Source organism: Eubalaena glacialis, chromosome 9 (genome assembly GCF_028564815.1).
Source record: "Eubalaena glacialis isolate mEubGla1 chromosome 9, mEubGla1.1.hap2.+ XY, whole genome shotgun sequence".
Classification (NCBI taxonomy): domain Eukaryota; kingdom Metazoa; phylum Chordata; class Mammalia; order Artiodactyla; family Balaenidae; genus Eubalaena; species Eubalaena glacialis.
The window spans coordinates 73,465,304-73,537,392 of record NC_083724.1 but is presented as its reverse complement, the minus strand read 5'-3'; positions in this window follow the sequence as shown (position 1 = coordinate 73,537,392).

Here is a 72,089-nt window from a genome sequence, read left to right as displayed (position 1 = left end):
ACCATAAAAACCTTCAGTGACTTTGCATTGCTTTGAGGATGGAGTTCACTCTCCTTAGCAAAGATATTACCATCATTTAGTCAGTGGGACTAGTGTTTGAGGGTATCGCAAAGAGTGCCAAGCCTATGGTTATCACTCCCCTGCCAGTATGTGAAGCCTCATCTTTTACTACTTTCCTCCATTCCATTCTCCACAGGACCCACAATCTGGCCCCTTACCACTTTTTCTCATGGTTTTTCCTGTGATTGGAAAAGCTCCCTCCGTACCTGTGCTTCAGAAATCAACTTGGGAATCATGGCCCATATTCCCCTAGCACCACTCTCCAATTTCCACAGAAACTTCCAGAACTCTGCATGTATTTCATTCATAGCACTTAGGAACATGCATCCTTGGATCTGTGTCTACTTGTGTTGTTTCCTTGATTGGCAAGTTTTCTGGGTTAAGTCCTGTGTTTCCTCATTTTCTGCCATGTGTGGAGTAGCCAGTGTATTATTGTTTTTAACTGAATCAACATAGAAGTTAACAAATTAAGCAAAACAACTGTATTAAGCTAATGCTAGCTGCTTCAAGAAATAATGGCAATAGTTTATTCCTCCAGGTTCATTTGATTTTGTGGCTGTGCAAGCCTTCTTTAACACATGGCTCCAAAGGCTGGTGCAGAAGGATAAGGAGTGTGGAGAGTCATCTCCTTGGGGGTCTGTGGGCCAGGCCTTGAAGCGATGCACATCACTGTACCTGAACTCAATCCTATATTCAACCCTAACTGCCTAGAGGCTGGGAAATCTAGTCTAGCTAGACTTCCATGAGGAAGATGGATATGGTTTGTGAATAGCTAGCAAGTCTTTGCCATATGTTTATTTAGAATTGACCTACCTTCAGATCTGAATTCCCATTACTTTCCACGGAGATACTCAGCCACTTTTATGTAGAGTGTGGTGTGGCGTGAGTAGTAGGAAGGGGGAGTTAAGTCCCTCTTGCAGAAAAGTGAGTTGTGTAGATAGTTATCCCTGCATTCTAGTAGTTATATATCATTCTTTCCTTATTTAGGATATATTGAGCTATCAATACTTTATTATTTTGCAAAGCCAGATTTTCTCGAAGACTGTGTGAAAAAAATATATCATACCTAATCATACTCCTTGTACACAGCACCACTATTTTCATCACTATGTGGCAGTAACTCTGTCTCGTTCAATTAAGTGTCATATAAATTACATTATTTTTTGGAGGATGAAGGAGTTCTGTAAGTGTGGTATGTGTTTGAAGGAAATGGCGTTCTGGAATTCAACCTAGTAAGAGAATTAGAATTCAATCAGTGTGATAAATCATTGAACTTACTGTTGAAGGGCCTAAATTTAAATTAAACCTTTAAAAGCAATAACCTCTTTTCAATTTTGGTACTACTAGGAGATAATGGAGCTCTTAAGTGGAATGAATTTGATTTATAAGAACAGCAATTCTTTCTTCAGTTGCTGATGTTTTCCACAGTGTATGTTTTATTCTTTCAAAATTTAATCAATAACTAAGGTAAGTGAAATGTCTCTTTCTCACTTGTTTCCTATATAAAACATTCTCTGGTTTCTAGATTCGGGGAGCTTTTTGTTTGACATCGGGATTATAGGTATACATATAATTGTGCCAGGTGCATGTTTTTATAATATCCTGGCCAGAGAGATGATTCTTTTTTTTTTTTTTTTTTTCTTCAGAGAGATGATTTTAAACAGATGCTAAAAATGTCAGGGGATAATGTATTTAATGATAAACTCACATTACCTCAGGTAGCTTTCACATGACTGGGCTCCTATCTCCTAGGTTTAACTCACTTTAACAGTGTGCCACTCAAAGGTGCTATGTCCAGAGCTTGCAAGCCGTGTCCTGGTCACTCCTGAACCAAGGCCAAGGGACAGTCACTCACAGTGGGGATTGCCTTCAGGCACCAGCTGGTCAGCCAGAGAGTGAATCTCTTGTGTCCTGGTGTAAATCGAGACCACTTGCGCACTTTAGACTGGGGCATTGCATTCATTTCCTAGGGCTGCTGTAACAAATGACCAGAAACTTGGTGGCTTAAAGCAGCTGAAATTTGTTCTCACGATTCTGGAGGCCAGAAGTCTTAAATCAGTTCCATTGGGCTGAAATCAAGGCATTGGCAGAGCTGTACTCCTCCTTGGAAGCTCTAAGGCAGAAGCATTCCTTGCCTCTTCCAGTTTCTGGTGGCTCCCAGCATTCCTTGGCTTGTGGCTGCATCACTCTGACGTCTGCCTCTGTGGCCACAGGACTTCTCTTCACCTTTGTTTGCCATATCTGTCTCCCTCTTATGAGGACACATGAGAGACTGTGATTAGGGTCCACCCAGATGATCCAGGATAATCTTCCATCTCAAGATCCTTAAATTATTCACATTTGAAAAATCCTTTTTTGCCATATAAGCAACATTCACAGGCTCTAGAGATTAGGATGTGGATATCTTTTGGGGGAGAAAGTACATTATTCAGCCTACCACAGGCATGTAAGCTGTTTTGGAAGTGACTGTTCTGGAATTGACTTACCGACTATAATGCTGAACTTTTTTTAGAAAAAAAAAATCTGAATTTCTAGGTAGGCAAGAACGTATCTTTACGGTGGTGTGCTGTGTATCTCTTGCGAAAGTGTATGTTTTCCTTTCTAATGAAGGGCAGCTCCTATACCTTGCCAGAGAAAACAAAGGCAAATTTAGCACTTTGGGCTCATTTTTCATGTTTTAGTTTTAATTTCTGATCTAAGTTTTCTGTAGTCTATTGGGTATGCAGATGAAAATGATGACATTGTAAATAGTTCTGTTATAAAAGCTCCCCTGAGAAGCAACTGCATTAGACTACCTTTTAAAATGATATCTAACATTTATTTTGCGATTAGAAAAGGATAGCTCATTTTAGGAAATTTATAAAACCCAGAACAGCATGAAGAAGAAAAAAAGCCTCTGTAATTTAACAACCTAGAAATGACGACTCTTGATATTTCGGCTTCTTTTATCATGTTACATTGGTTCTTTCCCTAGAGTGTTTAGCAGTTGTTATACCATTTGTCCACGCTGGGTTGAAACACCATGATTATTCTTGGTAGGATTTTCTGAAATGCTGGAGAACTGAAGAAGCAGTGCTGTTGTTCAGCTTAGACTCTGCTTTCTTCCCACAGTTGAAGAGTTGGCCTTACTGACCCTGAGTTTGAGTTGGTACAGAGATATCCGGATTTTGCAAGCATATCCTTAAATGGAAGGCCATCAATTGTTAGGGTAAGTTCTTCCTGAATGCATCTTTAAGCCATTTTTCTAGCATGTTTTAGTAGAACCCCAATCCTGAGAGATGCTCTGAGGGGGAAACAAATGTTGTTCAGGAACAAGTAAGTTTGGGAAACCGTGCATGCACGTGTGTGTTTTAATAGTCATGATGCATATTAACATTTTAAAAAGCCAAAGACCTTCTAGAATAAAGGAACCTGTTTAACCTAGAGTTTCCCTCCAGCCTGTTATAAAGAACTGTGTGGAGCATTATTTGTGAAACACAGTATTAATGAATTTAGATAAGAGATATCCAAATGTTTTGGTGTGATATGATTTTGTTTGGTCAAAAAAATGTGTGTGTGTGTGTGTATACGTGTGTGTATCTGTATCTCTATGTAAGTAGTGTTGTCATCCTTGCCAAAATCAGAGTTTTAAAAAAGTGGCTTATTTGATTCTAGTATTATAAAACCTTTTTTTTTTTTTTTAAACTAAAGATATCTTAAATTATAATACATTAGATGGCTTTTCTCTATCCTTTGGGGAGTTAGGAATTAAAATCTAGGAATAGTACCAAGCAAAGTGAAAGTTCAAGGGAAGAGTGAAAGAAATGTGTATGTTTTAAAAAAATATAGTGTGAGAGCTTCCCAACCTCTCCCACCAAGTGTCATTTTGGCCTGAAGCTGAATTAGTTCTCATCTGATTAAGTCAGAACTAAATTCTGCTATTTCCTAACTGCTGTGAAGTGCAGATTTTTAAAATGTGTCAAAAAAGCAAGAATTTAATCCTGGTAGGAAACAACTCTCTTAAAAGAGAATAATTAGCATTTCATTTATATCATCATTTTACAACTTTTCAACGTACAAAATTATTCATCGTGTTTATGTAACATGTAATTATTAAGTGCCTGGTCAGAACACCAGCTTTAATTTTGAAATTCAGGTTACTATATTTAGATCTTTGAAGGCTTGAGAAATCTGGCGGGGGGGGGGGTCGGTGGATGGAAAACCACACTTTGTTTTAGTGTCCATGTCTGTCAAATGAAAATGGTGATCTCAGAACCATAATTAAACTTCTGATTTTTATACTTATGGGATGAAGAAGGGGCTCAGGTAATGTAAGCAAGTGGCTAATCTGGAAATTGTGTATTTGAATTTAGGAAGCAACCACAGATGTATACTTTTACGCATACCCTCTCTACGCAAACACACTCTCAAGTATTTGGAGAATGAAACCCTCATTTCCCTGGTCGATTCAAAATTAAAAGGCCTGTAAAGGAAGAGAAGAGGTAATTGTAATTGGATACCCTTTGCCACCAGATGATGTTATGTTTTTCTCACTTATCTTCACCACAGTCCTGTACAGCAGTGGCTCTGAGAGGACCCCAGGACTTCAGCATCACCTGGCATAATGGTTAATTTTACTGTCAACTTGGCTAGACTGTGGTACCAGTCATTTGACCAAACACCAGTCTAGATGTTGCTGTGAAGGTATTTAAATCAGTAGACTTTGAGTAAAGCAGGTTACCCTCCATAACCTGGGTGGGCCTCATCCACTCAGTTGAAGACCTAAAGAGAAAAGATTGAGGCTCAACCATTGTCAACATGGGACTTCCAAGGTTGCCATGTAAGGGAGAGAACACGGAGGTTTCGAATGGGCGGGCTGGGAAGTGGTGTCATCAATTCCATCTCCATTCTGTTGTCTGGAACTCAGTCATGTGGCCGTGCTTAACTACAAGGGAGGCTGGGAATAGGGTCTGACCGTGTGTCCGGGAACAAGCAGAAATTAGTTAGGTGATCAGCTGTCAGTCTCTGCCACCTGGGCTCTAATTGCTCTGACGTTAGTAGGTTTGTGCTTCTGCTAATGTTGAACTTATGTTCTTTCCTAATAACCAGAGCAAGGAGGGTGTGAGGAGTAGGAGTAGACTCAGTCACTACTGGCCTGGGGGGCCAGATAGAACCACAGAAAAAATAACTCAAATTGTACTGGCTCTTGCCCACAGCTTCAGCAGGGATCTTCCACCACCTCTAGGTTTTCATCTAGTTACATCTAATAGGTCAGTCTGTTAGCAATACTTTTTTGTCTCCCATTTCATGTGCACCCCCAGCCCTTATCCATAGTTTAAACTCACTCCCTGTTAGTCACCTGAGGGCACCCTAGTGCTGCTACTGTGCCACGAACACTGACTTGGGCTCCACAAATCCTCGTCCCCTGAGAGGCTGGAGTGGTACTGTATTCAGGGCAGAAATAAGGAGAATTCCTGTTGTCTTAGTTATCTGTTGCTGTGAAACAAACAATTCCAATTCGTTTTTTTCCAGAAGTCTTTGGGTTGATTGGGCTCAACTGGGCAGTTATTCTGTTCCGTGTGCTGTTCGCTGGGTCTGCTCAGGTAGTTGCTTTCAGCTGGGAACTCGGCTGGAACTGGTAAATCTGAGATGGGCACCCACTCTCCAGGGCCATGTCCACATGGCTCTCATCCTTCAGGAGTTTCTCCTGGACTTCCTGACAGCTCAGTGGCTAGGCTCGGTGAAGGGGGAAACTGCCAGGTCTCTTATGGTCTTGGAAGTCTCAGAACTTCACTTCCGCTGCATTTTATTGGTCGAAGCAAGTCACAGAAACAGCCCAGATTCTAAGAGAAAGGAAATAGGTCTCGTGTGTTCGGGGACGGGAGGAATTGTCGGTGGTCATATTTGGAGGTTATCACCATGCCTTGTCACCCCGTCCGCTTTGTTACCTGTTTCCTCAAGGGTGTGCTACCTGTATTTTGGTATATCAGAGTCACCCATGAAATTAATTCCTTCATTCCACCCACCAGGATAATTTTTCTTCAGAGGGTTCAGGCTACTAACATCATCACTGTAACCCTGGGCAGAGAGGCCCTGATTCTGGGAATGTGTGAGGTGTACACAGGAAATAATGAATGAGCTAGTTTGATTGGTGATGAGGGTTTGTAGTGAGGAGGGTAATGAGTTTGAAGAATTAAGTGGTGGCCTGAGTTCAAGACTAAAGGCTCAGGGAGCCTTGAACTAGCGGTGGTAACTCACAAAGCAGTGTTTAAGGAAGATGAACCTCACAACAGTGTTATTATAAAGAGGATTGAAGGCTAGTGTCACTGACCGTGGCCACCATATGTGGGCATGAAATGAGCAAGGCTTGGACCAGAGGCAGAATAGTGGGGACTAAAAGAAACAGTCATGAAAGACAGAAATAATCAACGTGACTCAAGAGGCAGTGGGGAGGCAGAAAGGAAAAAATGGAAGGCTGGGTGCAGTCAACTCTGCCACAAATAACAGTTTTAAAATACTGTTAACAGGGAGGTTTGTACTAAACACGAAACTCTAGAACTAATCAGAGATAGGTAACTGAGAGGCTCTTATATTTAAATCTCAGTTTGGTCTTGTTTGAGCGGTAGTAAAAAGTCATACATCAGTCAGCTTAGAGTTTATTATGCTCTGGCAACAAATAGCTCCAAAATCTCAGTGGCTTATGACAACTCAAGACTTACTTCTTCTCACTCCTATTATGACTATTGCAAATCAACTCATGTCTGCCTCACATCTTCTCTATGTTGTGATCAGGCAGAAATAGCAGCCCTATCTAGAACAATCCTGTCTCAGGGTGGAAGGAAACTAAATTAAAGTACATGATAGCTCTCAGAGTTTCTGCTTGGAGTCACACATGTCCCTTCCATGTTTTATTTTATCTTTATTGTATTAGCCAAAGCAGATCACATAGTTAAGCCAGATGTCTATGGGGACAAGAATTATATTCCTCTCACAAGAAGAGTCACCAGGAAAGAGCTGCATTGGGGCAGCAAATATATATGAGTAAATAATGGTCAGCTATGGTTACATTTATCCCTATTTTTAATTACACAAACAATGAAAATCATCATAGACAACACAGAAAAGCACATGGCAAACATTTCCAGTCACCCCAAGTTTCTCTCACTAGAAATAACTGCTGTTGTTAGAATCTTGATGTAAATATCTTCAGATACTTTTCCCTGGGAAATTTTTATAATGGAGTCAAATGGTCTATACTATCCTGTCACTTAGGTACTGACTTCAAGGTACACAATGGCCATGCACCCATGCAAGTAAACACACAACTGTATCCTAACTCATAATGACTCTCTGGTATTCCTCTGTACAAATATACCATAATTTACTTAATTGTTGGACACAAGATTTTTTTCCAATTTCACTATATAATAAAGTACTATTTATAAGTCTCTTATATGTATATTTGCACATTTATCAGACTATTTCTCTTGGATAATTTCCTAGCAGCGAAATAATTAAAGAAATTTCTTTATAAAATCTTTTTTGATACGTCATTGACAAGTTTTATAGCTTAGTTTTTAAGGCCCACTCTTTTCCCTCTCCTAAAATGGAGTAGTGTTACCATAGCAATAGGAAAAAAATAATCAGTACTCATGGAAGGGGCTAATTTGTCTTTGTCTTCATTTTAGCTCAGAAAGTTAGATTTTGTGCCAAGACACATAAAATACCTGTTCGGAATCTCTCCTGGGTTAGGGGGTCAGTGCTTCTGGCGATGACCTCAGCATCCCTGGTTATCCTGTTTGACAAATTGGCTCCCCTGTCATCTGCTGGAAAGGCTTTGTCAGTCACCGTCGGTCATGTAAGTTGCTCTGTCTAGGGAGACTCAGTGACTGATGAGTGTCCCATCAGCCTGTAATTTGGAAAGCGGTCAGTCGTAAACAAGGCAGTTTATGTAAAGATCATTAATTTAAAAAAAACCAATTCGTTATGGTAGATTTATTTGGGGATCTGATTCATTTCTCAAAACCAATTTAAGGCATGGTGCAAGCTACCTGTCGTCTGGATTTTCTTGAAGACAGGAAGAAATTAGTGCATGATGAAATGATTAATTTAGTGCCTTTCACTTTAGACCACCTTCTAGGGAGGGTCTGCTGTTTTGGAAACAAAGCTTGAAATCTGGATTCTCAAACTGACGGTTGAATTAAAAGATGGTCAGAGATGGTCCTAGTGTAACTTCAGAGGCATCCACGTGAGGCAGGTGAAGCGCTCATGGGGTGAAGGGCGGAACATGGTTCTTGGGAAAGTGGAGATGAGCAGCAGGAAAACATCCTTTCATTACACAGCTGCCGAGATCGGGCTGGGGAACCCTGAAGCTAGACTTAAACAACTCTGCAGTGGTGCTAACTGAAGTACCAGGTTGCTTATTCTGTGTGGCAGAAAATAAATTGACATTCACGTTGTAAAATGCAGAGTCTCATGTGGTAACTGGAGCGAGAGCCATTATATGACATTCTTCTCTTGTTTGTTGTTTTTCTTAAAGAAGGCGGGTAGCTGTTAAGACTGCTTTGGAGAAAGACAGCATAGGGCTTGAGTTCTGGCTGTGCCGCTTTCTAGCTATATGACCTAGGCTTGTACCTGTTCCTTTCCCTGGGCCTAAGCATTCTTATTTATGAAATGAGCCAGAGTAGCAATATCTACCTTATCGGATATTTGTAAGAGTACAATGCATAAAACACATAGTAGGATCCCTGCCTAGCACGTAGAAAGAGGTCAGTAAATGCTGGCTATTTTTCAATATGATATATAGTATAATTACAATTATTTTCTTAAAGCAATAGCATACTTGATGGGTTTGAGTCATATAATCAAGGGCAGTACCACAGCCCCTCATAATCATGCATATGAAGATGACTTGAAATATAACCTTACATGGTTCTAGTCTTCTCGGTTTTTGTGCTGTAATAAAGTAAACTGCAGTATTTCAGTGACTTAGTACAATAAAGTTCATTTCTCAATGTATCTGTTAAATGGGATGTTGCTGGACAGAGGGTAACTTTCCTTCATATAATGATTGAGATCCCAAGCTTCTTCCGTTCTGTGGCTCCACCAGCCCTTAAGACCTCAAATTTAATTGGTGCCAGCAGAGAAGGGAGAAGCATAAAGGGACATCGTGAGAGGTTTTCCCATGGTTCTGGCCTAGAAGTGGTGCACATCACTTCTGCTCACATTCCGTGCTCTAGAACTAATTCACAGCTTCACATTTACTGCAAGTAGTGGGACTGAGAAATAGAACCTCTGGGTGGCCAGCCACTTCCCAGCTCTACACCACAGAGAGGGGGCATGAGTTCTGGAGAATAGCTAGCCAACTCTGTAAGCTATGCTGTGGTTCCAAAGCATGGTCAAGTGAAGGTTTAGATGTTTTGTCTGTCCCTAATATTTTAAAGGAAGAAGTGATGAGATTTTGGTGACAGGGGAGATTAAAGGAGAAGGGAAAAAGGATTTGAGAGTTTGAAGTAGTGGATCTAACTAGGCTGGTGATTGTGACATTATAGGAAGTAGGGTTTGGGGCAGGTCAGCACCTTTGTGGGAAAAAGACCAATGAAGGGTGTTTGAGGCAACTATGAGCTGTACCATGGAAATCTTCCTTAGGCGCTTGGAAAAACAGGCCTAGTGCTTCAGCGTGGCCATCTTTCCTAAATGAGGGCACATTTGCCTGTATCCATCTTAGATACTGAGCTGTCAGAAGACGATGCTCAGGACTTACCTTTCCTTCATGTGCAACCCAAACAGAGGAGAAATCTAGGCTTTTTTTGGATATCTTTTTCAGAATATGCATTTTCAAGAAGACCATGCCTAGCATACCTTGGGACTGGATTTACCATCACATGATTTATATTTGTTCCACTGCCACCCAGGGAGAGTGAGCCACCCTTGAGTACAGGAGATCTCTTGAGGAATACGGATCCAGCAGAACTCCGGGCAAGCCACTGCGTGATCCATGTTCATTACACCATCATAGATCTGGTGTCTGCAAACTTTTTATGGTATTTTGATTTAAGTTGGCCTCAGTGTAGGACTGGGTGACTGGCTGCTTGTACTTAAACAGTTTGTTAACCTCACACCACAGGGGAGGAGTTTTCTCACAATCCTCGGATTCTGTAAAGAAGTGTTTATTATCTGCAGTAGTCAGAATTAGATTCTTCCTCCATAGCTTCTTATGCAGATACTTCATTTAATAATTCAACCTGGGTGAACATTTCCTATGGTTTAAGTTTACCTTCCTCGGTGCTATCCATATTTAATCGAATATGCCTTTCTTGATAGCATCTGTGAGTTTCCTGTCCTCAAGAATCTTACACCTTGATGTAAGATGGTATACCCAGGCCATCTTCATCTTGGCAAAATCATGTGATACATCTAGTAATCACTCTTAGTCTGCTTGGACTGCTGTAACAAAATAGCACAGACTGGATGGCTTAAACAACAGAAATTCATTCCTCTCAGTACTAGAGGCAAGAAGTCCAAGGGGGAGGTGCTGACTGATTTGGTTCCTAGTAAGGACCCAATCCCTGGCTTGTAGATGGCCACGTTCTCAATGTCAGCTCACATGGCCTTTCCTTGGTACATGTGCATGGAGAAAGAGCTCTCTCTGTCTTCCTCTTGTAACAGCACTCATCCCATCATGACGCCCCACCCTCGTGACCTCATCTAAACCTAGTCACCTCCCAAAGGCCTCACCTCCAGATACCATCACACTGGGGGTTAGGGCTTCACAAATGAATTTGGGAGACATACAAACATTCAGCCTACAATACCTACCTTTATCAATTCAGTAGGTTTTACCCTACACAGAAACTTGTTTAGTGGAGCTGAGGGTCTTTTCCAGATTTCAGATGGAAGAAAGAAAAAGGTACAGATGGATCATCCTGACGGCAATTTTTTCTTGTCGTGATAACATTCTAGCCTTTTATTTATTCATTCAGTCCTTAAACATTGATGACACAGTTATGTACCAGGCAGTGAGCTAGGTGCTAAGGATGCAGAGACTTTTCAGACATGGTCAGTACCCTCAGATAGCTTGCAATTAAAAATAAAGTCAACCTTTAAACAAATATGCCTGGCAAAGTACTGTGATAGGACCTAGTGTAGGGCATGATGGGGACCCAACAAAAGAAGTGGTTCTTTCTGCCTAAAGATGTAGGGGAGGGGATCCTGTCAGAGGAGCTTGTGAGCAACGGTGGGTTGGTATTCGGAAGTCGGTTATAGAGGACACGGGCATTCGACTGAGGTATCAGCGTTGCCAATTGATGTAGCTCTGAAATGACCTGGTGTGTGTGGAAAAGCACACAGTTCAGCATGGGTTTTAGGTGAGGACTTAGCTAGAGATGAAGCAGGTGCCCTATGCAGGAGGACCCCACCCCATGTAAGGATTTTATACCTTATCTTTTGGGTATTGGGGAACCATTGAAGGGTATCAAACTTGGGAATGACATTGACTTCTGCATTTTAGAAAGATGACTGTGGCAGATTATAAAGAACAAATTTAGAAAGTCATGTTACGTTTTATTTCATCAGTAAATTGGACCTCGAAAGTTGGGACGTTTCTTTCCATGGGTGTTAACTATTATCAGACATCTTTTGAGGATCACTGTGACACAGGTCTAGAAGTCCATTTATGAGACAGTGTGGGAGAGACATGAATTCTGTTGCTCAGCAGCTCTGCCTTGAACTTTGACCTAAAGAAGTTTGAGCTCATTCCATCCCGGGGCATTTACACCAGCTAGAAAGGGTCATTGCCCTCAGGTTCTACTGCTTTACCTCATACTGTCAAGTAACTTACCTTAGATGAGAAAATACAGTGCTGGCCCAAGAGAGGTCACCGGCTTTTTTTTTTTTTTAAGATAAGTTTCAGCAAAATGTTTAATCTTTCTGAGTCAGTTTCCTCATCTGTAAAATTGGAGTTCATACTATCTGGCCTGCAGAATATAATCAGTTCTGCTATAATTATTTTGAAACCATTTATTTATTTTGAAACCATTAATTCTAATATGCTCAATAAGGGGAAAATTTGATCATAACATGGATTTTATATTTGCTTATTCAAGATTTTGTCTGCAAGAAACATTAGGTGAACACAGAAAACTGTGGCCAGCTGACCCAGGTCACACAGGAGTACACAGATCACAAATCCACACCTCAGAAATCTATCAGCTGCCTCAGTTCTCTGCAAGGGTTGTAAGCCACAGCCATCCAATCTGGTATTACAACTGTCCCTCTGGTTTCAGATAACCCTCCCTCCATCACAGTAACTCCTGAGCTGCCCATTTCCACAAACAAACTTTGGGCCTTTTACAAGGTGAAGTTCCATAAACTTCCATACATACTTATTGTAGTATTTATGTATTTCTTAATCATTCAGTATGTATAAAACTATACTACTCTTTTTATTAGGTTTCTCTGTGTCACTGACAAAATTTTGTGAGTGTTGTATCCCTAGCCTCAATTTTCCCGTGAGCCCTGTGGTTTTTATTGTGCAATTTTGCGTAGCATAGTGATTTTTAAGAATGCCTGTGTTGAGTTCTAGCAGAACTGACTATTTTGTAAAGGTTAAATGTTAGGATGCATATGATAACATTCTTGGTACAATATTTACACGTTGTGGGCATCCACGCAGGCTGATTTTCCTCCATTCAGGAAGCCATTCGATCAAATAGGAAGTATCTTTTCACTCAGCATTAATATGGGTCACACTTCATCATCAGGTCAGGGGACGGGATCATTGGTGGTGGGCTCCTGGGGGCTGCTCTGTCTATTCCATTTACCAGTGCACCCCGATGGGATGTGTGCTGCTAAGTACCCAAGCTTTGTCTCCGACTCCCAACTCGCACTCTATACTCGACTTGGGGTTTGGACTGGGAGTCAGTCCTTGAAGCCAGCTCCCACTTAGATCCCGCCCACAGGGGCACTGGAGGGAGACTGGGAGGCTGGAAGAGGGGAGGAGGGGTTGCTCCTTCCTGTATGTTTGTTGTTCTGTGTTTCATCCTGGCAGTGGTCCTTCGGTTCAGCCTCCAGTTTGTTTGTTGTTTTGACACAGCCAGCACCAGCTGGGCAGCCCCGACTCCTCAGAAGTCCGCACCCAGCTCACAGAGCCCCTTCTCTAAGCTTCTGGAGCTCTACCCTTTCTTCCCTAAGGGTGGTGGTTGCTTCCTTTGGTTTTTAAATTATTTTTATTTTTATTTATTTTTGGCTGCGTTGGGTCTTCGTTGCTGCGCGCGGGCTTCCTCTAGTTGCGGCGAGTGGGGGCTACTCTTCGTTGAGGTGCGTGGGCTTCTCATTGCAGTGGCTTCTTTGTTGTGGAGCACGGGCTCTAGGCGCGTGGGCTTCAGTCGTTGTGGCACGCGGGCTCAGTACTTGTGGCTCGCGGGCTCTAGAGCGCAGGCACAGTAGTTGTGGCGCACGGGCTTAGTTGCTCCGCGGCATGTGGGATCTTCCTGGACCAGGGCTCAAACCCATGTGCCCTGCATTGGCAGGTGGATTCTTAACCACTGCGCCACCAGGGAAGCCGCTTCCTTTGGTTTTTATTTCTGCATTAACTCACTGTTCCCTGTTCACTTTTTCGATTCCACAATACCTATTTAACTAATTCCTTATATCAAAGTCTCTCTGGTAAGATACTTGATATGGTTTCTGTTTTCCTCCCAGGAACCAGGATGGAAGATACGGTAATTACAGTGTCAGTAGAAGTGGTACAAGAGCAGAAGGTAGGGTGGTGACTGGTTGATAACCAGGATTTGAGAGGCTCAACTGAGAAGCAGTAGCTCAGAGATCCTCTGACTAGGATGCCGGATTAGTGCCATTGGGGTGAAGAACTTGGGCCCTGGAGCCTCAGCTCTGCCATTTAACTATTTGTTTCTTCAACAGTTTATTTAATCCCTTTAAATATGAATTTCTGTATCTGAAAAAAGAGGGATAATAATATCAGTGAGTTATGGTCAGGACTAAATGAGATAATACTTACAACGTGTTTAAGGCAATGGCTGGCACATGAATAAGCTCTGAATTAAGGATTTTCCATTTCCATGCTGTTGCTGCTTGCATAGTCACCCTGGGGAGTGCCTTTTGACATCTGTGGCTGTAGTTACTCATGTCCTTTTGTTTTGAATGGCATCAAAGGAGGCATTTCATAGCCCAAGTTTTCAGTATTGAAGTTATCTTTTTACCCACAGATAACTTGCTAACTGTGATAAAGAGTGACTCAACTTTTTGAAGCTCATTTTAAGCAGAAAGCTTTGTTCGATGAGCTGAATTTAGAATGGTTAGTTGCTTTGCAGGGGAGTTGCCGCTCATCTGTTGAGGAAGCTGGTGACCCTGTCCCAGTGCTTTGTCATGCAGATTGGATGTTGGAATGTACTATGGGCTTGAAGGCGTGATGCAACAGTGCTGCAGATGCCATGATATCACTCTAATAAAACGATCTTAACTGTCTTAACACTCAAGAGAAAATCCCTGCGTGGAGTTAGTATAGTATGGGTCCCGCATTTAAGTGCTGGGTATGAATTTGATCTATTCTAATTGAATGCATGAATGTTACATTTCCTCCTTGCTCAAAATTCAAATTAGATCTGAGACTAAGCCCTTTCTTGCCAAAGTGGAGAGATGCCCAACACAAGTTATTGGGATGGGAATCTTCCTAAGGTTTCCCATGAGTTCCTGAGACTTTACACAGTTCTGACGTTCTGTGAAAGTATCCTTGTTCTTATCTGTATCAGTTGACACTGACTCATTTTTTAAGTCAACATGATCCGTTTTAAAGGCAAGCTGGGCACAGCAATCATTTGTCAGGGCACTAAGCTACAGGATTTGGTTTACACTTTCCAGGTACCACATAGTCTTATTTAGAAGATATACTTGGGCACCCTATTTGTCATCTCACTCGAAGGAAAGCTAACCCATCCCTCTTTCCTTGCCACCTGCTGCCCCTTTCAGCCCTCACATAAAGCCCCAGAACTCAGATCACAAAGACGTAGCTATGTTTTTATAACAGGGAAAATACTACTTAGGATTTTGCTTCTTAGAGTTGTGAGTAAAATTCAAACGATCACCTCAATAGATATTATGCCACAGTGCTGCTTGTCAGAAACCATGCTCAAAACTTTGCATTCAGTACCCCTAAACCTTGATAATTCTGCACAGTATTGACCCTGTTTAACAAATGAGGAAGCTGAGGCTCCAAGAATGTAAATGATATGCCCGAGGACATACAGCTGTTAAATGATAGAGCTTGGATTAGAGGGTTGAATTTTTAAAATATAAGACTTTCATACATTTCTTTATGGATGATTTGATGATTGGCTCAAAATGAGAGAGAAAAGGCACTCGGCTAGCCATTTGAAAGAGAACGTTATACCTTAGAATGTATTTGTACTTTAGAGTATTCACAACTTAAGTGTTTTGCATTTTGCCTTGAAAGAGAAAAACAAGGTGAACATCAATATAGATGAAATTGTGATTGTGGCTGAGTGGCTACTCTGGCATGAAGGGTGGTCTTCTGCAGGAAGCCTGCTTGTTACACGAATGTCTCAAGGCATGCTTTTGATTTCTGAGCCCTAGGCCATTGTTTGTATGGGGACAAGTATTTTCGTACATTGGCATTTTTATGTTGTTGGCCTGGAGAGCTGTTAAATAAGAGTATCTATCGCTGGTTATGAGGCTGTGAGCTGCATTGCCACGGCCTCCTCCGTTCTCTTGTTCCTTCATGGTGGTTTTGTGACCTCTTCTTTTTTTTCCTCTTGATAGATAAACTGCAGTTAATCCTTGTTTTAAGAGCACCTGGCAGACACAAATATGGGCTCATGGTTAAGAAATGAATATACATTTTTTAAATGGAAGAATTTATCTTATCAAAAAAAAAATTTCCACCTTCATATATTTTAAGTGCTTGGGTCATGTCACTGAACAAAATTAAGATTTCTACTTAATTTTGTGGATTGTGGTGGATCATATAGTCTTTTGAGGGGAAATAGGCCACAAATATTATGCATAATGTATGCATATATTTACATGGACATAGAAGAAATAAGACAATTGTGGATAAAAAAGAAAGTAAGGGACATCAGGAGTCAAGCTGAGGAGTGTTGAATCATTAAATACAGTGGTCAAAAGGATTAGATATACATTAACTTATAATGGCTATTGCTAAAAGTTTGCAAAGAACTCAGCAAGGGTTTGCAAAAATGTATTTAGTGCTAGGCCTAGTTATTTGACCTGTCATTTCTGTGTTGGGTAGTGCAAGCTGATAATGGCAGTGCAGATTCATTGTTTCCAGTCAAAGATAGAGCACTCTTGGTTTCTTTCTGTCTGTGACAATCCATGAAAATTAACTGTCATGGTTTCTCCACAGATATGTTAGGTCTAGAAATAAACATTAATTCTTATAATATATTGTGCTTTATGGAGCTTCTGATTTAATACATTTAATTACTTTGAAAGATTTGGAATAAATTTACAAATATGCTAGATATAATGCTGTATAGCAATCTACAGATTAATTGGTCTTCATAAAATAATGGTTGTTTATTTTTATTATTTCTCAAATAGATTTCCTAGGGGCAGTTTTTCAGGAGACTAATACACATTCTTTTCAATGGTAAGTGAGAAAAATCTATTAAGTTCATATTTGGCCAAATATAAGTAAGCCAGCTGTTCGATTAAGTTTGCAAATTTAATTTGAAATCAGTTTCACTACTTTTCTCTCACCTGCATTGCTAAAGGGACCATTTTCAACAACCTTTGTAAAAATCTGGCAGTCAGTATTCAACTAGTGTTAGAATTTATTCATCACATATATTTGGAGCATTTTATCCATTTCACAGAAGTTATTATTTTTGCATTGGAAAATTTTATCATTCAACTTTTTGGCAGTCATCAACCCATATAAATCAAAGTCAAGTCCCATTAGAGCAATACCATTTCAAAGGATTCTATTTAACAGGATTCTATTTAATAGGATTCTATTCTGTTAATTTTTTCTTAGTTTTTTCTTTAACGGAAATAAGTTTTTGTTTTGACCACAAAGAAATCCTCTGTAGGAAATAGTACAGTCCAACAAGTGCCTTTGAAAGTTGCTTTCTAATTCTTCATTAGTGTGTAAATCTTTTTTTTTTTTAATTTTATCTATTTATCTATTTATTTATTTTTGGCTGTGTTGGGTCTTCATTTCTGTGCGAGGGCTTTATCTAGTTGCAGCAAGTGGGGGCCACTCTTCATCGCAGTGCGCGGGCCTCTCACTATCGTGGCCTCTCTTGTTGCGGAGCACAGGCTCCAGACGCGCAGGCTCAGTAGTTGTGGCTCACGGGCCTAGTTGCTCCGCGGCATGTGGGATCTTCCCAGACCAGGGCTCGAACCCGTGTCCCCTGCATTGGCAGGCAGATTCTGAACCACTGCGCCATCAGGGAAGCCCGGTAAATTTTAACTATATGTGTGGAAACAAAGAAAAGAGCTAACTTTGCTCTTTACTTTGGTTCAAAAAGAATTCTTTAGCTTCCCTCAACTCCAGCATGTCTCCAATATAACACCCTCCTACAGAAGAGCCGGCTGGGAACACAGACGTGCATGTTCCCAGCCACTCTGTGCCATGAATCTGAGGGAGACGAAAAAGGGAGAGGAGCTGATTTCAACTAAGGGATTGCTTGGAGGCGGCGGACGCTGTGCTGGGGACAGTGATGAAAATGATTTCAGCTGATGCGGTGGTTACTCTGTCCATAGCTCTCTTTACAGCACGTCACATTGTTGTCACGTGTAAACCACATTTAACCGTCGTGGCGGGTGGCTAATATTATCCCCGTTGTACAGGTGAGGAAACTGAAGCCCAGGGAGTCTAAGTCTGCCTAAGAACGTGAGTTTCAACTAGTTTAGCTGGGTTTCAAACAGTGCTTTTTCCCTCCAGGGTGAAGGGGGATGTGAAGGCCGGGATGCAACAGTGTTTCTTGCTCCTTCCCATAACCAGGAAATGCTCTCTGTGACCTTAGAGAAAACTTGCTGAAGCAGCCTATTATCCAATCATGACTCATTTATTCTTCTGTCCTTTCTCTCATGTGGCACTTGGTACTGTCTGACGTTACAGTATACATTTATTTGTTGAGAATGGTTTTTTCAGTGGTGGCAGAAACTGTGTTTAACTTGCTGCTGTTCCCCAGCACGTAGAACAACTCCTGGCTTTGCAGTAGGCATTAAATAAATTTTTACTGGACGAACATATGAATCCACTCGACTACAGTACTTCACTCTTCTCAAGCCTGTGCCCTGCATTGCTGCAGATTCTCAGAATGAAAGGCTCAACCCCTGCCTGTCCAGAATAAAGCACTTTCTATCCCTCACCCATTGACTGCCCACTTCGCAGAGCCAGGCCCAGTGGCTATGAAGCCCTTAAATGATTTTTAGCCCTGAACAACTTTTGACCCCATGCAGTTCAGCTGGGGTATCCTTGTGTGGGGAAATTATTCTTACAGTCCCTGAAATGCTGAAGAAAGCCAGGTTAAAAAACCCTTATTTTGTCGATAAAACTAATCGGGAGACTCAGATCCTTCAGCCCTAATATCTCTGAGAGTAAGTCATCTTGAGAAGCAGAGAAAACTCAACCAGCAAATTTATTTCAATAAAGAAGACTGAGTGTAGATATTCAGTGCAAACGATTTGATAGTGCCACATGCCCCAGAAATCCTTAAAAAATATCAAAACGAGGTCCCTTTTTATTTCTCTTCCTTGGAAATATTGAACCCAATATTAAGTTTGCTTTGAGAAAAGAAGAGGAAACATAAAAGGCATTTATATCCAAGGCTAGCTGGTAATCTTCTGCAGGCCCTTCTGGGTTAGAGTAGCATTTCAGGTGCCTAAGTTCTAGCGGGCCCTCTATTTTGTCATACTTTCTGCTGCTGAGATGATCTCCAAACCCTTGCCTTAAAACTTTGATCACATGGTACGAATCATTGGTCTCTCAGCTGCATCTGGCACCAGGTCTATTTTGTTTGACCTGGATGTGTTTTACGTTTGTTGCCAACATTTCAAAGTTGGGGAAGTTCACATTAAAATTTATATTTCTACGTCTCTTGAAATATCAGAAGATTTGTCCATCCTGGACCTCCATGCTGTTATGACAAAACGTTGGGCTGAGGGTGAACAGTGGCTGCCCTTTCAGTAGAGCCCGAACTCTCCAGTTTGCCACAGTCCTCTCCACTCTCTAGTAGCGTCCATACTTGCTTCCCTCAATTACTTGTCTGGTTCCTGTAGAATTTAAGCACTAACTGATTCAAGGTGGGCTTAGAAAGACTACACTCTTGGTCATCACTTCATGCCTTTGTGCTCTCCTCCTGAAAGTGCTGTGAATCTGTGCTTCCTGTAGAAATGCCTAAGTTTCACTAGGATGGCAAAGCCCTTGGGAAAGTCTCAAAGAACTGATTTGGAGACTGGCTTGTTTCTCTGTTTCCACTGAGATAGGAATATCCGATTCAAAGCCTGTGAGGTTAGAGAAGATAGACTGTACCCTTCTCCTCCTTCCTGAGCTTTTCCCCATCAGGAGGAGGCTCAGTGGAAACTCTCAGTAGACCTTGAACAAGCTGTGCTAATAACTGGAGTCAGCACCCACTACCCTGTGTGTGCAGTGGGCTAAGCACGTTGACAGTCTTTCTTCTGCCCTCCCACTCCTTTTGATTTTCAACACTCTTCTTCTTTTGCAGCCCATTTTAGTTGACTTTTATGTGACCCAGTGGATAGAAAGCTTAATGTCAGTGCCATTAAATCAGTACCTACAGAAATAATCTGGAAATGCTAAACTCTGGCAGGAAGTATGTTCTAATTAATATTAATAAAAGTACAGTGAGCTGAAAACAAAAGTGACTTCAGCAAGTACGAAAGACAAAGTACAGCTCCTCTGGCTTACTTGCAATATGCAAAGAGTCTCAAGAATTAATCTTCCTTGTTAAGTATTTCAATTATTTCTAAAAGAAAGTTTCCCTTGTTTTTTAATTTACTTCACTGGTTGAAGGGGATGTGAATGTTCCTTTGCAAGGATGGGGTTTTAGGATTCTGGGACTCTTATTAGTGTCTGTGTGGTTGTGTGCATGCACGCTGCCCAAGAGAGATGGGATTTTAATTGCTGTCTTTTCCTAGCCAAATTTCTTTGAGATGCCATAGAGTTTGCCCTGTATGTCAGCTGGGCCATCAGAGGAATCACTGGGGCCTGTATTAGGAAAAATCATGCCAACTTCCCATGATCTTCAGAGAGATAATTTGATTGGCTGTGCTCAGATCAGATCTGAATCTCACAGGGTTATATTAGACTTGGAAAAGTTTTATGTACTAGAAATGTGTTCTGTTGTTATCTATGAAAAAACTGTTAACTTTAAAATGCTGTTTTCCTTTTACCCAAGTGATTTCTGCTTATCCTTTAAAACTCTTTATCCAAGAAGACTTTAGAGCTCCCACCCCCTCCCTATCTGAGCTAGGTATGCCTTTCCATTGCTCCCAGAGCATCATCTGTAATCTTCTAACATACAATCTTATGATCAGTGTTTTGTCTCTGCCGGATTCCAGGCAGTGTCTCCTTGAAAGAGTGTCTTTTTCTTTCATCTTTTTACACTCAGTGCCTATCACATAATAGGAGCTTAGTATATGATGACTGAATAAATGAATGAGTGAATGAATACTAATTGGATGAGTGGATAGATGAATAAATGCATTTTTTGCTGAGTTAGCATTGTTTCTGGATTTTATATATGATTGGACTAAAATACATTTTCCAGTGTATCTTCACTTGTCATTTTGCTTTCATTTTATGGGTTTGCATATCCTGATTTTAGGTTCTAACATATGACATGTTTAACATAAACATGAAGCATTGTTTTTTCAAATTGTTAATCGGAATGTTCTATGAAAAATGTGCAACGCTGAAAAAAGGACTTGGTCCTAGAGGAAGCGAGGGTAAAAAGGAAACGTTTACTGAAATATTGACAGGTTTGGCTTCAACAGTCCAGAGGAGGCTGATAGAAGTTGTTTTTACCTCTAGGCCCCTTTTCCTGCAGGGAGAAGATGCAAGGAGATTTGCCACCTTCTTCCCTGATGAGGAATGTCTCTGCAGGAAGGGACAAAAGCATCTCAGACTCTGAATCCTTGGGTTTAGCCCATCTCATGGACATCTCTTTAATTGCATTACAAAAAGAAAAATCAAACTCTAATGCTTTTAGAGGAGGTACGAACCCTCCTTCCCGAGCCAGTCTTATGGTAGCTGTCCAAATGCTGAAGACATTTACTCCATCTACTCTTGCTTTCTCTCTGTCCTAGGTTTTACTCTCACTATTTCTGCCATAGAGGTTTAAGGACTTGCCCAAGGTTGCAGAGTTCAAGCCTCCTGCCTTTCATTTCACTACAACCCCATTGTTTAGTAGGCACCTTGGTGATTCCCTTCTCAACCAACGACAATAAAGATTTTTTTTTAAAAACGTGATTTAAAATGAGAGCTTTTGAGTGAAAAAGTCTCAGAAAGCAAAGACCTTTTCTGTACGGCAAACCTTTATTGAACTGAAACTTTAAAGAAAGCATGTTGCTTTTGTTGACGGCCTCATGCATCAGAGCTTTGTTTTCTGTGTTACTCTAAAAGCCAGGCAGCTTAAACCTAAGACTTAAATGTGTTCAATGCAGGAGTCCTAGCTCTGGGGGCTCTATAGATAAAATAGTTTCAAAAACACACCACACCTCTAAAAATACTCCAGAAAGTAAAACCAGGTTAGAAGTTTGCCTTGAGCTTTTAGCACAGAGGGGACACAGAAAGCCTAAGGTAGCTGTAAATCTTTCTTTAAACTTGTGCTATCAATGTGGAATTTTAACTCAACAGAATTGACATGATTAGATAAAATGTAGATGCTAAAAGTATAATAATGTGGTGCAGAATTATTTCTATTTAGTAAATATTATGGTATAGTGTGTATAGATGAAACAGCTGCTGAAGCTCATGGAAAACTACAAGATATATGTCAAATTATGGGTTTAAAAGGACTATTAAGACGTCATTCATTCATTCATTCATTCATTCACAAAACATGTAGTTCTTCCTCATGCTATTCAGTAATCCTTAATTATCCCAGACAGATGAGGAATATCGGAGGTTGTGACTTCCAGAGAAGTTGTTTCTGTTTTGTCTTCAGTAACTCATTCAAAAAAACCAACCAACCAAAAACACAACCAACCAAAAACTTCCTATATCTTAAAATTTTAGGAAAGACGGCAGCCAAACTTACTATCTTCCATTGCATACAAGCCCTTCACCTACTTGGAAGACACGTCATAAAAATTTTCCTCACTGCTGCTTCTGAATGCTGAGTAAAATAAAAATTTTTGTTTACCTTATAGGTTAATTTTTTCACTACACCCTACCTCTGACATACATGTTTAATGAAAATTAGAACAGACTATGAACTTTTATAAGAAAATTACTCCATCCAGTCTCCATTGAACTCTATTCTGTTGTGACTCAGTGAGCTCTCTAGATTAGTCATTTTGAAAATCAATCCTCTGAACCAAATTTCTGACCTCTCCTCTGTAATATGTCACTTTGATAGATTATGTTTTCAGAACCATGTTGGGAAAGGACTTTAAAGATCCATCTAGTCCAAGGGTTTTTGTGTTTTTTTTTTAACTTGGTATCCACTTATGAATGTCAAGGGAAACATGAAATCTTGGACATTATTAATTAAAGGGCTTGGGTGTTTTTCTGTGCAGAGGGTCTAAAACTTTTATCAGATTCTCTAAAGGGTTGGGGACTCCTAAAAAAATTAAGAATAATTAAATCATACATCTCTCTTTTCCCCACCATTTTAACTTGAGCACTTTTACAGCTTGCCTGAGGTCCATTGTTAACAGTCTTTGGATTTCCTGTCTCGTAGGTGTAGCTCATAGTTGGCCAAAGTGAATTCCTATCAGTAACAGATGAGTAGGGGGCCTGGCGTCGTCTTTCCACATAGCACTGTCAGTACAACTGTCTTCGACATCGTGACTAAATAGACCGAAGTGGGTCTGGAATGTCCAAAATCCATTTGGATATCATTTTAATGTCCATAAGAGTATTGGGGCAGATGTAGGAAATACAGGAAAAGAATGTGTATTCTGCTGTTAAGACATAGGTCTTCAGACTTAAAAGAGGAGATATCGATATCCGAAGAAATATGTAATTCAGTCAAAGTGGTATAACCATCTGAGTGGCAGTTACAGACTCTAATCTGATTTAAAATTTAGAAATGATGTGACTAAAATCTTAGGAACCGGGTATGTGACCACCCACTTTAGTTTGAAGTCCCTCATGTAGAGTATAAATAGGACTCAGGATGTCCTATGAGTTTTACCAACAAGAATCCAATGAGTGTCCTGGTCAAAATCAATAGTTGTGTTTATTAGCTGGAAAAGTTGTAATCTTTTTTTTAGCCAAAAAGGTTTTAAATTAAATATAGAAATATTTAAGAGAATCAAAACTTAACACAAGGAGCTTTTGTGTTAAAAAAGGAATCTGTGTGTGTTTGATGTTTAAAGTTTTTATAATATTTAAGAGAATTTGATCTGGTAGAGTAACAGATCAGTTTCGTAATTCCAATTTAAAAGGTATAATTGAGTAATTGATTTAGACTTGTGGTTTTAGGTTGAAATATTACTGAACTAATCTACAGTGTTGGAATATTTAGAAGAACTTGATTCACTATGTTTATAAGTTTATTTGATTTAAGAGGTTTATTTAATTACTCAGGAAAGTTTTAAGTCAGACAATTGAAAGGAAATCAAATACATTAAATTTATAAATGAATTTTTAAATGTTTGAAGAGCTTTAATTAGCTGTTTATAAATGAAGCTAAATGTTCCTCTAGGTCCTCTTAAAAGCAATTGCTAAAATTTACTAGATTATAAATAGAATTAAATTTGTAAGCTGAAATGAGAAGCTTACGGAAAAACTAGGCTTTTAAATTTGTAACTTGAATAAATCCAACGTTAATATTTAAAACCAAAGCACCATCAGACTAATCTTTTCTGAGCACAGAGGTCACCCTCAAGGACTCTAGAAACCTCACGTTTAATGCACACTTTTTGTTTTAAACAAGGATTGTTCTTCACTTCCATGGAGAAGCATGCATTCCTTTTTTTCCTAGAATTATGAAGTACTTTTGGTAGTTTTCCTTTTTCCATTTTTGATAGTCCCATTTTTGCTGGGAAAGGAAAAATCAGTGCAAATGTGATGTTTGGGGAACAATTAAGAGTGGTAGGGATTGTGACAATCTAAATAATGCATACTAGTTGGCTAATTATTGCTTGGTGATTATCCCAGTGGATGCTAACATCTTTTGTTTTGTGTTCCATGAGAAGTTGGAAATTTAATGTGAAATCTCTTACATGAAAAATGTTGGTACCAAGTTTTAAAAATAGCTGGAAGTTGGGGATAGGGTGGGAGCAAACATCTACATCTGAGACTAAATTAGCTTGCAGGTCACTTGTTTTAGGACTTTGGTATATAAGAAAGTGCTCTGAACAGTGATGTAACCTGATGTCAGCTGTCCCCTTGTCATTCTGTGCCCCAGAGAGATTAGAACTCCGTGACTTTCTGAGTGTACCTAGAATCAACTCAGACCAAAGCATTGGTAAATAATGTTGTTTCTACTGAAGATTTTGAAGAATAGGAGGAGAGGGAGTTTAATGTATGGCCATACACTCATGTCACATTAAAACACAAGAAAAACTGTATTACAGATCCCCCATTACATATTTCTTTCCTCCAGTCTTTTCTACACAGCTGCTGTGCTTGGGGTGGGGAGCAGAATGGTTTTTTTCTCCTCCTCAACCTTCACACAATACCCAGTAACTTAGGCTTCTGTTTCCTTCCCTGATTCTCTTAGGGGTCTTCAAATTCCACTCCCTTTTATTAAGCAGAGCAATCCAGTTTTGTGCCACACTTAAGCATCCTGGGCACTCAGCCGTACTGCTGCTGCTGCTGAAATGGATAGAAGTCCAGTGACCATTCTGATTGCGGTTGAAACCAACAGATATCAGTATCTGAATGATACTGCTCACATAGCACTCATAGCTCGCCCTGTGGTCCACCTCCAGGTGCTGGCACTTGTCTCCTTTCTGACTCTTGTTCTTGTAGCAGCAGCTGTAACTGCTGCCCTTCCTACATCCCCTCGGCCTGTGCCATTTCCGTGCACACTGCACCTGACTTTCAGTGTTAGCGCCGGCTTCTCTTCTCCGCGCTTTCTCTGCCCTCCCACCGCAGCCATGCAGGCTGGAGGTGCCTGGCAAGTAAGGCCCTCCCTCGGCCCCCAGCAGCAGGCGTGATGGCAGTTGGTGTTTGAAAACACCAGCACCTCCTTCCTCAGGTGGGGGAAATATGAGGCTGCTTCTCAGAATTCCTCAGTGGGGGGTGAGCTCCAGTTGCCCATGCTGGTAACCAATTGATGATGACCCCTTGATTAACTTTCTTCCTTTTCCCTGTCTCATGTTTTTACTGTTTCCCCGAATCACTTCCCAGTTACATTCTGATCTCCACCTCTAGATCTACTTCTGGGGGAACCTAAACTATAAAATAACCTGAAACCAAATGTCACTTTAATGAAATAAGTTAGGCATGGAATTTAGTTAGCCCTGAGCAATCTCAAGGGAAGGCATATGCATTTCCTACAGAACTCTACAGAGTCTGGCCCTTAGGCCCAGCACTTCTCTTACTCACTAGAAAGAAAAACGTGCTCTGATAGTAGCCTGGCCTTAATAATGGGGCCTGGGTATTAGAAAAGGAGTTCTTCTCTCTGGAAATTTTGATTCAACAATTTGAATTTTAATAAATGGTGCCGACCCCTGTTTTCCAGACAAAATCAATTCCCAGGAATCCCATCCCAACTTGAGGTAGAAGATAATGATGGTCTGGGCGAGAAGAGGGTTTCCTCTTTAAGCCCTTCCACAGTTGCCTTCACACAGCTTCAGAATGGGGCTGCACTAATGGTTTTCTGCTCATCTCTATTTGGGGGCCAAGTATACTCATGGGCCTAAAGGATGCTTACGAAGTAGTTCATTATTCCTCCGATAAAGGTTTTCTGTCTGCCTTTAAACCACCTTATTGGTGACTCAACCGCCCCCGGGAAGTTTGCTTCAGGGAAGACATTTAAAATTTCTAACCACTGACCAGGGAGTGGCTTACTCACGCAAAGGATGCAGTCTATTCATGCTGACTAGGCTCTAATGCACAGATTGTAAAGTATTCATAAGCTTCCCCTTTGCCTCAAAACAGAACCCATTTCTCCATTTGGATAAGGTATGAGAGCTTTAAATGCCTCCACAATGAATCTGCTTACTTCTGGGTTCCAATTGTTTCTCTCTCCTCCTTGGAGGGTGACTCTGGTATGCTCTGCTTTTCTTAGCCATCTGTCCTTTTGCATTTGCTCTCGCCTCATCTCCCTGTCTCACTTTTCCCTTCAGCCTTGTTTACAGTTCTTTTTCTGGAGGGGTGGTTGCGGAGTTGACTTCCCAGGAAAAAAAATTAAATATTCATGAGAAAGATAGTGTGGGCTTATGGGATCTGGAAGAAGGCAAACTGAATATATAGTAAATGAAAAAATTTAAGCATGTTAATTTTAATACTTGAACAGGCACTGGCATGTCTGTAGCCCCTCACAAGATGTAGTCTTCTGGATAGCCTGTGTTGTAGTTATTTTAGTCATGCATGATTTTTTCCCCCTCTGTCATTAAATTAGAAAAAGATTACCTCTTACAGCCAAAATAGCTCCCTTGGGTACTAAGTAATATAATTTACATCATAAATAGAATCAAAACACCTTTATTAGATGGTAGTGACTGGGGAAAAACAGCATTTTATTAACATTTTAGTATTGACTCTATTTTATTACATTTAAGCAGAGTGGGATTTTGACAGCTACTGAGAGATGTACTCTCAACTTTTATCCGTGCTTCAGCTACCTTGCTTGAAAGATGCTTGTTTTTTCTTTTAATGTAGAAACCAAACTGTTGGTGACAGATTCTTTTCAAAACCACAAGGGCTACATGTTGAGTTTGTCTGAGATTTGGGCTCCTAGGGCTTTCTTCCTCTTGGTAGGTTCAAGTGAACAGGGCCACAGAGCGTAATGTGCAGAGCCTGGGGTAGAGGACCCATGAAGATACTTTTCTTCCTCCTTCCCTTCTTTCCTTTCTTTTCTGTTTTCCACAAATATCTATTTAACACCTGAGGATCCAGCAGTCAACAAAAGAAATCCCTTCCCTTGTGGGTCTGGAATATAGGAGGAGATAGACAATAAAAAATAAAGACACGTGGGCTATGCCATAGGGCGAGTCCCTCATTCAGCACAGGTGTTCTGGGCAAGTGCTGTGTTAGGTACCACCTACAGCCTTTACCGCGTGGTGGCTGGCAGTCATACTTAGACGTTCTGTCATGTTTTGCCCAGGAGATGACAAAAATAGGATATCAACTCACTTCTAGTTGATAGAGGGCATAAAAAGAATTACTGGAGACATAAAAGGTCTTTTTTTTTTTCTTTTAAGTGCCACTTACGAGAAAGGTGATCTTGGTCAAGTTATCGGACTTCCGCATCTCAGTTTGTTCTACTGTAAAATGATAATGGCACCTGTCCCTACGGATTGTTGTAAGGGTTAAGTGAGTTATTTTTGGTGTACCTCCAGTAGTGCTGCTGGCATGCAGTAAGTGACAGACACATGTTAGCTTTTTGGTCTGCTCTCCTGCCTGAGGCTTGAGCTTTTCGTCTCTGTTGGGTTGGTTGGCTGGCTAGCTTCTGCTAAACAACTCCACTGATGGAAGTCGGAACCTTCTGAACTTTGCCTGCCACTTTGCCTGTTAGTGCCCTTTCTTGTGTAGAGCTGACATCTCTCTTTCTCTCATATGGCTTCTACCCCGTGGTCTTTCCCCTTGGGGATCAGTTCAGAGGAATTCCAGTTCTTCTTCCACATGATGCCCTCCTGATATTTGAAAAGAGTATGCACCATTTAAGAGTACTTTTCACTGGGCTAAATATCCCACGTCCTATAATTTTCTCTTAAAAGACCTGGTTTCCGAGTTAGTTCTAGTCTCATCCCAGGCTACTAGAAGGACACACACCAGTTCCTCCTTCATATCCTGTGGCTCGGGGTGCCCTAATTATCCTAGGTGCTCTCCTCTGATCTATTTTCTCCTCGTCTATTATCTGTTATAGGATGGGATGTCCAGGTGTGTATGAATAGCCTACTGACTACTAGCTCTGCAATATACAAGTAATGAGATGGAAGAGCCCCTGCGCTCATAGAACTACATTCTAGTGACGGAGACAGATAATGCTGTTTCATATTGGATGGACAGGGAGGGCCTCTTTGAGGAGGAGATCTCAAGTGGAGAAGGAACCAACTGTGTGACTATCTAGGAAGGAGTGTTTCAGGCAAAGGGAAGAGCATGTGCAGTTACCCTGAGGTGGGAACGAGCTTGGCCATCAGATCAAGCAGCAGAAAGAAAGGCCATGTTGCTGGAGCAGAGTGGATGGGCAGAAGGAGGAGATACACTAGATGACGGTCTAGGTCTCTGCTCATCATATGGGATCCTGGCCACAACCCTCCTCTTGCATCTGGCAGGTTTAAAGATTCTCAGGGTTGGAAGGGACATTTCCCAAACGCCCCGGTCTCTCTTCTCCACAGTACTCATACTCAACCTTCACTCAAGCTGTACTTAGGTTCTTACGGCGCCCACTGTAGCGGCACTATAAACACTGGAGGTGCTTTAAAAATACGCAGGTGCCCATATGTAACTATTGCAAAAAAATTTTTAATGAATTGCCTTCCTAGAATGCTAGTGCCAGGTTCCCTCACACTTCTGTTCCTTTACACATACTGTTTTCTGCACCTGAAACTCCTTCATCCAACTTGCGAACTCCCGTGCATATTCTATAAAACCCAACTAGAAGGCACTGCCACCTCTGAGAGGCCTTTCCCACCCTTTGTATAACCCAGCCACACTCCAGTAGTTAGAGGGGCACTCTGTTCTTTCAGCACCTGTTCACATTTCTAGGTTAGCCATGTATGACTCTCTTGAAACTGGTTACTTATTTCCTTATCTCCCTCTGCTAGTCTCAAGCCTCTTGCAAGAGAAAGCTTCATCTTGTGCAGTTAACCCTAGAGTGCCTGAAACTTAACTTGCTCAACCAAATGATTGATTATTGAACATAAACTGAAACATGCCCTCCAGGATTTGTCTAGCCTGCTGTTTCTCAGTGGGATCATGATTTGCATGTTGGGTAGTAGAGTTATTTGTTGTGTGGAGACATCCCTTGCCTTGCATCCCACCCCCTTCACTAAGTGCCTCAGTGAATTTCCAGACACCCCTAGGGGGCAGTCGTGGCCCCAGTGGAGAACCATTGCTGGCCCATTAACTTATTTATTCATCCACGCTCTGTGACCAGTGTACGTGTTTTAAGTAACACTGAGGCAGGAATTCATTGCTTCTCGTTCTGCCCATCTTCAGTCATCCCTGTAGGACTTTTCTTCCTCATTATATCAAAATGTGCCTCTCCTTATTACAGAACCAGACTTGGGTCTGCTTGCCCGCGCAGTCAAGCCCATCTCCTGACGCCGGGTTGTGGTGAAGGAAAGTGCAGCGTTTATTGTAAGGTGCCGTACAAGGAGTCCGTGACAGGTAGTACTCAAAAAGCCCAAACTTCCTGATGGGTTTCAGCAAAGCATCTTTAAAGGCAGGGTAAGAGAGGGGCATTCCAGGGTATGGGATCTGCTAGTGCACAGTTCTCTGATTGGGTGATGGTGAGGTAACAGGACGGTGTCACAGGGGTTAACATTGTCAGTCGTTAGATGCCGGGAGGTCTTGGGGGTTCATGGTCATCAAGTAGTTAATTCCTTTCATTTGGTAGGGATTTTAGCACCTGTGAAACAACTCAGGAAATGTGCATCAGATACTATTACCTAGGTACTTCAGAGAGGAGCTGCAGCAGAGGATATGGGGAAGGGGTCTGTTCCGGGAAGCCCCACAGGGTCCAGCTTAGTTATATCCTAACATCTAAACGTTGATTCTGGTATGACTGTCTAGTGTAATACAGAACATATCCAATCTTCTCCTTTTGTGATAGCCTTTCAACTATTTGAAGACATTTTTACTGCCCTCTGTGCATCTACAATTTTTCCTTTCTCTAAGTGAAAAAGTACTGATTTTTTTTTTTTTTTGACCATTCCCTATGACATGAATTTGAGTGATCTCAGCTCTTTGTGTCAGTATGCATCCACTTTGACTGTCAGGCTATACTATTTTTACTCTACTTTCACGGTTGGCATTTTCTCCATTGTTTACAACTCAAGCAGTGATAGACCTGCAAGGTGTTTGTGTGGGCAGTATTTTTAAATGCATCAGGTCACATAGATGTAGCCATAGCCAACTCTTCTTTGTGAAATGATTGCCTCTTTCTAGGCTTCTAGCACGTGGCAAAATGTTTAGCACCTACTGTGTACGCAGTGCTATGTTGAACAACACAGAGGACAAAGAGAAATGTGAAACACCACTATTGTCAAAGAGCTAATGAACTCATTGGAGCAGTTTACAAACGTGAAGAAGTTAAAAGCAGTGGTATGCCAGTGAACATTTAACAACGGCTCTGTGGGTTGGGAGTGGAGGGGGAGCCCGGATTTGCGTTTGCTGATTTTTGTGGTGTAAACTCTCCTGTCATGACTGATCGCAAGCTGCCAATGTGATGTCACAGCATGTGACGTTGGAAAGAGAGGACGGTAACCCTCCATTTTATACTATTTCCTCCATACACATATAACAGACAAAAAAAACCTAAAGGGCATCAGTCATAGTAAAATATAATACAAATAGCTAGGAAGTGTTATATTTTGAGTGTTTGCTACCTTTGCTTTTAATATAATTTATTTAATTATAATTTTATGTAATTTAAATGTTAATAATGGCTGTTTAATAACCACCTCTCAAAATTCCTGAAAATTTAACAGTTGGCTCTCACAAGCTGTTGTGAGCTGACTCCAGCTCACTACTGGAAATTCAATTTATGACACAATATGATGGGGCATTAGACACATGTACAGACTAAAGGGCTTGGAAATTCAGATAAAATAGTCACTACATTTTGCGTTGAAGTAATCAGGAAGATTTTCCTGTAGGAGGTGGTAAGACTTGAAGAACACACAGGATTTGGATTAAGGAAGAGAAGGGAGAAACATTATGGCTTTGCAGTATAGATGAAGACGGATAGCATCTTAGTAACACAGCAGCTAATATTTCTTGAGGGCCTACTCTGTGCCAGGCATCGTACTACACACAAAAGTGTATAGTTTAACATAACTGTCTTAATTAGCATCCTTTTAAAATGAGGAAACTGAGACTTATATCAAGAAACTTGGCTGAAGTCACACAGCTAGTAAGAGTTCTTTTGTTTCTCATGTTCGTCTCGTCTGAGATGAATTTCAGGTACATTTAGTAGAGGCAGCCACACCTGTGAGCATCCTCTGGCTTGCCAGATCATCTGTTCATACATCAGCGTTCATGATTATAGACATCAACTGGTGGTTGCAAATACTCTTAGCACTTAAACGTTCCCATCCACGTTTTCCTGATGGACAAAGCACCAAAGAATGCTTTCCCGTGGATATCACTGGGTCTTTTGGTGGGGGGTAGATGGCACGTGACCAAAAACCCAGATGAAATTAACTTAATAAAAAGTGACCCTTATTGGCCACAAAGCTGAAAGTACAGAGACAGGTCTAAGGTCAGGCACGTCTGGACTCAGGGATTCACACACTATTATTGCTCCATCTCTCCTCTGTGTTTGGCACCGTCGTAGGCAGGCTTTCCCTTGGTGAGGCCAGATGTCTGCCCTCAGTTCATGCTTACATTCTCACCACTCTAAGTCAGGCAGAAAAGGGAAAGCAGCTCTTTCTTCACAGTCTGAAGAAACTAGGACTCTTAGGCCATATCCTCCTTGGCCCTGGTTAGGCTGTACCTTCATCGGTGAACCACCCGTTCTGACCAGGAGGATATTCTCTTCCCTCTTCCGGCCAAGAGTGAGTCACATGCCCTCTTTCACCTCACAATACACGATGAGAGTCAGGGAAGGATATTCCTCAGAGGGAAGTGAAGATGCTGTTAGCTGAAGCCCATAATACCTATGTAAGGAAGAGAAATAGGGGACAGAGGAATAGACAGTCATAGAGGAGATGATGACACAGTGAACGCAGAAATCAGAGAGAAACCGTACTATGAAGACTAATGTAGAACATGTATCATCCAAATCCTTTTGGATTATAACACATACAGAACACAACTATATAGACACATGTAGAACACATATAACACTTACAGAACAATAGCTCCAGTATGGGGAGAGAAACTGTGCCCATAAGAGGCCATTTCTTCAACATTTTTGGAGCACCTACTGTCTGCTAGGCACTGTGACAGTTCACATTCACATTCTCATTTTTTTTTGTCTTTATACTTAATTGAAGAATAAGCTGCACGTATTTAAAGTGTACAATTTAGATTCGACATATGTATACACCCGTGAAAACTTCACCACATCGAGAAAACAAACATTTCCATCGCCCCTAAAAGTTTTCTAGTGCCCATTTGTAATGGTGCCCAGTGCTGTCCCTTCCCTCCCTCCTCAGGCAACCTTTCTAATCTGCTTTCTGCCACTATAGACAGTGATTTGCATTTTCTAGAATTTTATGTAAATAGGAGAATATAGTATGTACTCTTTTTTTAATATAAGTTTTTTCACACAGTGTAATGCTTTTGAGATTCACCCATGTTGCATATATCAATGTATTATTTTATGTGGCTGAGTAGCATTCCAATTGTATGGATGTACTCTATAATTTGTTTATCATTCACTTGTTGATGGATGTTTGGGTCGTTTCTTGTTTTTTGCAGTTACAGATAAAGCTGCAATGAACATTCATGCACATGTCTGTGTGTGAACATATGTTTTGACTTCTCTTTAGTAAATACCTAGGAGTGGAATCCCTGGGTCAAATAGCAGGTATTGTTTAACTTTGTCAGAAATTGACAAATTGTTTTCCAAAGTGGTTGTACATTTTACACTCCCACTAGCAGTGCATGGGAGTTCCAGTGCCTCCACTTCTTGGCCCATTGTATGGTCAGTTTTTTTTAACTTTATTCATTCTAATGTGCATGTTTTAATTTACATTTTCCTGATGACTAATGACACAATCCCATTCTGACATTATTTCTTACCTAGAGATGATGGTTTTCGTTTTTTTTTTTTTTTTAGGTAAAATTTGTCTGTAGATATAGACTAAACTCTTTTGAACTCCCTGGGCACAAAAGATGTTATTTCTGTGTCGAATAATGACATTTCACTCATACAGCATCTCCCTTGACTTCTTATATCCATGAAACTTTTCTAAGGAAATTAGTTGCAAAGAATCCTCTCAAAGTTTTGACTCTTGAAACCATTGCTTGAAATCAGAGTAGTTTAAAATAATGAAATTTTAGCAGACTGTAGCTGGCCCTCCTTTTTCTTTATGTGACTCAAAATTTGCATATAGAAATTTATTAGGAAGTCTGTCTTTAGAAATAGTCAAGGCAAAATCTCTCTTGAGTCTCTTCTCTCTGGAAAATTCTGGACTCACAGCTGGAGATAAAGTGACATAGTAAGGTAGAGGAAATTTACATTACTGTGAAATGGTGCAATTATCTTTCTTTCTGGAGTTGCTCACATCCACACATCCGCAATATCGAGCATTGTCATGAGGTTGGACTTTTTAGAAATAACCACTTGATTACTGTGCCTGCCTCCGTTCTGATGCTGTATTTTACTTTTTCTAATCTTAATCGGATGCCTCTGATTAAGTCAGTATTTTCTGGTGCACATGCACGCACACAAAACTTTAATTTGAAGGAGGAAATTGGATTATTTATCTTTGTTTTCGGGTTTCCAACTTTCTGGCATTCAAGTCAGAGGCCTGCCTTTGAATGGGGTTCCTGGGTTTCCGAGGCAATCATCAACCAGTATTCTGTCCAGCAGTCTGTCTGCTCACCTCCAGAATTAGTGGTGGTTCTGTTGTGTTTGCCCTAGTCGTGGAAGGAAGGAGGAAGAGAAACAATCAGTGGCCTAAGGGTTTTCTTTAAAGAAAGACTTCAGGGCTATGCTGGCAGCACATTTTAAAGAACTCCATCTAAGTTACAGTAATCACTTCTAACACTTATTAAGCATTTGGTGTGTGGCAAATGCTGTGCTAAGTTATTTACTGGCATCCTGTGTTTTAGTGAGGGGAAGCAGTGTTGTTATCCTCCGATTTGTGGATGTGGTTCAAAGAATGTAATTTGCTGAAGGTCATTGTGTATGTCTTGGCAGAGTCTGGGTTTGAATCCGGGCCTATGTGTTCTAGAACACATTTTAATCACGACGTTGTATTGACTTGACTGGGGCAAACACTTACTGGCTTATCAGAAAATATGGAAGAAGATCCATTTTTATAGCCTTGGAAATTTTTGCCATTCATGTCTCTAAAAAGCTTGTTTTCTGCTGGATGAATGAGGAGAATTTAACTACAAATAATGTGCTAAGCACTTACACTATACCTGCATTCTCCACTGAGGGTCAATAGACTGGCTCCACTGAAATATTCCTAGAAAGAAACGTCAGCTGAAAGTGAGATGAGACAGACATGAGCCTTAACAAATTGCTCCACTTCCTTTTCTTCTTTTTCAAGTTCTGGATGCCTATATGCCCTCCTGATGAAACACCCTTAGAATCTAGTTTTGGAAATGCCCTTAAATGTCATTGAGACCCTTGCGTTGGTTAATTTTATGTGTCAGCTTGACTTGGTGTTAGGGAATAGTGCCCAGATCATTGTCAAACATTATTCTGGGTGCGTCTGTGAGGGTGCTCCTGGATGACATTAATATTTAAATAGGTAGACTGCCGGCCTTTGGAGTGAAACTGTACTCACCCTGCAGATACTGGGATTTGTCAGCCTCCATAATAGTGTGAGCCAATTCTTGATAATAACTCTTTACATTATACACACTCACACTCTGTTGATTCTGTTTCTCTGGAGAACCCTGGTTAATAAAGACCCTTAATGCAGTTTCCTCTACATAACTCCATGCCAAGAGATCATTCAGTCTGTGTGTAATCAGAAAGCATTTCCCACTCTCCTGGCTCAGGGGGAAGTGGGGTTGGTCCCGTTCAGCTCTGCCAGAGTCTAATGGTTTGACCTTCCCTTTCCAGCCTCTACCCTTTCATCTCTGGAGCTGAAAGCATCTAGGACACTGTAAGGCTGTAGTGGGAGTGAGTTTTCTCATGGGCTGTGTCTTCGAGGCTGAGCAGAGACTCTGGGCGTGAGTGGGCTCTTCTATTGGGCATATCTGTGCTTGCGGTGCTGGTGCTGGGGGTCCCCGAAGTGGGCAGCAGGCAGCACCCTGAGGCATAGGCAGTGTGTGCACCTTGTTCCAGGGGAGCTTGTGCCATCTGTAAAGGTGGCCTTGGCTCTTACCTGTAGGGTCTGTCCAGGGGAGGGGCTGTCATCCTGGACTGCACAAACTCAGCATTCACGAATCTCTGTCTCCAACTTCTGCCCAGGACATGGTTTTATTTTCTAATGTGAGTTTTGCTGTTGTTGTTTAGACTTTGGGAATGCAAATGCAAGAAAGGGCTCTGTTTTTCTCCACTCTCTGTTCCTTCCTTCTGTGAGGCAGTGAGCACCGGCCACCTGGCTCAGAAAGGTACAGAGAAGGAAGGGTTAAGAAGGAAAGGAAAACTCTTGGTGGTGGGCTGAGGAAGTCAATTAACATTTCAAAAATACCATCTTTACATCTGCTTCAGGGCAAAAATGTCACCAACTCCTTTTCCTCCTTCCAATCCAGGGAAGACCCCTTCAATTTTTGGAATGTGGTGTTAGCATGAACTCGGTTTCCTCCAGGTTTAACATCTCCAGTTCCTTCCTTCATTCATTCTTCAACTATTCATTCCCATGTGACATCCATTTAAGCCTCTCTCTTGTTCTGCCTGATCACTTTCTTTGAATATGCTTCATGTCTTTTTTAAGATTTGTGACTGAGACTGGGCACCACCTGTGGTCTGACCAGGCCACGTGCATAATTTCAGATGGTTTCTGTTTCAGTGATAAAAACCACCCAACCCCTGCAGTGCCAGTGTGCTTGCGTGTATGTTCATGCACACACACACACACACCCTCCTGCTGTAAGTTAGAGCAAAAGCAAACGCAGGATATCTTCCTGCAGCTTCACTTGGTCCCCAGAGTCTCTAATGGGTTGGCGGGCAGGGGGCATGCAGCTACCAGGAACATTGTCCGCTTAAAGTCAGGTCCTGCAGGATCCAAGAAGCTTAATTTTGTGCTGGGCCAGACTTTATATCGTGTCTTTCATCCCCGTTTAGAAAGAATTTACATATTCACTGAAAATCTCTGTGTATAATTCTTCCATTTAAGGGGATATTTGCAAACTTTAAGCTTGCTGGTTGCTGAACCAAACTCAGGTCGTCGGAGGGTTCCATCCTCACCTGGGGACAAAAGCAGTCAGTGTGCAGATTTCTGGGCTGTGTCTCTCTGCCCTCCACTCTCCAGCATCCCGGAAAGCCCATTCATTCACAGCACTGTGGAACACGGTATTGCACTGTAGCAGTGGCTTCACCTGGCTGGAGAGAGGTTTGCGTTATACAGTGTGCCCTGGTAGACCTGGCTTTGCCAAACAGCACAGAATTTAAAGCTGTTTTCTTGTATTTTTCCCACTCCGCATCCCTTAATGCCCAGGGTTTAAGAACATAAGAATTCTGATTAGGGCTTCCCTGGTGGCGCAGTGGTTGAGAATCTGCCTGCCAATGCAGGGGACACGGGTTCGAGCCCTGGTCTGGGAAGATCCCACATGCCGCGGAACAGCTAGACCCGTGAGCCACAAGTACTGAGCCTGCGCATCTGGAGCCTGTGCTCCACAACAAGAGAGGCTGCGACAGTGAGAGGCCCACGCACCGTGATGAAGAGTGGCCCCCACTTGCCACAACTATAGAAAGCCCTCACACAGAAACGAAGACCCAACACAGTCAAAAATAATAAATAAATTAATAAATAAATAATTTTTTAAAAAAAGACTCTCAGCCTTTATGCCTGGAAAGAAGAAAATCTATTAAAAAAAAAAAAAAAAAAAGCTGACTAAAGTTTTTCCAGAGGATTGTACACCTGAGCATCTCTGTCAGTGTGAGAGTATACCCACCACCCACTTTGGAATATAACGGGTCATGCAAGACTGAACACACAAAGGGATGACGGCCAGATCATGTAAGAGAACTCTGACCCCCATCCTCCACAGCAATTGGCCCATTAACATCAGGACTTGGTCAGTGACTGCCAGTTCCCCTATTTTTTGCCCATTTCCAAGTCAGGATCAACCAGAAAAAATCAAATATACTTTTCAAACCAATCAGTTAAGATGCTCTGCTTCTGGTTAGCCCACCTCCAACCTCCCCATGCCAACAATCTCCAGTCAAAGCATACCCTTTTCTTTTTTTTTTTTAATAAATTTATTTATTTTATTTATTTATTTTTGGCTGTGTTGGGTCTTCGTTGCTGCACGCAGGCTTTCTCTAGTTGCGGCGAGCGGGGGCTACTCTTCCTTGCAGTGAGCGGGCTTCTCATTGTGGTGGCTTCTCTTGTTGTGGAGCACGGGCTCCAGGCGTGCGGGCTTCAGTAGTTGTGGCACACGGGCTCAGTAGTTGTGGCTCACAGGCTCAGTAGTTGTGGCTCGCGGGCTCTAGAGTGCAGGCTCAGTAGTTGTGGTGCATGGGCTTAGTGGCTCTGCGGCATGTGGGATCTTACCGGACCAGGGCTCGAATCCGTGTCCCCTGCATTGGCAGGTGGATTCTTAACCACTGCGCCACCAGGGAAGCCCCCCTTTTTTGATTATAAAGCTCTCTCACTGCCTTCCTGTCTGAGTCTCTGCCTAATGCAGGTGATGGTGTGTGACTCCTTACTATACCGAGCCTGTGTTGGTTCTCATTTGGGCGGTCTTTATTTATGTACATTTCATTATTTAATCCTCACTACAACCCTGTGAATAGACTATTACTACTGTCTCCGTTGTTCTGATGAGGCATAGAGGGGGTAAGTTATCTGCACAAGATCAAACCACTACTAAATGATGGATCAGGATTTGAATCTAGGTTTGTAGGCCGCCTAAGCACGTATATTTAAACTGGTACCTCTTGCTGTTACTCTGTGAGCACTAAGGAGCCATGTGTTGGTATCTGCTGTCGGATTCGTAGGAGCTGAGATTTGGTAGAAGATCTTGTGGTTTTTTAAAATATATGTCTACTTTAGGTTCTCAGGCCAGAGATGGGTAGCTGATCACCAGCCTGGTACTCCCCTCATGATGTAGACTTGTGAAGTGCCATTCAGCTGGGACTGCATTTCCCAAGGTTCTTGTGTCTAGCTGAGGGACTGTGGCTATTTCTGGCTAATGGAATGTGAGCCTAAGTGATGTGTGTTCCTTTGGAAGAGGTGGTTAAGTTTCTGATCGGCCATGTCCACCCTCTCTTATCCTTCCATGGAAATTGTGTAGGGTCATGTCACAGGTGCAAGCAACGAAAGTTGGAAGGGAAACTGAATTGCTGAGTTTGTACTTAAAGCAGATCCACCCAGGAGAGCTACCAGACCAGGGATATCCCCATTGGACTGGGCATAAATGTTTTTTCTCTTAAGTCATTGAAGTTTGGGGGTTCTTTCAGCAGCCAGCCTATCCTGACTAATATACTTCTCCTTAAAAATACTTTTAGGCAGAGAGTTAGGCCCTCAGATCACTTTCTAGAAACAATTAGATTTCATTTGGATCAGTAAAATGTCCATGCTGGTGTTTCCGTAAAAGCATTTGTAGACTTTTTAGCTTGTAGAGCTTGAAGTGAACAGTAGACTGTTGCACTAAGACTTGACATTGAATACAATTGATTGCAGCCACACCGGGAGCAAGACAGACAAGGTAAATAAATTATGAATTCTGGGGGAAAAGAGCTTGCAGTAGCTGCTGTTTCATTTCCCTCTTAACCCCCTGTGACTATAAACATGCTTATAGATATATTTTATTAATCATTGTATTGATGTATTTGGATTTTGCAAGTGGCTATTGTAGCTAAGGGATTTCTGTACACCCCTGTAGCTAATCAGATTAAGGACACGAATGCTGTGGTGACAAACTAGCGTATGTATGAAAAGACAAATGGAGAAGCTCTCCCTTACCAGCACTTGTAACTAGCTGTTTGTTTAAAATAACAGCTTTAGACCTCTTTCCAACTGTGCTGTCCTCACTTCTGGCTACAAATGATTGACTTTAGATTGAAAATTGCATGAGAGATACTTAACAAATGGATATCTTTCAAGGGACATCAGAATAAAAGCACTTCAAAATTTACTTTATGCTACTTGAAGAAAGATAGCATTGGTACGATATATTGAAAGAGCCATAGCCACCAGAACCTTAAAAGACCTGTTCACTTTATAAAGAAGGAAAGGTAGAACATCTGTATCATTAATGGCACAGCAGGCTTTGCATGTACAGGGGACAAGATAGGCTTTGCATAAACTCAGCGTACCCACACAAGTTCGTGTGTGTGTGTGTGTGTGTGTGTCTGTGTGTGTATTTCTGGTTTATTTCTGTCCTGTACTTCATAGGGTACAGATAGTGGTAACTACTAGTCTCAAACTTTGGTTCTTTTCAAAAAACCACACAAATCCCAGGAAGCTTGATGAGATCACTTTTCATTCTGATATAGACCTTCCTAGACAGTCATCTTGTGGTAGTGCCTTTTGCTATGGAAATATCTTTTTCATTTTCCTATTCTTTTTGCTGTGCCTTCTTTACCACTTGTCTGTTTTGTTCACTGTTACATCTCCAGCACCCAGCACCCTGCCTACCACAGAGAATACATTCAGTATTTGTGGAATATATACAAGCGTGAGCAAGGTGACTGGAGATGACAGGGGTTGGGGAAGTCTTAACATTTAAACAGAAGATGGGACTTGGGATAAAATGTGAAGGTTGGATAGATGTGAGTACGTAAAGAGGAGCAAAAGTATTGCAGGTGGGGAATGGAACACACCCCGGGCTTAAATCTAGGCGTCAGGAATGATTTCAGGATGTTTTCAGAACAGTAAGGAGAAGCTGGGGAAATAGGGTGGCAACATGGAAGATGTGTTTCATGGCCGAGTACTGCTTTCGGATGCCAAGCATGAATGTAAGTATGGAAAATTCATTTAAAGTTGTAGGATATCCTTGTTTTAACTCAAAAGTCATTGTAAAATGTCTTTTGTGGGTTAGTTTTACTAGTTATGACCACACACTTTCATTCCTGTTAGCCTGTATGGTTCATCTGCATTAAATTCTCATTAATACTACACATGTAAAACCAGACTATAAGAGCATTTATTGGTTTCGTGTTCCCAAAGAAAAGAATAGAAATTCATTTGTCACTCAGCCATTGTACTTTCCCATTCCTAGCCCCAGGACAGAAGATTCTTAGGAGTCAAGAAGTATTTCCTGGGATGGATGTGGTTATGTCAGACACAATTTTTGTGCTTCTGCATGGACCAGCGTTCAGTCACTTGGGTTCTGGGGTGTCCAGTCCTGGGGAGAGCTGGAGGAGCAGGGCTGGGTCTAAGACATCATTCTGATGGATGTAAAGCCAGCTGCAGTGGCCCCAATCTGTGTGCGGACCCAGATGTTTTATGGTCCCATCTCCCTGCTGCCCACCAACTCCTTATGTTCAGAGAAAAAGAAGCTTTTCATCGGTCACTCTCCCATAAAGCACTTACTTGTCAAGTCAGGGGTCTTATCTCTCTGCCTTATTTCCTTCTTAGCCAGAAGCAAAGGAGTAGGTAGTCTATCTGCCTCAGCTCAGCTATCTTGGCTCGCTTAGGGAGACTAATTTAATAAATCAGAACATTCTTCCACCTCAGACCTGTTTTCCAGCAATTAATAACAATAATTACTAATATGTATTTAGTCATTACTAAATGCTTAGAAGCACACTAAATACTTTACCTGAGTTATTTAATTTATTCTCCAAGAACCAGGTATTTTTATGACCCTTAGATCAAGAGACTGTGCCCTGAGAGTTAGGGAACGTGCCCAGTCTTACAGAGCCAGTGAGTGACAGGGTTATCTGTGGATTCATGGTATGTTTTGATCCAAACTACAGTCACTATCTAATGCTAGCCTTTGCCTCCATTTTTGAAGGGAATGATTCTCGTATTTAGGCTAAAATCTTCTTCATGGTTTTCTGTTGGGCCTCCAAGTTCAGACAGTCACAGACCTAACTTTAAGAGAGATCTTTGGCAGCGATTATTCAGGTAGAACTAGGAACACTACAAGAATGTGGTGATCTCAGTACCCACTTACCTGATGGCCTGGGCTCAAATCCCAGTGTACCGTTTACTAGCTCTGTGACTTACACCTGATTTCTCATCTGTAAAAATTGGGATAACACTTACTTCTCAAGGGATGTGAGGCTTAATTAAGGTACTATGTGTAAAGTACATAGTACTGCAGCTGGCACACGTAAGAGCTCTGTAGATTCGATTAATAATTTCCTCCAAAGTGTACACAGTTTGAATTGACAAAGATGGAACCATTTCCCTAGTTCGAGGGTGTGCACTGCCTCACCTTGTTTTCTTTCTCTGAAAGCATATGTTGGAGTGCTTGGTGGTCTAGATAATAAAGGAATGAAGCAGAGTGGACAGGTGCTTCTAACCTGGAGAAGAGACTGCAAGACTGACTGAATAAATGTATTGTCATGTATTTGTGGGAGGAAATTTTAAAATGAAGTATATTTGGAAACTGAAGTTAAAAGAAGGGTCATAAAGTGCTGAAAGGACTTCTTTGTGAACCCTGACCTTCTCTGGCAACGCTCTTACGCTTTTAGAGTCACAGAGCAATTGGTAGTTGCAGGACAGCCAGGAGCATCTACCCTCCCAGTGCACATACACACACAGTTGTGCATACAGTTTTGGGGTTCACAGAAACATCCTCTAAAGCCCATTCATGTGTTTGCTCTCAGGCTATTATAAAGGCCTGTGGGACACTGATGATTCTTTTCCCTCAGGAGCCTTCCTCAGTGGTGATGAGGGAATTGGAGGTTGAAGATTGAGGGGGAGTTTTGTAGTTAAAAAGTAGGTGTTCCGGGCCCAAGATGGAACTGCTCTTGCCTGAGTGCTACTTCAGCAAACTGGAACTTAGATAACTTTCACATCCCTGTAAGTGCTCTCCTTGACCAGAAACGCAGTATATCCAGCCAGCCAACCCCCAAACACCAAGCCAGCTCTGGGCTCTATACTTACTTCCTTGTTCCTTATTCTTTATCCTGTGAAGGCTTACTGCCTTCTGTCCCATTTTGCAATTCTCTGGACCCTTGGGGATAGAGACTGCCCACTTCATGAAGTGTCAAAGTTTGTTTCTATCACCTAAATTGTCATCTTTAGTCATTTTTAACGGAAGGGAGGACATAGCAGTAAAGGAGATTTCATGGATGAACTTAAGAAAGAGTGAAAGTGAATGGTGGGGTGTCCTAGGGAATAGAAAATAGGCTGAGACTAGATGAAGAATGTTTTTGATATCGTGTGAAGGAATTTTGTCTCATCCTTATGTCTGGCTATCCTCAGAGGATTACAGGCCTGGGATGGGGCAAATCAGGGGGTGGGGAGGTCATCTCGATGTCCCTACCAGAGCTGTAACGGGAGTAGCTACATGTTATGATTTGTATATAAGGTTTGGTGTGGATTAAGGATTTTATAGCTTTAATGTATTGGAACAAAATCTGTTATAGGCAGAAGAGACCCAAGAAAATTTTAAGACAAGGAATTGATGTGAGGCAGTATGTGAAAAGATAATGCTGGCAACAAGACTCAACCAGGACACCAGTCAGGAAGCTAGGATGAGTCTTGCCTCTGGATCCACACTGTCCTGTTGTGCGGTGGTGGAAATGCCTCATAACTGTGCTGTCCAGGAAAGAAGCCACTAGCCACATGTGGCTGTTGAACCCTTGAAATGTGGCTGGAGTTATGGAGGAAGTAGGTTTGTAATACTACTTTTAATTAGTGTAAATTTGAATAGCTATGTCAGGCTGATGTCTACCATATTGGACAGTCCAACTCTAGATGGATGGTCTACGTCCCGAACGGATGCAGCCCTCCCTACACCTTGATTTTAGCCCACTGAGACCTGTGTCAGACTTTAGACCTGTGGAGCTGTAAGATGATACATTTCTATTGTTTTAAGCCACTAAGTTCATGATAATTTGTTATGGCAGCAATAGAGAAGTATTAGTTATAACCCTCGAATGGCATCATTTAAAGGGCTTTCGGACAAACATTATTTCAGTCTGCAAGCTGCCAACTGAGACAGTTTTTTCCTTTTCGGAATTATGTTTCTTTTCTGGTGAGCTAAGTAGTCTATGGTCATTACAGAAAATTTGGAGAAAACACAGGACATTATAAAGAGGAAGAAAGCAAGTAACTATGTCTTCCTTTCTGGAGGTTGATACTAATAATGATTGGATATATTACCTCTTAGTTTTATGTTCATATTTTTATGATGGTGGAGATAATAATGAGCTTATTAGAGTTGTTGAATGACTATTATGTGCCAGGCCCTGTTCTAAACATTTTTCTTATACTAAGTCAGTTAATCCTCATTGCAATCTGTGAGATAGGCAGTTTTCCCACTACACAGATAAACCAACTGAGGCAAGAAGATACATATACATGTATGATACTTTGTATATCTGTATTGCAGATACATATACATGTATGATACATTGTATATCTGTATTGCAGAGCAGCGCATCTGTCTCAGGCACTGAATTTCAGGGCACAGCTTAATCCTATGCTATACTGCCTATATTCCGAATATAACATTTTTAATCTTGATTTTTTTCACTTAACCCTTTAAAGATTTTCTCATGTGCTTTACAGCTTCTTTGTGCAAACATGGATAGCACAAGTGTTACCCTTTTGGGGCCACATTTATGCCAAAATAATTACGGTGACCTTTATTATCATTGAAAAGAAGCGTATTGGAAATAGAAATCCTTCTGCTTAAAGGTGAAATTAGCAGGATGCTACCTTATGATTGGAGGTGAGGGATGGGGGCAAGTGTCAAGTAAATTTGTAAAGTTATTTACTTGGAACTTGAAGTTAGTTTTCCTTTAGAATAATGTGATCCATTACTGGATTTTCACCAGCACCCCCTTCCCACATGCCTGTTTTTCATATAATGGAACTACTAAATGTTGTCAGTCCATCGAGATTTATCCCAAGAACTTGTGTGTGAGGGAAAGAAAATGTTCCCCAGCTGCAAAATTAGTGTAAAATTGGTCAGAACAGAGATATGCAAAGTTATCTTTAAAAAATCAATATAGAATCTGGGCCTCTAAGATGTTACCCAAAAAAGGAAGACGTAAGTCAGAAACTTCTTTGTCAGCCCTGGGAGAACTGAGAAAGGGGCGCCTGGGAGATCCACCGGCAGGACCCAGGGAAGCACTGCACGTGGTGGAGGGAGCTTTATTTAGCTGATGACCTCTGAAGGGACTGGCCTCTTTGCAAGACAGATGCATCAGGTTATTTTAGGCGATGCAGTTAACATCAGCTCACTGTCTTATTTGCATTTCCACCCAACAATTTCTGGTTAAAATTTGGCTTCTTAAATAGGTCTACCTACAGGGAGAGATTTCTCTGGCCATGCTGCCACAAGTATTATTGGCCTGTCACAGTTACATTTATCATTGTAAAGTAAAAGATAAGGGTGGCAGTTCTATAAATGTTTCCTAAGTTCAGTTAAATCAAATATACCTCTCAGGTATGGGTCCATTCTGACAGTCAGTCCCTGAACTGGGGGCTCACCAGGTAGCCTGGGTCTTCACCTCGCTTCATCCCCTTTGACTTTTCATTGGTCAAGCTTAGGCTCCAGTGTTATTTAAGCAATTGCAGTGTAGATTTGTAATAAAACAATAGGAAAAATACGGTTGTGGTCTTAGTAATTACTGCAAAAGGATGGTAAGGTGCAATAAGAACAGTTTAATTAGAGAAGGATGTAGATGTGGCTGCTCATAATGACGACTAACATTAATCGGGGACTTAAAAATGGGTCAGGCATTGTATTATTCACTTTAAATGAATTATTTCATTTACTCCTAACAACTCCCTGAAGAAGGTACATTAGTATATACAATTTACCACTGGGAAAATTGAGGATCTATAAGTCTAATGACTCATCCAAGGCTAGACATTCAGTAAGTGTAGAGCCAAGTTTACGAGTCCAGGCAGCATGAGTCTTTGCTCAAACTCTTAGGCATAATGCTCCATGAAGGGGCTGAAAGGAGGCTGTGGAAGAGAAGCTAAGGGGAACTTGCATTTCAGCTTCAGGAGTTGATGTTACTGGTTTCTGTTTAAGCTTTCTTCTTTGTGATCCAGGTATAGGCAGACCTCGGAGATATTGCTGGTTGAGTTCCAGACCGCGGCAATAATGGGAATATCGTAATAAAGTGAGTCACAAGAGTTTTTTGGTTTCCCAGTCCATCTAAAAGTTATGTTTACACTATCCTATAGTCTATTAAGTGTAGCATTATGTCTTAAGAAAACAATGTACATACCTTAATTAAAAAACACTTTATTGCTAAGAAATGCTGACCATCATCTGAGCCTTCAATAGGTTGTAATCTTTTTTGCAGTTATAACATCAAAGTTCACTGATCACAAATCACCATAACAAACATAAGAATAATGAAAATGTTTGGAATATTTTGAGAATTACCAGAATGTGACACAGAGACAGGACGTGAGCCAATGCTGTTGGAAAAATGGTGTCGATAGCCTTGCTCAACGCAGGGTTGTCACAAACCTTCAGTTTGTAAAAAGTACAATATCTGCGAAGTGCAATAAAGCGAGGTAAGCCTGTATATCATTAATTTTTCCTACCGACCAATCAGGGTTCGATTCCATTCTTGGCTCACCACTTAGAGAGGAGAGGATCTTCTAAGAGAACTAGATAAGAATTGAAAGGGACTGGGGCATAGTGATGAAGAAGGGGTCAAAGAAGATACATGTGTACAGAAAAGATTGCCAGATAAAAAGTTAAACAAGCAGTGGGCATGGAGGAACAAGGGAAAGGCAGGTTTAATGGCCAATCATAACCTTTTTGAGGAAGAAAAAAAGAGTGGATCAGACGTCAGTTACTTGAAAAACCTTTGTTTCTGTTTGGCCAGGCGGTGAGGGGTAAGAGAAGCATGTTCAGCTGCCCATCAGTCTGTATGTTCCCTGGTTTGTAACTGCAAGTCATTGCTATTGCCTTTGAGCTCTGGAACTGTTTTATTGCTTTTATAAACTACTAGCTATCTTCTTTTAGGGGGAAATAACAGATGGTCATGTTGGAACTGAGCTTTTTATCTGAATCTTCAAAACCATTTGGAAAAATTTATGAGGTTCACTTCTTTGCAAATTCAGTGCTTTCTTGTAGCTTTTCCTTTTGAGATGAACCACAAGAGCCTCATTTTTGTTGGGCATTGCCTATTAGTGGCAAAACTCCTTTCGTATTTAATCAGCTTCTCCAAAGGAATAAGGCTGAGTCCAGATACGTTCTATTTATAAGGGTGAAAAGATTTTGGCGGTCTGACTAAAAATAACATGTGGAATCTGCCACCTGGGTCTCTCTTCCATATTCATCTTGTATTTTTATGCTTTTTGCTCATGGAGTTCAAGCTAACAGGTCAGCCCCTGTGCGCGTGGAAGAGATTTGACTGGGTCAAGTGTTTGCGACTGAGGTATGGAGACCATGGCAGTGCTGCCGAGAGGCTGACCCCGACCTGGCCGAGTGGTTGGGAGGCAAGGCTGATGTAGCCCCAAATCTTGGTCATTTTGGGTTCAGAATGTACAGAGGATTGTTGCACACATTCTGTGTTGAGTGGAAAAATAGGAGTAAGACAGTATTCCCTGTGAAAAAACCCTGGGAAATGGTGTATTTTTTCATAATTACTAAAAATCTACAAGATAGTTGGATATACACTAGGCTCAGAAAACAAACAACCAAACCAAATCAAAATCAACTTTGCAGAGTTAAGCCTATTCAGAGCTCATTTTGTTCTACAGGCTTATTTCCCAAATCACTTGGAATTAATACTGTTCTGATTTATTATTCAGATCCCTGAGTCGACCAGAGATACTCGTAGCCAGCTTTTGTGCAATCTCTGAATACTGCCTAGGCTTAAGGATGGCAGGATAGTTTAGTGGCTAAGAACACAGGCTCTGGAGTCAAGGTCTGGGTATCATCATCTGGGGTCTGTCACTTACAGGCTGTGTGACTTTGGGTTAAGTACTCAGGTTCTTTAAGGCCTTCAGTTTTTCTCAACTGCGAAATAGACATAACAAGTATTGCCAGGGTTGTTATGAGGATGAAGTCATACACATAAACATAAGCATGTATACACCCACATAGACTTGACCCTTGGAGGCAGGGGGTGCCAGCCCTCCAAGCAGTTGAAAATCTGCATATAACTTTACAGTCTGCCCTCTTTATATGCGATTCTGTGCCCACAGATTCAACCAACCTCAGATCATATAGTACTGTTATTCGTATTTAGTGGAAAAAATCTTTGTATAAGTGGACCCAGGCAGTTCAAACTTGTGTTGTTCAAGGATCAACTCTATATGTATATATATATATTGCATAACATATATGTGTGTGTATAAAGTGCTTGCATATAGAGTACATGCACAGTAAACCACAGCTGTGTTGTTGTTCAGTTGCAGACTTTGCTCCTGTGTTGTCTTTGTGAAGGAAGAAATACAATTCTCAGTGTTGGGTACTGCTTGTTTTAATTATTTTGGCTTAAGAGAGAGGGCTAAGTCTATGGTAAAAAACCCAAAAATCTCTTCTGGAAACTATCCTTCTATTTTGGAGGATCGTGAAGGCTCTGAGAAGTCCTGCATTAAAGAAACCTATTTAAATTCTTATATGTGGAATATTCCCAAACTGATTTGATCACTAAAACCATTTTTTTCCAGTTATACCTGTTAACATCCTGTGGATCCACTGCTCTGCAAACCCAGCAAACACACTTTAGGAAATTCTGATCAGTTGATATAGCCATGGTCTTGAACATAGAAATGTGTATCTGAGTCCTTGTTCTATACCTTCTGGCTCTGTGTCTCTGGTATAGCACTGAACTTGACTCTCTCCTATCAGTTAAAACTCAGCTTGGATATTATCAGCTCCAGGACCATCAGCCCCCAGATAACTGGGTAAGAAACACTTCCTGTATGTGCTCATAATCAGTGCCGTGAAGAGCCATATTAGAACCTGAGGCAAAAGGAAAAATCAGTTAACCTGATACTGTCTTCATTTAAAATGAAGTTCCTCACTTGTCTCACCCTCTTCCTGGCCCTGCTCATAATGCCATGAACATGCATCTCTCATACTATAATAATTTATTTATATATGTCTCCACAAATAGAAAGCTCCTGGTGGGTCAAGACCATGCCTTATTAATCTTTATATCTATGACACTTAGCACTGGCACAAAGTCAGTTTTCAAAAATGTGTTTCAGACTAGAATGCTCTTCCCCTAGAGATCCACTCCCTCACTTCCTTCATGTTTCTGCTTAAATATCATCATCAGAGAGGCCTTTCCTGTAAAGTGGTATCACCCTCGCTACCACCTCAGTATGTATCCCTTATGTCATTTAATTTTTCTTCATAGCACTTACCATGATCTGACATCTTTTTGTTTATTTTTTTATTGTGTATCTCTCTTGACTTAAACCTTGGTCTAGCAGCGTCTTGGTCTGTTTTTTCATTTCTGCATCTCCAGTGCCTAGAAAAATAGTACCAGGTACATAACAGATAATAAATATTGGCTGAGTAAATAAATTACTGAATCAATAAAGGAATGGATAAATGAATATCTTTTTCCTTCATTGCCTCTTCTGGCAAATGGGAATAATGCAACCTATCTCATCTGCTAATAGGATTAAATAAGAATGTGCGTGAGGTGGCACTTAATGTAGTGCTTTGTGCTGGTGGTATTTAATAAATGTTTGCTAGATAAATCTGAATCTAGCTGAAGGTGAATGGAAAGTGGTAATTCACGTGAGGGTTTTAGGGGACTAACGATAACTTCTGTGCCAGAGTTTTCTAATACCACAAAGAGAATGCTAGATACCATGGTGTCATTTATTGAGTGGTAATTTTATAAACAGAATATTAATGAAACAAGAGTCACGTTCCTTCTTTAAAATAGAGTGTATGTTTAATCAGAGACCGAGATAATGGTTTTTCATCTTACGGTTTGTCCTGTTATAGGACAGTCTCATGGGACGACCTTAGGCATTGGGGTCCCAGCGTCTGAGCTTGAATTCTGGCTCTGCCCTTTAGTGGGGGTGGGTAATTTCAGGTAAGCCATTTACCCTCTTGTTGAGCCTTAGCTTCTTCATTTGTAGGAGAACATCATTATAAATAGCTATAGCTCAGATTTGCTATAAGAATCACGTGTGCTCATTTTATAAAACTGAGTGTTCATTGCTGCTGCTCTCTTTACTACTATTACTACGAGTACCACCACTGCTGCTGCCAGTACCACCACTACTTCTACCAAGCAACATCCTCTGGAAATTTCCAAGCCAAGCTATAAGGAAAAAATGCTACCCACTGTTTACTTCTCTCATAAACTTTTAGCAGATCTCAAAGTCTAAAGGGAAGCTGGAACCAGGACCAATTGCAGTAACTGATTGTATACACTGACAGGACCTGGAAGCCGCTCTTGCCACCAGTAAGTCATCCTTCGGGTCCTGTAACTCTGATCTCCACATCCCCTTAGGATTCTCCTGCTCCCTGAGGGAGGTTCCAGCACAGTCTGACACATCTTTAGTACTGCGTCCATTAGCAAACAAGGTTGTTGACTTGCACGTGTAGAACTGCAGATGTTGCACGTTGCTGGTTTATTAACGCTCTGTTTCTGTTTCCCATGTGTGTGTTTTTCAGAAGGTAAGCAAGCAACTTTGCATAAATCAGTCTTTCCTATTGAGCCAAGACCATTTCAAGAAAAAGTCTGGAGGAGTGACCTCCGCACCCCTTGGAAGGGGGGAGTCAGTAAGACAGTGCGACGCTGACCACAAAGCAGAGTCCAAGAAGCCATTCTTGAAAGTGAATCATGAATTTTTATTCCACAGCTAAAAAGGTGTATTTGTTTATGCTCTGTTTTCCTGAGGACTTGAAAAGAGCTAACAGCTTCTCTTGGGTGCTCTTTCTTACCCACCTCTGCTCTCTTTCTTTTGCTATTCCTTCATTTCTTTTTGGAGAGATCAGAGCAGACTGTGTGTGTGTGTGTGTGTGTGTGTGTGTGTGTGTGTGTGTGTTCTCAGCAAGCACTAGAAAGAAAAGGTAGCCCCCTTAAAATAGAATTACTGGGAACACGTCTCCTTAAAAGAAGCTGAGATAACAGATTTCATTAAAACTGTGCTTTAATGGAATTGAAGGGAACTCTATCATTAAGATGTGTTTGCAGAAGGTAAGTAGAAAGTGATTTTAATTATTGAGTGTTTCTAAATATATCCACCCACTCCTCCCCAGCCAAGTCATGCAGATCTGTAGTTCCAGGAGAAACTATATCATATTGTTAAAGGGTGACTAGAGATATTCAAACTGACCATGATTTGGTAAGGTCTCTGCTTAATTAACCAGAACAGAGACAAAACTAGAATTTTCGACCTGTATAGTAGAATAGTATTTTGAAATATCCTTAGTAGTTTTGCTATAACCTATATGCAGAAGTGTAGAATAGGCAATGCTCAGATTTCGGGTTTTGTAATTGAATTCTGTGAGGCACAGATATACCTCCAAACAGTTTTGGAGATTTTGTTTTTGGGGTATCCTGCTTTCCAGGAAGTCAGGCCCTGAGGTGTGGCCTGCAGTGGTGCAGATGTGACCCAAGAGCTCAGAGCTGGAACAGGAAGATGATGGTAAGCACCAGATGGGAACCTGCATGTCTCAGCAGATGGGTGGCCTGATAGCAGGGTCTTGGCTTATGAAACCTCCCTTTAAAAAAGAGGTCCTCATCACATGAACGTGTGACAGTTGTAAGCACTCTTTGGGAAATAATGGATGATGATTGGGTAAGTTGATTTAGGTAAGTTAATACAGTAGAACCTGGAATGCTTGGCGTGAGATTTTGACTTGATACATTTGGCAACTAGGAACGATTGCAGTTTTTCGGGAAGGGGATTGACAAGGCAAAAAAATGCTTACATTGAAAGAATGCAAAAAATAATTAGGAGGAACAAAAAGACATTTAGACTTTTAAGGTTAAGGACTGGGTCTTATTCATTCTGAAGCCCCTGGCGCCTACTCGCACAAAGTCTGGCACACAATTAGTACTCAATAGATGTTTGTTGAATGAGAAAAAGAACAATTCTATCTCATGGATATCCAAATGGATTCCTGAAGTTTAGGGTGATATGAGGAAGGTTTTTTTCTGGTGAGAAATTATTACCCCATAAAATAGAAACTGAGGGAAAATGTGCAACATCTTGAGAGGTCTCTATGGGTTAGACTTGTTCTAGCCTAGATGCCAGAGGTAATTTTGCTGACTTTTCAACTCCAAGATGTATGTGACATACTTAACTCTATTACATAGATGAAAAGTGCTAAAAAAACCCAACAACTAGCCATGAACAGACACGGAGGAACGTTAAATGCCTATTGCTAAGTGTGAGGAGCCAGTCTAATTATACTGTATAGCTCCAACTACATGACATTATGGAAAAGGCAAATCTATAGCGATAGTAAAAAAAAAAAAAAAAAAAAAAAAATCACGGGTTGGGCGGGGAGGGCAGGAAGGTAAAATACGTGGAGCACAGAGGATTTTTAGGGCATTGAAATTATTCTGTATGATACTGCAATGGTAGATTCATGGTAGTATACATTTGTCAAAACCCAGACAACTGTACAGAGAGTGAACTAATGTAAGCTATGGACTTCATCTAATAATAGTACATTGTTTCATCAGGTGTAACAAATGTGTTGCACTAATGCAAGGTAATAATAGGGGAAGCTGGGCGGGGTGGATAGGAGAACTGTCTGTACTTTCTGCTCAGTTTTTACATAAACCTAAAACTGCTCTAAACACTATTCCATCAGTTATTTTTTAAAAACTGTGAATCATCACGACATAGAGGAATGAGGCATCTCTTAACTTGGGGGGACATTTTTTCTTTGTAAACTGTTAGAACTGGTATACCTCTCTTTCTTTACTAATTAGAAAGGAACTAGGAGGAATTGAGAAGAGAACCATTATTCTCCTCTATCAGACAGAAATAAAAGTGAATTGTAGCCATCAGTTCCTTTCTGCACACTCCAAGCTGGGAGATACAGGAGAAAAATGATCCTTCTTTGACTTTTCTCCTGGGTAATTGATGGCTTATGTTCTTGGCACTTAGAAGCAACAGACATGTGAGTGGGCATATGGAAATCAAAGGGCAGAATGTAGTTGAGTCCAGGCCTCATTCAACATTTTACAAAAGCAGGGTCCGGTATTCAGAAGGAAATGGTAAATCCCATTCCCGTTTTTGATCGTGCCTCCTTCTCCATCATTTCCCTGGGGTTTGTCCCAGGTTTCCCTCATTTGGGGGCACCCATTGCCTCTTCTGGTATTACCCCAGCCTGCGTTATGTCGCCAAATGGTATTTCCAGTTTGTATTTCATTCTTATCCAGCTATTAGAGCGGACCTGGCCTTCTGTTGAATTTTTTTTTTAAACTTTGTCGTAAATTCAGCAGATGGAGTTGAATTCCTAATTTTCTTCAAAAATGTGCCAAGTACTTGTTCCTTTGTTCCTCATTTTCCCCTTGACCAATTCCTTGTGGCTTTGCATTTTTCTTCTTTAAAAGCATCTCACTGATGACTCTTGTGCCTCTGCGTTCTGGGCATCTCATTGGTAGCTAAGTTTTCTAGAATCCACTCCCCTTTGGTTTTGATATGCTATCCTGGTTTCATACACTTATGTGGGTGTACACATAAATATTACCACTGAAATAATTGAAAGTCATACTAGAATGCTAAAATATAATTTATACTTCTTGAGATTGCTTAAGAAAAAAAAGACATATTTGTCTAGTGTTTTATTGAATACTATGACCAGTTAATTTGCAATGTGTTTCAGATAAATTATGTCAATTTAACCTCATTGAATCCCCTCTGATAGCTCCATTTTACAGAATAAGGTAGTGAGACCATAGGAATGGACTTGCCCAAGGCCAGTTACCCAGTAAGCAGTAGAGCCAGGAGGCAAATTCAAATTTATTTTATGCTATAGTCTACTTTTCTTTTAATTAAAAGAGCATTGGCTTTGTAATAGGAAGGGTTTCTGTTTGAGTTCTTCCTTTTGGGGAGCGGGGATGTTCTTTAAGTTGCTTAAACCTTAGTGTTTCTGTCTGTTAAATGGGGATGATGTTCATTTACTTTGAGTATTGCTCTGAGAATTAAAAGAGATAATGAAGGTAAGTTCCTTGCACAGGGCCTGGTATGCAGTAATTTGTGGAGTGTCCATTTTTTTTTATATTCAAGCTATTGTTTTTATTGATGATGCTATAATTCGTCTTGGGACAGAAAGGTAAACTGTACTAAGTTAAGACAGAAAAATTACCATATGTTACTAGATCTGTGTGTCCTTTACTAAACCCTGTGACTGAAACCACCTCTTACATTGTTGTCTGTGAGTCCTCTCCTGACACCTGCCATCCCACTGCCCAGCCCTGTGGCAGAAAGTTCTTTGGAGACCTGATTGTTTTGCTCCCTTTTCTTGGAGGCCATGTTTTTCTGGTCAGGAGCAACCTAATTATGCCAGCCTTTCTTCTTCCATCAGCACAACTGTCTGAAACCTTCCTACCAAACTGATCTATTTTCCATCCTTAGTGAGACTCTTTCTGGATTAAAGGTCAACGGTCCACACCTCAGCCGCCTGTGCAGATAGCACCGTCACACTGACTTGTCTTGCCGTCTCCCTCCTGCCTCTCCTGCTACCAGTCTGATATTAAAGCCTTACCTTGGCTGGGTGCTTACTTGCCTCTGCCACCAGTTTTAGGAGTTGAAATGCAGACCCAAGATTATCAAAATAAAACAAACAAAAAGTAGTAATGAACAACGCAAACAAGCAGCCAGTGACCTTTCACTGTGTAACATATGGCATATATGGTGTTTTAAATTCAACACATGTTAAAATTCCTTTCTTTTTTTGCTGTAGTGTAGAGGTGCTTTTCTTTTTGTTTTCTTTAAAAAAATCTGTTTTCAATCTTGGAAAGTCTTCCTTGTTTCCAGGACACAGAATCCAGATCAATCTATAACAACTTAATAGTGTGTATGTGGAGGGGGGTTGTTGCTGGTAGTTTCCTATACCTTGGAACTTTATTTGTGTCAAGTTAATGTACATGGAACAAATACCTGAATATCTATGATGTGTCAAGTGAAACTTGCGTGGCACTGGGCATGAATTAGCCAAACAGAAAAGCCCCAGGGAGCTGTGCGTGGCTAGGCATGAAAAAGGAAACATAAGGATGCTACACTTCAGCCCAATGGGAGGCCAACTTCTAGTCCTGATACAACCAGGAAGCTCTAGTTCCCACTAAAGAGCTAGCAAGTGAAGACCACCCTGCCCCCAGCAACCTCTGTGGCCCAAAGAATACAAGGTAGCCTGGTAGAGAATGCTTAGAGAGGGGGATGAGACAGAAAGGCATCTTGCTAATGGTATTGATGGAGAGTAGTCTCCTTAGTGGTATTATTGACTTGAGTTGTTGATTTAAAACCGGAACTTTGATCACTTGCAGACAGAGACATAGTTTCACAGTTACAAATCTGAACTCTGATACAATGAAGCAATGTTCTAATGTGCCCGGTGATGGGATGAGAAGAGAGGGAGTGGAAAAGACCATCAGGCATCCAAACTGGACCAGCCACGTATCCTTCTCAGGTACAGTGGGCTAAGGGTTCAACAACTTCTTACTAAGAAGGAGTTGGAAGTTGATACCAGAATCTCACTGTATGGAAATTGAATTTTGTTCTATATTAGCTATGTCTAAGCTAACTATGATGAACAAGAAATAAATCTCACAAAACTCCTTTGGGTTTCGTGATAGTTGGCTGTTTGGGGGAATGGCTGCTCCAGCCTGACCATGGCAGCCAAGGGCCCACAGACAGTGATGCCAGATACACGCAGCTGTTTACGGAATGTGGTATATCCAAGCGGGCTTCTGTTTCCTGTACCATCTGGCACAAGAGCATTGTGAAGACTATGAAAGACCAAATCCCTTCCATGGAAGAGCTTACAGTCTAGGGGAAAGGCAGGATACATTAAAATGTAACAAATATACAAAATTATTTTATTTCTATTTTATTATCAAAGTAATGCATGTGCATGGTAAAAGCAAGACAAACACTAAAATAACAGAGCAGACTCTAATGTAAAATATAGTCCCCTGACCTGCCACTCCCCACTTCCAGTCTCACTACCAGAGTCAACCTCACTACCAGAAGTCACCTGCTTCTGTTTTTAGATCTTCTGGTAGTTAGGATCACAGCATTAAAAACTATGTATAAACTGTTGATAAACATCATATATTATCTATTCCTCCCCATGGTATAGGATTTAGCACACCTCCTCCTTTCTTCTTTTCCAAATTCATAATTGTATTACTGTGTTTATCTTTTCTGCTGATTACTTTTATAACCAATCACAGCTCTATTTTCCTATTCCATCAACTTTTGATGGCATCGTCTTTCTTTCATTCTCTCTTTCAAGCCCCCTTCGTCTGTTGCCCAGCTCCATTGTCAGAGCCTCAACTTTTACAGGGTAAAGCCTGATAAATTTGACTTTGTGTTCTGTAAGGAGACTTGTCTCCCCCACGCTTTGTACGTAAGGTATTTAAATAACAAGATAAAGTTCTTTACAGTGACTTGCAATTGCAAAGTTTCTGTTATTCTAGTTCCTTGACCAGTTCTGAGGCCTGAGAAATCAGTCAAGGTAAAATAAATGTAGAATGGTCCATGGAGGCGTTCAGACATATTCTGAGTCTCGAAAGATATGGAAGACTTAGAGGGCAGAGAGGTCGACAGTGTGAAGAGGAAAGAAAACAGGATCTGTACCATGACTCTGGTGTAGTCAGGTGATAGACAAGTGACAAGGCTCTCTGAAGAAAATTATTTCTTGGAACACAATGGTGGATAAAGTTGGAAAGGTAGTTTAGAATCAGGTGATTGGCTGAGCTTCAGGCTGTCTGCTTCCTCAAAGTTGTAGCCTATACTTTCCTTGCCTCCACTTCCTGCTCCCCCTCTCTCTCTCTGCAACCTCTTTCAATCTGGTGCAAGCCCACACAGCTCTGTTCAAATTGCTCTCACAGACCACCACAAGCTTAGCTAATAGTGAAGTCCTTACCCACATCCTCCTTTATGTCTTCGTTGGATTTGATACAATTGGCCATCATCTGCTTCTTGTTCCTTCTCACCCCCTTTATCCTGTGGCATTGTATTCTTCATATTCTTCTCCTGCCCCTCTTCCTGTTACTCTGTGGTCTCTTTCATTGTGTTTTCTTTGAGGGTCTGTTGGGTTTCTGCACTTGACCCTGTCTCCCCCCATCGGCTGTTCTGTTCACTTCTGTCTACCACGTGCTTTGATTTCCCTCCTGTGTTCCAGATCTACTTCACATCACAAGTAGTTTGCTGAACTTCTCAATCTGAATGATCAGTCAGAACTTTCACTCAGCATGTGCAAGACTTACCCTGTTCCCTTCCACACCAGCGCCTCTTCCTGTTTTTTTTTCTTTTTGTCTTCATTACTTCTGTCATTATCCTTTAAGTCAGCTGGATTCAAACCCTCATGAGAGCTCTAGATTTCAACCCCCAACTAGCCTTTGTACAATATCTAGTCAGTTCCTGGGTTCTGTCACTGTTCTACTTCTGCCGTTTTCCTAGCATTTCACGCTACCTTTACGTTCCCAGTGTTGCAACCCTGGCAGGGCCCCCCCTCTTGGTCTTAATCTGTATTGAGTCAAAAGTCTCCTAAACATTTTCTAATCTCTCCCCATTTCAATCAGCACTTCACAACAAACCAGGCTAGGATAGGTCAGATCATTTTATCCCTTGCTCAGAACCTTCCGTGGTTCCACATGATTGGCAGAATAAAGGCCTCTTGCTTTTATCTAGCTTGGCCATTTCAGATCATCCATAGCAACCTTTCCAGCACTGTCTTCCAGTCTTTCCTCTCATGCAACCAACCTATAGTCGAGTGATATTAGAGTCCTCAGTTTTCCCTCAACCTGCCATTCTTTGCTCCTCTGCCTGATTGCTGATTTAAACTCTTGACATCTCTCACACAAAACTCAGTTCAATTGCTACCTGTGTCATAAAGCCTGTGTATCACCATTCCCCTCCCTACAACCCCACTTCCTGTCCATTGGGATAAGATGATTGTTTCTATTTCCTCCATAGCAGATACAGCATTTTGCTTTTTTACTACTCAAGTCTTATTCAGGACAAGACAGTGGCTTAATTTAATATCACCTCTCCCCTTTATATCTGGTAGGAGTTTGTTATCTAAGATAATTAGAAAGTGGGTATTTTAGTGAGAAAGACATGCCTTTTGAGGTCAGAATACCTAGTCAGAGCATGGTTCATATTAACCATTTTATCTTAAGCGAGTCACTGAACCTCTTGTGCTTCTGTAAAATGGAGATAATATTTGTATCTCCAATTCCTTGAGAACCAAGGAGTTAATATCTATGGAAACTGTATGGTTCTATGTTTCTCTTCCTTTTAAAAGAGTTAATAGTTTTATTTTTTTTCTGAAATACTTTCCACCAGCCTGTATTACTGTATGATGGACATTACTCACTAATTCTGTTTTACAGACAGGAAGACTATGAGAAAAGGACAAACTGAGACTTACATTTATCTAAATAGATACCTCTCTCTTAAAAGGATTAATATCCCCAAAGAAGGATTTGCTCTGAAAATTCTTGTCAAGCACACTGTAGTACTTAGAGCCGCTGAACCAGGCCCAGAAATTCTCCAACTGCCTCAGGGTCCCTTTCAAACCCAGGCGGACTCCTGGCTCTTTTAACCAGGAAGCTGGGACAGGGCTTTTCAGGGTCTGTAGGGAGAAGGATCTAGGGAAAACCTTCAGGCGAGGCGTGCCCCTGGCCACCAGAGGGTGCTCTACAGAGGCGGTGAACCATAGCAATGGAGAGACAAGGAGGAGACTTCGGAGCCCTAGGTTTGAATCTCTACTCAATTTTGACTTTAGCCTAGTTGCCCATCATTTTAGAACATGAGACATTAATAATAGCTGCTTTGCATAATTGTTAGGCTGAAATGAGGTCAGTGAGTGAGAGCGCCAAGCTCTAGGACTGGCATAGTGTTGGTTCTCCATGGGGTCCCCTTTCTCTTTCTTTCCCCTTCCCCCCAACACTGAGTTTACTCTCTTGGCCTGGGTCAAGGGAGCCTTCCTACAAGGTGACTGTTGGTCAGAGCAGGACCATATCCCTTGCCCTGTTTCAGGGTCCCTCGAATCTCAAGGGGTTGTCACTCTAAATATAGCTTTTGGATGAACAAGGAATTCAGCCAGTCAGCAGCTCCTGGTGGCTTCACAAAAGCAGTTACTGGCAGGGAGCCCGCAGTTGGAGAGCGTGGAGACAGGAATAGTACTCAAGGCTAGTTCAGGACTCTTTCCTCCAATTTCTGCTGCCACTGCACATGTGGGCACAGTTGAGGATTAACTCTTCCCTTCTTTCTGGAGCATAGCCACAGCCTCCAAACAGGAGCTGAATTTCAGGTCCTTCTAGAAAAGCCATTTTCCTTTGCTTAATAAAGTGGCACATTAAACCCATCTTATGTACAAAACCTTTGTTTACTGTTCTTGAATTAGAAGTATTGACTGCAGGCTTTTCAAGTTGATTACCAGGTTGACCTTGTGTATCCACTCAAGTGGGTTTGGTTTATATCACCCCCAAACTGAGACTTAGACCTCTTGAAAAAGCACGGATTCTATTTTAGCAGACACTTGCTCAGTTATTCCTCTGGTTACTTTTAGGCATGGTTACTGCCTTTTTATGCTTTCCCCAGCCACTTAGCTCTGTTGTAGGTGATATCAGATTTCATTGCATCTGTTTCAGTTCCTAATTCCTTAGTCTGCCCTTGACAGAAAAGGGGAAGTCTCTGTTCCCTCACCCCGCTGGCTAGTGGCAGTTGATATAGGTCATTGGCTTTCTGTGTCCATGTGATGCTCCAGACAGCCTTGTGAGGCAGGCATTATAACCCTATATCACAGATGAGGAAGTTGAAGTTTAGAGAGACTAAGTTACTGTACTTGACCAAGGTCAAACAGCAATAAATTCAAGGCTCCTTTAAAGTCACAGTATAAATCATTTTACAAGTTAAAAATACAAGAAAGTATATTTTACTTAATTGTCACTTCTTAGAAGTAGAATCAGTCAGTCAATCATGTTGATTCAGCACCCACTACTCAAAAGGGTGCCCTAGTCCCTGACCAGGCTCAGTTCTGGATTTACCTCAAGAAAGGCTTCTATTACCCCCTTAAGGCTAGTCTGCTGGCACCTCCCTCCACCCCCCACCATCTCCTCCACATCACCATGTATTTTTGCATCTCCACACTGTGCTGTAATTGCCTGTTGGTCAGGCAGCCCCTTTAGATTGTGAGCAACCTAATGGTGGGGTAGGGATGGGTCCTATTCTTCTGTCTGTCCTAACACTGGACACAAGACCTATAATATAGTAGCTGATCAGCAAATGTTTGTTGGATGGAAACAAAGTGCTCAGAGAGCCAGCCAGCTAAGTCTTAGGGTGAATGAATTCCAGATTATTTAAGTACAGACGGGCCAACAGGAATTTAGCACAAAGTATTAGGAAACAGAAATCTCTCCTTTTTTGAAACTATAATGGACCCACAGATGCCCATACGGAAAAGATTGTTGAATTTTTTTTTAATGGAGTTTTATGGATATATGTGAACGCAAAGTTCACATTGTGTCATTCTTTATCCGATGCCTTCTCTAAGGGAATGTTGGTATGTAGCACCAATCAGTAAGCATTGTATGCTAGACAATTTCTGGGAGATACCAGGAAGTATAAGGGGTTGCTTGCCCTCCTCAAGATTTGTGCTAGGACGTTGTCTTAGTCTGTTCAGGCTGCTGTACAAAATACCGTAGACCAGATGGTTTATAAACAACAGAAAGTTATTGCTTACAGTTCTGGAGGCTGGAAGTCCAAGATCAGGATGCCAGCATGGTCGGTTTCTGGTGCGGACCCACTTCTGGGTTGCAGATCCCAGCTTCTCCTTATACCCTCACATGGTGGAAGGGGCAAGGGATCTCTCTGGGCCTCTTTTATAAGAGCACTAATCCCATTCATGAGGGCATCACCCCTTATGACCTGATCACTTCCCAAAGGCCTCACCTCCTATACTATCACCTTGGGGGTTAGGATTTCAACATATGAATTTGGGAAGGCCACAGTCGATGTATTTTTCAAAGCACTATCTCAAAATGACGAAAATTGTTCGCATCAGTCAGAAAGGGACCTGAATAAAAGATGTCCTTCTCTGGGTTTATACAACTGCTCTGGGATTGGGTTTTAAGTATCAACATAAACCTGGCCAGATTCTGAAGAGGGACTCATGCCAAGTTGTATTAGTTCAGCAGTTTGTCATTGGAGTGTCTGCATCCTGTCTGTCACCTTGGTTTAAGAAATAGACATGGAAGCCTCAGGAAACTGAATATCAAGAAATCATTTATGGTGCTAGAGTGTGATTTCATTCTCCTTATCATTTTTGCCAGGTACCTGCTACACTGCTGTGGAAACGGAAGTAAACACTGTCCCTCTGTTTGGCACAGGATCTTGACATATGTCTATTTGCGGAGGATTGATTGGGTCTAGAGTGTTTCATTATCACCAAGGGTTTCAGGGTTTGAAGTGTATGTCCTGTTAGGATAAAGTTTTTAGGACCAAGATCAACTGCTTGCTAAGAGGCCACAGGAAGAGCCTCTCATTTTTAATAATGGCCTTAAAGTAGAGTCTACGAGGGTCTGTGTATAGAAAACATGCACCATGTGGAATAAAGAACCGTCAGTATTTATTGTTGGCAGAGTCATGTTCTGTCTCTTTGTTCTCTTTACAAACACAGATTGTTTAGAGAAGAAGACTGACTTATGGAGGAGTCTGACCATCTCATGCACTTCTACCTTTTGGCTTCATAGCTGGGGCTAAAGACATCTGTCCTCCTGCTATTCCAGGCATTTATACCCTTGACCAGCTATACTGTGAGTTCCATAAAGGTGGCAACTTATCTTTGATTGCTTATAGAGTTCTCCACCTATTATAACATTCTGAATACAGAGAGGTGTTCAGTAAATATGGTGGCCAAATGACCAAGATATTTGGAGACACATTTTCAGTGGAGACACAATGTCAATATGACCTTTATTCTATAGTGAGGAACAGACAGTAACTGAACTATTGTTTCCCTAGGTGTTCTGGTTTACACTAGTTTTTTGCCCTGCCCTCGGTTCCCATCCCTTTCTGTTCTTTCCCTTCCCCTTCCTTTCCCTTCCCTGTCTTTCCTTGCCCTCCCTCCTTCCTATCCTCTCTTTTCCTTTTCAAGAAAATATATTTGAATTGATCCAGAAAGATTTCTTAAGGAGATGAGCGTTGAGAGTTTAGAAGAGCAAGATGCAGGAAAAAGACACAGGTTCCGCGTTGTTTGCCTCTCAATCTTTGAGTTTTAGTTTTGGTACTTGTAAAATAGGGATATGATACCTATCTTGTGAAGTTGGTCGCAAGAGTTAGAGATCTGAAAAGTGCCTGACATTATTAATAATTGGCATCAAAGGAACTCAATAAATGGTATAAATTACATTGTTGATGAAAAACTTGGAATGGAAATTTACAACCCATTTTTTTTTTTTACTAAACTGAATACTATGTTAGTCATTTTACCAAACTCTTTAAAAAGGCAGTAGAGTACCACAGAATGGCCCCGATTCCCCTCCCGAGAATGTCTTCCATACACTTTTGCAGCTGACAGGAACAGACCCCCGCAAGGAGCACACTGCACTTTGTGGTGTGCGAGTAACTCAAACTGTAATCATCTATCTTCTCACAACATTATTCATTAAGTGTTTTACATTTTTGAGTGTGATAAACCGAATTCTTCTTGCTTCTAAATGAGTGTTTGGAAAGCAAATATTTAAATCCCCAATATTTGACTGTATATGGGTGGATCTCTGGGTGAATGACAAATGTGAAAGTTGCTGTGAAATATTAGCTGGATCCTTAACCTACAGTTAGTAACAAACAATTGATGGAGAACAAAGGCTTTACCTATTTGACATGCTTTAGCCTTTGAAGGGTAAATATGACAATGAAAGCGCTGAGCATGATTATTCAGAATAAGAAAAACAAATTTCTCAAGCCTCATTTTCTTAATTACCAGTTTTCAGATGACGTGACTTTGACACAGGATATTTCTACTCAGTGCACGTCTCAAAATATCTCGTACTAATATAGCCTTTCATTCAAACTTTTAAAAGATTTGATTCATCAGAAGGGAGTTTGTTATAAGAGAAGGATATGGAATTCAGTGATGGGCAGACCTGAGTTTGAAATACGGCTACACCATTACTAACAATGTGATCTTGTGGTGTAATAAAAAATAAATATGTGGTCTTTGTCCACTGTTCCTAAGGCAGAGCTACTAAAACCCTTGGAATTTACTGTCTTTTGTATGCTACTGAGATGACTTGTGGGAGAGGGGAAGCCCTAGATAGTCATTAGAGGGTTAAAACTTTCATCCCTAACCCCTCAACTTCCTGGGAGGGAAAGGGGCTAGAGATTGGGTTCAGTTACCAATGGCCAGTCATTTAGTTGATCAGTTTTACAAGAGGTAATGAAACCTCCACAAAAACCCCTAAGCAATCGGGTTCAGGGAGCTTCTAGGTTGGTGATACATTGATGTACTAAGAAGGTGGCAAGCTGCAGAGGGCATGGAAGTTCTGCAACACCTTTCCCCTCTCCCCGTACCTTGTCCTACGCATCTCTTCCATTTGGCTGTCCCTGAGTGGTGTCCTTTAAGTACAGTATTTTCTTGAGTTCTGTGAGTCCTTCTAGGGAATTATCAAACTTGACAAGGAGGTAATGGGGACCCCTGAATTTGTCATTGGCCGGGCAGAAGTGTGGGTAACCTAAGTACCCCATTTATAGGTGGCATCTGAAGTGGGGGGAGTCTTGTAGGACTAAGCCCTTAACCTGTGGGGTCTGCACTAACTCTGGTAGTTTGTGTCGGAATTGAATTGATTGTTGGACACCTAGCTGGTGTTGGAAAATTGGTGTGGAAAAATGACATGTGTTTGGTATCAGAAAAAGAAACACAGATCTTAAGGAAGTTTTTTTGTTTTTTTTGTTTTTTAACTACAATGAACTTTGTTTTATAATCTCTCTAAAAAACGGGGGGCATTATAAAACCTCAAAGTGTAGTACCATGTTTGTTATTTAGTAACTGTACATAAATGTTAACTCACCTGCTTCATTTTTCCACCTGATTTTTAAGGAAGTGTCAGACATCTGTACTGTACTGTTTAGAATGTGGTGGAGAACATGGCAAATAAATGACTTATGGCTCTAAATTACCTAGTGGAGATATGGAAAGGAAAGCTACGGAAACTTGACATGAAATAGAAAAATGTAGAGTTATCTTTCAAAGTACATTAACAGTTTAACAACAGATTGACCCAAATAATAACTTGATAACTTGAAGGGAAAGTTCTCATTGCATGTTATCCCAATCTTGTTGAACGTTTTTTTTTCTTTTTCTAATGACTTGGATGCAATTATGAAGGGCTTGCCTGGCAGATATATTAGGAGAGAGAACATGTGTGTTTGGTCAGTGAGGATATGAAATAATTCTTCTTAGGCCCAGAGCTATGGACCAAAATCAAAAGGGCAGAATTTCTCTGCAAAACTTTTAATGCGTGTCTTGACACTAAGGCTTGTTGTAGATTCCTACTCTGGTGTGGTCAGAGCCCATCCAAAGTATTGTCTCATAGCAGGGGCTGAACACTAGGACAGAGTGCCCAGAGAAGAGCAGCTAGGTTGAAGAAGGGGGTGGAGGAGGGGGGCTGTGGAAGCTACACCAGTTAAGGAAGAGTCCTAGGCCCTGAATTCTTTTACTAAGAGAATAGGTATCTTGTTGATTTATTTAAATGGCTGTCATGTGCAAGGAGAGACAAGCTAATTGTGGTCACTCTAGAAAACAGTATTAGAACAAATATGTTTATAATATTGAGAGATAAACCCAGTTCTAATTAGGAAAAAGACTTTTCTGATAATTGGAGGAATTCAAAAGTTGAATAGGCCACCTCAGAGTAGAAAGCTCCTCATTGCTGAAAATTTCCTACAGAGGCTGCATGATACAATTGAAAAGGAGGCTGAACAGGGTCTCCTCCAATTCCCACTCTACGAATCCTCTGAATTATTTTTAATATGTTGAACCACATTAAGAACAAACAAAGACATTTATAATTCAGCTAACTTTGGCAAATCCAACTTGTTTAAGTTCTATCCTATATTAGATTCCCTTCCAAAGAGAGGCTATCCTGACATACAATGGGTTAAGTGCACCACTCGAGGCACGTACATTCTCGTTTCTTGATTGACTTCTCCCTTGAACTATTCACTACCACTAATTCACCAAATCACTGTCATTGAAAGCACCTGTCAATGAGTGATCATCCCTAAAGAACCTTGCAGTGAAATATATGTTCTTTTATTGATTATCTTACACTGTTTTCAATGTATGTATATTTAGACTTTTAAAAAATGGGGAGGAATATTTGTTGAGGCGGACAATGCTAGTTGCCCATCCAGTATTCATTTCTTCCTTCTTCCTTGCTAACAGAATCCAGATATTCTTCCCAGCTCCAGAAAAGAGAATCACTTTCTCAGGCTTCCTTGCCACTGGGGGTAGTCAGGTGATACTGATAATGAGATTTAACTGGAAGTCAGCTGGGGACTTTTCAAGGCCCATTCTTGCCTTGAGCATGGGTTCATGACTGGAGCTAATACAGCTATCTTGAGACCATAAGGGGAAGGCTAAGAGAATTTTAGAGACATCAACCCTGACATGGCTAGGCCATTGAACAAACTTCAACAGCTGCCTTGCTCTGGACTTCTTGCTATATAAAAACAATAAACACCGATTTATTTGTTTAAATCACCACTTTTGTGTTTTCTGCTACTTGTAATTGATAGTTTTCCTAATGGATCATTTGACCATGGCCTTTATTCAACTAAAAGAGCTTTGGCCAAGTGCTATATGAAGTGCCAGTCACTGGATACAAAGGTGAATGACACATGGGCCCTTGAGAGATCTCAGCCTCAGTCTCAAGGTCTAAAAGAACCTTGGGCAGCAGCCTAATGTAGTGAAAAGTTAAACACTCTGTCTTCTTTCCATTTCTTTTCCTGTGGGCTAGAACTGTGAGATGGATCCACTAGAGGGATTAGAGAACAGCTGGGTCAGGAAGAGTGGCCTGGGATAACTTAACACCTGAACTCTGCTCTCATCCTGTGTTGCTCTGAGGGTGTGGTGCTGAGATTTTGGTGGCATCGGTACTTGGTGCTTTAGCTGTTGAGAGAGAAGAGATGTAGGTAGTGTTTACATCGATTTGATGAGATAAATATCATCAATTTTCTGAGTACTTTATTTAGCTTTATTTATTTAAAAGGTACTTTACCACTGTAAACTGTGAATAAGATATTTAAAGATTTCTGTTTAAAAACCATACTTTTTTTAAGGTGCGTTTTTGAAGCGACAGTTTATTCCCAAATACCTTTATGATTGTATATTAATTTCTTCAGGGAAGATGATAAATAGATTCTTTTCAAAAATTATATATAAACCATATGCTTAAATACCCTCTAAAAATAACAATTTTAAGAGAAATCCTAAAATGGAAATACACCAAGTTATCATCTAATGCCATTGAACGTTGAAATTTTGTGTGATCAAGATCTTCTTTCTACTTTTCTGACTTTATTCTAATTTTATTGTAATTAGGAAGTATTATTTTTATACTCTAAAAAGCATGAGTGTAAGGAATTATGTACCAAGTCATGACAAATGAATTGACATAGAAACAGCAGAACCATTTTTAATGTATTTATATATAAACAGATCTGTATAATTATCATTAAGCATCATAAGCAGATACTGCTAAAAAGAACAGTTCTGTTTACTCAGATTGAAATTGAATTTTATTACAATATACAACATAGTAAGTTAGATCACATTCGAAAGAGAGTGAGATAATGGTGACATGAAAGCCGTTACATTTAGTTTATCTGTATATTATGTATCTGTGCATTAATACCTATCTATTTATTAAGCAGATGGTGCTACACATCCAAAGCTTTGGTATCAGTAACCTACAGATGCTGACACCTTGTCTCTGGGACCTTGAAAACGGAGAGGAGACTATATTCTCACTTATCCTTTTTATGTAATAAATTCCAGAATCTTCTATTGAGTGAGTCTTTCCCTGAATTTGATTCCTGAGTTGAATTCTCCTTGAATCCATAAAGCCACTCTAAGATCATCATGAAATCATGTATTTTAGAGTTTGAAGTCCAAACTTTTAATTTGAAAAGATAAAAAAAAAAAATAGAGGCTTAGTGATAAAAAAACATCTTATTCAATTATTTTTTAAACACTGATTTCACTCTTGCCTGAGGTACAAAGATGATTGAGTGATGGGTCCTGCATTACCAGAATTTAGTACTGGGGAGTGGTTCCAGTGGAGGAGAAACAGGTAAACTTGGTTCATGGGAAACCAAAGGAGGAAGGGGTCCCATGTTAAGACTAAAAATATCCATTGATGGCAAACGTGGCAGGAAGGAGTCACTGGTGACCTTCACTTGAGTAGATTTGTCAGAAGGGTGGAAGCAGAAATCAACTTGTGGAGGAGCAGAGAGGGGAGGAAGTGCCAGCACTGAATTTGGGAATCTTCTCCTTCAAGGGTGAATGGGGTGCTGGGACCAGAATTCAAGTCTTCTGACTCCCAGGTTGTTACTCATTCTACTAAAGCATGTTGAAAGTTTATTGAATGCAGAATTCCATCAAGGTTAGAATTTAGTAATATGATTTTATATTCCTCAGGAAGAGCAGCATGTTCGATCTTTATAACCCCTTGACGGAGTTCATGGACCCCATTTCCTAACCACGCGCCAGGCTCCACAGCAGCAGGCATGGAGGGCTCAGCACAAACAGGGACTCTAGTTTTATGTACGATTTATGGGTTTATGTGCATGGTCATCTTCCAACCCCAAGTAGTGTTTTATTTTCTCTAAGAGTAAACCTCAGACCTCTTTTCTGCCCCTGCCAGTACATATACTTCCAATGCATGGCAGTTCCCACTCTCTCTCTCGAGCTTTGGAAAGTTTAGCTTATTGGCCAAAGTTAAGCCAGTTAAGCTAGTCACTTCCAACAAGCCATGCCCTTCCATTCCTGTCAAATTGTCTATCCTCTCTAAAGCCCAAATTCCCTGATTACTCCACCATTCCTTACCTCTGGTTCCTCCAAATAGTAAAGCTCCTCTGGATTTTTTCCATTGTGCACTCAGAAATGTTTCCTTGCTTTGTTAACAATTACTTATACCCCCAACCTTTTATCAAAATGCTATTCAGCAAGAATTTAGAATCTTCATCTTCCTCAGGATAGTTTCTGCCAAATTGTTCTGCTATGAAGGTTGATCTTCCCATCAACCCCCAATTTCTTGGACCAGGAAGGAGGGTGGCCACTCTCCCGAATTTCCAAAGAATTTCTAGGCCACTCCAGTCTCCCTCATTTAAAACGTCTCCTGCTTTGAGGATCGAGTTTCCCAGTTCTATACCCTCGACCATGTTCCTTCAGTGTTGTCCACTGGTGTGCCTCTCTTCCACTGAAACTTTGAGATAGGGGTGTAGAGTTTTTTCCTTTCGTGCAAGCTCTCTGAGTATCACTCTGTCCCCAGCTGCTGAAGAAGCCTGCAGTGCGAAAGCCGGTGCTTCCGTTGGCCACACAGGCATTTCTGTTCCCAGAAATGGGAACGGGAATTTTGAGCCGGACTGTGAGGGGGAAGCCAGTTCTGGGCAAGCCCCGTATGCTTTCAACAGCACGCTGTATGCCAAATGGCAGATCCTAGGTCACTTTCTCTCTGAAACAGCCCTGGGGCTCCAAGGAAACAGGAGACTTTTCACATAACTCCAGCTCTATTCAGGTGGGCTCTTCAACTCTCCTGGACCACAATGAGAAAAAGAAGCTGTTTGTTTCAGGCTGCCCCCAGGGCTCAAATGGAGCACTATAGTATGACAGCAGGTTTTGAAAAGAGCAAGAATATTCCAGCTAATCAGATAGTTGATTAGCAAGTTGAAAACAAATCTTTCAGTAATAATATTATTAATAAAGAAAAGCCAGCGAGTTCCAGGAGGCTCTGATAACAAAGCACGAATATGTTACAGTTTTTGGTGAAAGGAACTCAAAATAGTTTTCTCTGTAGTGTCAACTGCTTGTGAGTCTGCCTTTTCTCTCGCAGCTCAGCATTATCTGTGTTGTGTCAGTTAGATTTGACCTGTGAGGGAAGATCTTTGCTTTTCATTTCTGCCAGCTGCAGGAGTTTCTTGCTGGGCAGTGCTTTTGCTTCATCCCTTTTAATGGTTGACCAGAAAGATAAGTGTTGGAGGTGAAAGAAGGAATCATCTTATTCAGAAACCAGAATAATTCTGAGAGTCCATTGAATGGAGAGGCCAGAAAAAGGGTCTGCCTTGGACCTTCCCTATCTTGTTGGCTTTTATTATCCAACAGCTGGACTGGGGCTGGGGGAAAAGCAAGGAAGAGACAGTTTTCTCTCCTGAATTTTAAACTTATCTCTCAGGCACATACAGCAATTCCGAAGAAAAAACAGCTCTTTAAAATGTCCTAAGCAGACAACTAAAAAGCTTGAACTCTAAGTTCTAATTTTAGCTTTGATTTAATTCATACATGTTATAGCCAGAAAGAGACTTAGGGGTACTCACACAACTGAACCTGTCCATCTTTTTTTTTAGAACATCTTTATTGAAGTATAATTGCTTTACAATGGTGTGTTAGTTTCTGCTGTATAACAAAGTGAATCAGCTATATGTATACATATATTCCCATATCCCCTCCCTCTTGCATCTCCCTCCCACCCTCCCTATCCCACCCCTCTAGGTGGACACAAAGCACCGAGTTGATCTCCCTGTGCTATGCAGCTGCTTCCCACTAGCTATCTGTTTTACATTTGGTCGTGTATATATGTCCATGCCACCACTCTCTCACTTCGTCCCAGCTTACCCTTCCCCCTCCCCGTGTCCTCAAGTCCATTCTCTACGTCTGCGTCTTTATTCCTGTCCTGCCGCTAGGTTCTTCAGAACCATTTTTTTTTTTTTTTAGATTCCATATATATGGGTTAGCATATGGTATTTGTTTTTCTCTTTCTGACTTACTTCACTCTGTATGACAGTCTCTAGGTCCATCCACCTCACTACAAATAACTCAATTTCGTTTCTTTTTATGGCTGAGTAATATGCCATTGTATATATGTGCCACATCTTCTTTATCCATTCATCTGTCTAGGGACACTTAGGTTGCTTCCATGTCCTGGCTGTTGTAAATAGAGCTGCAATGAACACTGTGGTACATGACTGTTTATGAATTATGGTTTTCTCAGGGTATATGCCCAGTAGTGGTATTACTGGGTCATATGGTAGTTCTGTTTTTAGTTTTTTAAGGAATGTCCATACTGTTCTCCATTGTGGCTGTATCAATTTACATACCTACCAACAGTGCAAGAGGGTTCGCTTTTCTCCACACCCTCTCCAGCATTTATTGTTTGTAGATTTTTTGATGATGGCCATTCTGACCGGTGTGAGGTGATACCTCATTGTAGTTTTGATTTGCATTTCTCTAATGATTAGTGATGTTGAGCATCCTTTCATGTGTTTATTGGCAATCTGTATATCTTCTTTGGAGAAATGTCTGTTTAGGTCTTCTGCCCATTTTTGGATTAGGTTGTTTGTTTTCTGGATATTGAGCTGCATGAGCTGCTTGTATATTTTGGAGATTAATCCTTTGTCAATTGCTTCATTTGCAAATATTTTCTCCCATGCTGAGGGTTGTCTTTTCATCTTGTTTATGGTTTCCTTTGCTGTGCAAAAGCTTTTAAGTTTCATTAGGTCCCATTTGCTTATTTTTGTTTTTATTTCCATTTCTCTAGGAGGTGGGTCAAAAAGGATCTTGCTGTGATTTACCTTATACAGTGTTCTGCCTATGTTTCCTGTAAGAGTTTGAGAGTGTCTGGCCTTTCATTTAGGTCTTTAATCCATTTTGAGTTTATTTTTGTGTGTGGTGCTAGGAAGTGTTCTAATTTCATTCTTTTACATGTAGTTGTCCAGTTTTCCCAGCACCACTTATTGAAGAGGCTGTCTTTTCTCCATTGTGTATTCTTGCCTCCTTTATCAAAGATAAGGTGGCCATATGTGCATGGGTTTATATCTGGGCTTTCTATCCTGTTCCATTGATCTATATTTCTGTTTTTTGTGCCAGTACCATACTGTCTTGATTACTGTAGCTTTGTAGTATAGTCTGAAGTCAGGGAGTCTGACTCCTCCAGCTCCATTTTTCTTTCTCAAGATTGCTTTGGCTATTTGAGGTCTTTTGTGTTTCCATACAAATTGTGAAATTTTTTGTTCTAGTTCTGTGAAAAATGCCATTGGTAGTTTGATAGGGATTGCATTGAATCTGCAGATTGCTTTGGGTAGTATAGTCATTTTCACAATGTTGATTCTTCCAGTCCAAGAACATGGTATATTTCTCCATCTGTTTGTATCATCTTTAATTTCTTTCATCAGGGTCTTATAGTTTTCTGCATACAGGTCTTTTGTCTCTTTAGGTAGGTTTATTCCTAGGCATTTTATTCTTTTTTTGCAGTGGTAAATGGGAGTGTTTCCTTAATTCCTCTTTCAGATTTTTTGTTAGTGTATAGGAATGCAAGAGATTTCTGTGCATTAATTTTGTATCCTGCCACTTTACCAAATTCATTGATTAGCTCTAGTAGTTTTCTGGTAGCATCTTTAGGATTCTCTAAGTATGGTATCATGTCATCTGCAAATAGTGACAGTTTTACTTCTTCTTTTCCAATTTGGATTCCTTTTATTTCTTTTTTGTCTCTGATTGCTGTGGCTAAAACTTCCAAAACTATGTTGAATAATAGTGGTGAGAGTGGGCAACCTTGTCTTGTTCCTGATCTTAGTGGAAATGGTTTCAGTTTTTCACATCGAGAACGATGTTGGCTGTGTGTTTGTCATATATGGGCTTTATTATGTTGAGGTAAGTTCCCTCTATGCCTACTTTCTGGAGAGTTTTTAATCATAAATGGGTGTTGAATTTTGTCAAAAGCTTTTTCTGCATCTGTTGAGATGATCATATGGTTTTTCTCTTTCAGTTTGTTAATATGGTGTATCACATTGATTGATTTGCATATATTGAAGAATCCTTGTATTCCTGGGATAAACCCCTCTTGATCATGGTGTGTGATCCTTTTAATGTGCTGTTGGATTCTGTTTGCTAGTATTTTGTTGAGGATTTTTGCATCTATGTTCATCAGTGATTTTGGCCTGTTGTTATCTTTTTTTGTGACATCTTTGTCTGGTTTTGGTATCAGGGTGACGGTGGCCTCGTAGAATGAGTTTGGGAGTGTTCTTCCCTCTGCTATGTTTTGGAAGAGTTTGAGAAGGATAGGTGTTAGCTCTTCTCTAAATGTTTGATAGAATTCGCCTGTGAAGCCATCTGATCCTGGGCTTTTGCTTGTTGGAAGATTTTTTTTTTTTAAGGAGGGTTTTTTCCT